The sequence below is a fragment of the Bos grunniens genome, chromosome 19 (genome assembly GCF_055505025.1).
Source record: "Bos grunniens cultivar Pamir isolate PY7600 chromosome 19, Bosgru_T2T1.0, whole genome shotgun sequence".
NCBI classification, from domain to species: domain Eukaryota; kingdom Metazoa; phylum Chordata; class Mammalia; order Artiodactyla; family Bovidae; genus Bos; species Bos grunniens.
In genome coordinates, this window is record NC_141183.1 from 18,722,695 (window position 1) to 18,779,285 (window position 56,591).

The 56,591-nt window shown below is 51.5% G+C and overlaps 2 protein-coding genes and 1 long non-coding RNA gene across 8 annotated transcripts; 2 read left to right on the forward strand and 1 right to left on the reverse strand.

The window, feature by feature from the left end:
• Positions 1-19,970: 19,970 nt before the first annotated feature.
• Positions 19,971-31,644, forward strand: C1QL1 (complement C1q like 1). 3 transcript variants are annotated; one of them, XM_086357289.1, is made up of 4 exons: positions 20,064-20,912; positions 26,762-26,901; positions 29,568-29,721; positions 30,456-31,644. In XM_086357289.1, the coding sequence occupies exons 1-3, from the start codon at positions 20,316-20,318 to the stop codon at positions 29,677-29,679; spliced, it is 849 nt and encodes a 282-aa protein (XP_086213415.1). In that variant the 5' UTR covers positions 20,064-20,315; the 3' UTR covers positions 29,680-29,721; positions 30,456-31,644. The 3 variants fall into 3 exon arrangements, with proteins under 3 accessions (XP_086213416.1, XP_086213415.1, XP_086213417.1); XM_086357291.1 differs by having other exon boundaries at positions 30,328-30,906; XM_086357290.1 differs by lacking the exons at positions 29,568-29,721; positions 30,456-31,644 and having other exon boundaries at positions 19,971-20,912; positions 26,762-27,404.
• A 2,801-nt stretch (positions 31,645-34,445) lies between these two features.
• On the forward strand, positions 34,446-56,277 carry KIF18B (kinesin family member 18B). 2 transcript variants are annotated; one of them, XM_086357287.1, is made up of 16 exons: positions 34,446-34,622; positions 44,500-44,826; positions 45,371-45,528; positions 45,846-45,950; positions 46,156-46,266; positions 46,347-46,544; positions 47,012-47,188; positions 47,799-47,873; positions 48,000-48,100; positions 48,728-48,914; positions 49,272-49,399; positions 52,612-52,817; positions 53,052-53,577; positions 54,507-54,596; positions 55,112-55,215; positions 55,452-56,277. In XM_086357287.1, exons 2-16 carry the CDS (start codon positions 44,508-44,510, stop codon positions 55,556-55,558), a joined length of 2,592 nt encoding a protein of 863 aa, XP_086213413.1. In that variant the 5' UTR covers positions 34,446-34,622; positions 44,500-44,507; the 3' UTR covers positions 55,559-56,277. The 2 variants fall into 2 exon arrangements, with proteins under 2 accessions (XP_086213413.1, XP_086213414.1); XM_086357288.1 differs by lacking the exons at positions 48,728-48,914; positions 49,272-49,399 and having other exon boundaries at positions 34,474-34,622.
• On the reverse strand, positions 35,887-50,394 carry LOC147351450 (uncharacterized). Of its 3 annotated transcripts, none has more exons than XR_015147529.1 (4): positions 49,377-50,394; positions 40,978-41,069; positions 40,768-40,846; positions 35,887-37,595 (listed from the first exon to the last, which is right to left on the reverse strand). It is a non-coding gene; the product is annotated as an uncharacterized LOC147351450 (long non-coding RNA). The 3 variants fall into 3 exon arrangements; XR_015147530.1 differs by lacking the exon at positions 49,377-50,394 and adding an exon at positions 42,377-42,498; XR_015147528.1 differs by lacking the exon at positions 35,887-37,595 and adding an exon at positions 38,368-38,764 and having other exon boundaries at positions 49,377-49,545.
• Positions 56,278-56,591: the final 314 nt, after the last annotated feature.

Genomic DNA, 56,591 nt, shown 5'->3' on the forward strand with positions numbered 1-56,591 from the left:
TCCTCCCTTCACATCACCTCCCATCTGTCCATCCTTCCAAGCGGGCAAGGCCTACTTCACAGCCTGAAAGGGCTTAAATAGGGTGAGTGTGACCCACAGAAATGAGGAAACAAAACATAGAGAAGACAGAGTCCCATAGAGAGACAAAGTTCCCACTGGGAAAGACACGCAATGGCCTCTTCTCAGTATGTTTAATATTATGAAAGTGTGTACAGCATGTCCTTCCACGTGAATCAGGAAGACTTCAAAGAGGAGGTGACTGTGGTCTGGGGCTTGAAGAATGAATTGGAGAATGTTGTGACAATTGCAGTTTGCCCAGCAGGGTTGGCTCAGGTGCAAGTAGAAGCTGGGGTTTCAGAGGAGTTCCTTCCTCCTTTCTCCTCTGGGAAGGAGTCCTGGGAAGCAGAGTGAGGCAGGAGTGCAGGGAGGTGGAGAAGGGGCCTCAGCTAAGTGCAGGCCTCTCCCTCAGAGGTGGGAGAGGTGATGAAGGGGGTTCCTGTGAAATTGGTCTGGAGCTAGGGAGGTGGTCAGGTACCAGAGGGCACTCCTGCCTGTCTTCCCACCCATGTCTCCCCTGCCTCTTCCTGCCCAGTTCCAGTGGCCTAGCTAGGAGGGGGAGGAGCAGTAGGGAGTCAGAGATTTGGGGAGGCTTCAGAGTCTGACACAACTGACGTGACTTAGCAGCAGCAGCAGCAGCTGGGGTGGATGAGAGTTCTGCCTGACCTTGGCTTGACCAGGCCCTGAGGTCGCCCTTGACCTTTCACCCTGAAGCCCACCCAGGGGATCAGGGGAGGGGTTGGAGGGGGGCAGGGGGTAGGGAGGCTTGACTCACACTTAGCCCACAGCCTTGGTGGCGGTGGCGAGACAGCAAGGAATATTTTTAGGAGCTCATTAAACAGGGAAGAAAGAAAGGGAAGGGAAGGGAAGGAAGGAAGACGAGGATTATGCATTATTTTTCATCCAAGTGACAGCTCTGAGCATCTCCACTGGAACTGTCATGCAAAAGAAATGGCATGTCTAATATTATTACGGAACGGGAGTGAGCGTGCATGTGTGTGTGTGCGTGTGTAAGCACGTGTGCCTCCGGTGAGCACCTCTGTGGGGCAGGGGGCCAGCAGGTGAGCCTGAGAGTGATGACCACGTGTGTGCAAGCGTCGGGTCGGTGGGGGGGGCGGTGGGCAGTGTGTGGATTCAGGACGTGGCGTGTGTCACGCGGGAGACAAAGCTGAGGCTGAAACTGTGGGAGAAACTCTGTGAAACTGTGTGTAATGGGGCGTGCAGACTGTGTACAACTCTGTGTAATTGGCTGTGTGTAACTCTGGGTGCGTGAGACGTCGCCGGAAAGCTTGTACCCCTGAAACAGTGGGGGGTAGGAGTGGGGATCAAGGGGACTCGGTCATCTCAGGTGAGGCTGCACAGATGGGAGGGGGGAGTGGGCGTGACTCAGAGTCAACCCCCCAGAGAGTGATGGGAAATGGGAGGGTGAGGGCAGCCCTGGGACCCCCCCCAGCCCCCCACCCTCTCACTGTCCCCTCTCTGATCCACCTGACTGCCCAACCACACCTGCCCTGTGGGTGTGAGTGCAAAGTTCTCTCTGAGCTTCAACTCTGCTAGGTGCTTCAGAGGGTCTCTTAGAATTTTCACCCCTTCTGGTGAGGCAAGTACTGTTATTACTCCCATTTCATGAGTAAAGTGCTCCCCAGGGTAACTGAGGCTCAGCAGGGTCAAGAAATTTCCCTGAAGTTGCTGGAGCTAGCAGAAAGCAAAGCTGAGATTTGAACTGGCCTCTGCTGAGTCTCCACTTGGCTTCACGGGACTGAAGAGCTGAGCACAGGGAGTCGAGGTTAGAGGGAAGGGGGTCAGCCTGGGGGGCTGTGACTGTGAGCTTGGGGTTCCAGGAGCCTTCCCAGGACTTCCATGGGGCTCTTGGGGGGTCTGTCTCACCATGGGTATTCAGTTTGGGAAGGGGACCCCGGAGAGCTGTTGGGATGCTCTGGAGCGGCTGGTCAGGCGGGGAGTAAGGAGATTCGCTTCCCTCAGTTGCTGAGCAGTGGCGCAGGCCATGCCGACTCGGTAACTAAAGCCAACCTCGTAAGTGGCTAATTGATTTCTGTTCTCTGATTAAATGTGCAGCACTTTACATGGCAGCAGAAGGAGGTCAGTGCTCCCCCCACTTCTCCAGCGCCGCGTGCGGAGAGACAAAGAAATTGATTTTCCAATCGATGCTTTGAGCAATGATTAAATGTTCTCTGCACAGCGGGCCTAATGAGTCCCCGAGGGGCGTGCCGGTCCTTTAATTAGAGACTCCCATAGGGGCCAGGGGTAGGAGCTGCCCTAGAGAGAAGGATCGGGCCAGGGGGGCGGCCTCACCACCCCAGGATAGGTGGGCTGTGCCTCTGGGGGACCATCCTCACCTAAGAGATGCTCTCTAGAGGTCCCTGAACATAGACTCTCTGTGGAGGGGTCCCTGGGTGCTCAGGCCCGTGCCAAGGCCTTCCTGCCTCCGCCTACCCCCAGCATCCTGGTAGCCAGGGTTCTTATTTCAGTCAGTTCAGCTCTTGTGTCCTGGCAGAGACCGGACCGGACAGGAAATGCACACCCCTAAGTGGCTGCGTTTTCATTGCCCAGCCGCCCTATTGGAGGAGCCGGCTAAAGACTTTAGAAATTCAAATGAGGCTCTCGGGGGAGAGCGGGGCTTAAACATTCCCCTGCGCAGGCGGCTTTATTGAAGGAATAAACTATATTTGCAAAGTAAGATATTGAGGCTGTCAGTTTCTCTTAGGGATATAATGAGATCCTGGGAGGGAGAGAGGCCAGCAGGATGGAGCTCCCGAGGGCGGGAGCTGGAGCCAGGAGCTGGGGTGAGCCGCCTGCCGTGAACCAGGCAGAGCCCCTCACCCTCCCCATGTGACTGCTCTTTGGTGAAACTCAGCCCCTCTCCTACCCCATGATCCTCACCTTCCCCGTCAGGGCTCCTGAGAGATGTTAAGGCAAGAAAATAGAATGGCCCTGCTGGCCATGGACAGAGAAGGCAATGGCACCCCACTCCAGTACTCTTGCCTGGAAAATCCCATGGACAGAGGAGCCTGGTGAACTGCAGTCCATGGGGTCCCACAGAGTCGGACACAACTGAGCGACTTCACTTTCACTTTTCACTTTAATGCATTGGAGAAGGAAATGGCAACCCACTCCAGTGTTCTTGCCTGGAGAATCCCAGGGACGGGGAAGCCTGGTGGGCTACCGTCTATGGGGTCGCACAGAGTCGGACATGACTGAAGTGACTTAGCAGCAGCAGCAGCTGGCCATGGAAGCCCCAAGACAGCAGAGCCCCCCAAAGTCCCAGACATGCACACAAACTTATCCACCAGCTCTCCTCCCCTGTGTAGAGCTCTGTCCTCCGAAAGCAGAAGTAGAGGGCAGGAGTCAAGTCTCTGGTAGGGCCAGTCAAAATGGCCATCATCAACAAATCCACAAAGAATAAACGCTGTAGAGGGTGTGGAAAGAAGGGAACCCTCCCATACCATTGTTGGGAATGTAAATTGGTACAGCCCCTATGGAGAACAGTATGGGGGGGCGGTCCTTAAAAACTAAAAATAGAACTGCCATATGGTCCTGCATTCCCATTCCTGGGCATGTATCTGAAGAAAATCATGATCCAAAAGGATACATGCACCCCGGTGTTCATTGCAGCACTGTTTACAATAGCCAAGACATGGAAGCAGCCTAATGTCCATCGACAAAAGAATGGATAAAGAAGATGTGGTACGTATATACAATGGAATATTACTCAGCCGTTAAAAAAGAATGAAACAATGCCATTTGCAGCATGCATGCATGGACCTAGAGATTGTCACACTGAGTGAATGAAGTAGGTCAGACAGAGAAAGAGAAATATTGTGTGACATCCTTTAAAGAAATGACACAAATGAACTTACTTGTAAAACAGGAACAGACCTACACTTAGAGAATGAACTTAGTGCTTGTAGGTTGTGAGGGGAAGGATGCGGGCAAGGGACAGAGAGTTTGGGATGGACATATACACTCTGCTACATGTAAAATGGATAACCAGGGCTTCCCTGGTGGTCCAGCGGTTAAGAATCTACCTTGCAATGCAGGGGACACAGATTGGATCCCTGGTCCGGGAAGATCCCACATACCGTGGGCAACTGAGCCCCTGCACCACAACTACTGAGCCTCCTCTCTGGAACTCAAGAGCTGCAACTACTGAGCCACGGGAAGCAACTATGAGAGCCTGTGTGCTTCGCGACAAAAGAAGCCACTGTAAGGAGAAGCCCATACACCACAACTAGAGAGGAGCTTACCAAAACTAGAGAAAGCCCAAGCGCAGCAATGACGATCCAGTGCAGCCATAAATAAAGAAACAAAATGGATAACCAACAAGGACCTACTGTATAGCACATGGAACTCTGCTCAATGTTATGTGGCAGCCTGTATGGGACGGGAGTTTGGGGGAGAATGGATACGTGTGTATGTATGAGTCCCTTTGCTGTTTACCTGAAACTATCACAATTGTGTTCATTAGTTATGAGATGAGTTCAGTTCATTTCAGTCACTCAGTCATGTCCGATTCTTTGCGACCCCATGGACTGCAGCATGCCAGACTTCCTTGTTCATCACCAACTCCCAGAGCTTACTCAAACTCATGTCCATCTCATTGGTAACGCCATCCAACCATCTCATCCTCTGTTGTCCCTCCTGCCTTCAATCTTTCCCAGCATCAGGGTCTTTTCCAATGAGTCAGTTCTTCCCATCAGGTGGCCAAAGTATTGGAGTTTCAGCTTCAGCATCAGTCCTTCCAATGAATATTCAGGATTGATTTCCTTTAGGATTGACTAGGTTTGACCTCCTTGCAGTCCAAGGAATGCTCAAGAGTCTTCCCCAACACCACAGTTCAAAAGCATCAATTCTTCAGCGCTCAGCTTTCTTTATAGTTGAACTCTCACATTCATACATGACTATTGGAAAAATCATAGCTTTGACTACATGGACCTTTGTTGGCAAAGTAATGCCTCTGCTTTTTATATGCTCGCTAGGTTTGTCATAACTTTTCTTCCAAGGAGCAAGCGTCTTTTAATTAGTTATGTCCGACTCTTTGTGACCCCATGGACTGTAGCCTACCAGGCTCCTCTGTCCATGGGATTCTCCAGGTAAGAGTACCGGAATGGGTTGCCATTTCCTTCTCCAGGGGATCTTCCCGACCCAGGGATTGAACCCGGGTCTCCTGCATTCCAGGTAGACGCTTTAACCTCTGAGCCACCAGGGAAGCCCTAATTAGTTATACCCCAATACAAAATAAAAAGTTTAAAAAGAAGACTCTGGTGGGGGCTGGGTCTGAGTCTAGGCTCTGCTATTTGCTAGTTGTTGATCTCAGGAAAGTTACTTAACCTCACTCTACCTCAGCCGTCTCATCTCTAAAATATTAGTACTGCCTCATTGGGTTGTTGGGAAGGTTAAATGAACTGTTACATATAAAGTACTGAGCATGCACCTATATTGTGAATGACACTCAATAATAGTAGCTATTACTAAAGAGGTGGGGGAAGATGGAGAGGAAGGTAGTGACCAGTCAACCCCCTTCCCTCCAGGAGGCCCGACCTTACTCTGATCATCACCATCGCCACCACTGTCACCACCACCTCCACTGCCCCTTCCTTCATCACCATCATCATCGTCTCCACACCATCATCACTGTGACTCAGATAGAGTCAGACACACAGCTTTGAGACTGAAGGGATGATCGAAGGGGTTAGAGAGAGTGGAACTGTATGGAATGAGTCCTGGCAGGCTTCTTGGGGGAGGGAGCCTTGGACAACATGCCACCTGGGCACTATTCTTTGTCTCCTCTTCCCTTTCTCACTAATTCCTGGGGGTCAAGGTGGAGCTATCCATTTTTTTTTTTTTTTTCGAGCAGGAGACTAAGATCCAGGACCAGAAAAGGATGAAGATCAGACCCCCATGCTCACTACCTCAGAGCTCAGACAGGGGTGAGGGTGGAGGATGTTAGTTTCCATCCCTCCAGCTCAATGCCAGTCAGAGTGGCTGCAGCCCAGTGAGCAGGCCAGAGCCCACGGTCAGGTCTGGGGGAGGGGTGTCAAGTGTAACGGGTCAGGCGGCAGCTGGGCGTCTGTCAGTCTCACTCTGAGGCTGGGGAAGCAGACTGGAATTGACAGTGTAGAGGGTCACAGGAGGACGGGTGGTAGATTCAGAACCTGCCCTGGGGGTCTGATGAGGGTGGGGCTCTGTGCCTCTGTCAGGGCTGCAGGGGGATACATTGGAGGTCCTTCCATCCTCCTGAGTGAGACCTCTGCCCTTGCTGAGATCTGGAACAGAGAAAACAGCTAGGCTTTGCTTCTCACTGCTGCGTGACCTTGGGTAAATCAATTAACCTCTCTGGGTCTCCATTTCCCTACTGTTCATGTGGCATAAGAAGGAACCTGGGGCCAGGAGTCAAAGGACCCAGGGCTTAAGTAGCTTTCCATGTCTTACTAGCTGTGAGCTGGTAGCCAGGTCACTTGTTCTCTTTGAACTCAGTGTCCTTATCTGTAAGAGGAGACAGTGATCTCTGTGCACTGCTGTGGAAATGAAGTGAGCCCCACAGGGCCTGGTACATGGTAGGCCCTCAACAGATCAGCGGGAACTAGGCTTCTTCCAGCTGCCAAAAATCTGAGCACAGGATTCTGAAATGAGCTCCTACCACTGCTATCACTACCTCTACCACTCAAACTACTATTACCTCCACCATGACTTCCATCATCACCACCCCACCCCCACCAATACCATCTTTACGTCCACCGTCACCTCCACCATCACCACCATCACCCTCCATCACCACCTTCACCATCACTGCACCATCCCCAGCAATACCATTTTCACCTCCACCATCATCTCCATCACCAACTTCACCAACATCACCATCCCCACCAACACATCACAGCCTCCACCATCACCTGAATCACCATCTTCACCGTCACCACCCTTACCAATATCTTCACCACCTCCACCATCACCACCATCTCCACCACCCACCAATACCATTATCACCAGAACGGTCACCTCCATCACCAACTTCACCATCATCGTCACCACCACCACCCCACAACCACCACACGCACAAGAATGCTTGTTTATACTTGAGAGCCAGAGAGCGTGGACACAGAATGAAGAAAGGGGCTGTTTTCCGGAATGTGCAGGTGGTCCAGGAGGCAAAGCCAGATCTCTCCAGTCTTCTTACCTGCAAATAAGAGGCTTCCCTCAGAGTAGAACTGGACTCCTGGGAGGACTGCATGAAGTGCAGATTCCTGGTGCATGACTGTCAGGACTTCCCAAGCCCCAAGCCTCCACTCAGTTTCCTCCCCCTGCCAGTGAGGAGAGAAGCAGTGCAGACTTCTGGCAAAGGGGTAGAAGAAGAGGCTAGCATGAATTGAGGCCCCCACAGTGTGCCAGGCTTAATATACATAATATTAGCTTTATTGGTGGTTCATACACTTAGTCTTTGGTGTTTTATATACTTAATCTCATTTGATGCTAAAGGGTACCCCTGTGACAGGTTTAAGTCACTGCATTTTATTTATTTATTAAGTCACTGCATTTTACTTATTTATTTATCTCTTAGTATTTATTTATTTATTTAGCCATGTTGGGTCTTAGTTGCAGCACACAAGGTCTTCATTACGTCATGTGGATATTTCATTGCAGTGCACAGACTCTCTGGTGGTGGTACGTGGGCTCAGTAGTTGTGACACAGGGGCTTAGTTGCTCTGTGACACAGGGGCTTAGTTGCTCCGTGCCACATGGGATCTTAGTTCTCCAACCAGGGATCCAACTGGGATCCCTTGCATTGCAAGGCAGATCCTTAACCACTGGACCACAAGGGAGGTCCCTGCATTTTAAAAAGAGAAGGAAACTGCGACTCGATGAACGATTTGCTTGAGGTCACCCGGGCAGTGGGTGTCCAAGCGAAGAGTCAGTCTCACATGTACACTCTTTCCGCCATGCTTAGAGGGCATGGCTGCCCAAGAAGGCAGACCTGCAGAGGTGGAGAGGGATGAGAAGGGTTTTGATCCTGGAACGAGAGAGGGATTCTGTGTCATTTTCACAACATTCGGCTGCAAGAGCAGGACATCTGGATTTGTTGTTGTTTGTTTTTTCGTGTTTTTTTGGCTGGGCTGGTTGCATGCATGTGAGAGCTTAGTTCCCCAACCAGGGCTCAAACCCATGCCCCATTCATTAGAAGCACAGATTCTCAGCCACTGGACCACCAGCTAAGTGGTGACAAGAGCAGGACCTTCTGGGTTGCCAGGCGGGGTCCCTAGATATTGCCTCCTGGCCTCCTGGGGGCACCAGGCCTTGTTGTGCATGTGTTTACATGTGTGGGTTCCCCAGGTGCCTCAGTGGTAACGAATCTGCCTGCCAACGCAGGAGACTTGAATTCCATCCCGGGGTCAGGAAGATCCCCTGGAGGAGGAAATGACAACCCACTCCAGTACTCTTGCTTGGAAAATCCCACGGACAGAGGAGCCTGGCGGGCTGCAGTCCATGGGGTCGCAAAGAGTCAGACACAACTGAATGACTGAGCGTGCACGTCCTCACGTAAACACCGTGCAGGCTAGAACCTTGCCTGGCGTTTGCCCTGGCTCCCAGGGCGCAGCACACGGCCTGGCACCTGCATGAGTAATGGTTGTTGAGCAGATATGTGAATGAATCCATGAAAGCATGAGTTAATCAGGACCTCAAAACAGGGGTGGAAAGCTGCACTGACAACTGAAAAACAGGAAAACAGCAGTTGGCCTAAGTTTCCCCATTTTCCAAGCTTTTCATTATTATTATTTGTTTGCCTTTCTAGTTTTATAGAAATGGTTGCTCCCAGATGGCAGAGCACAAATTGACTGATTGATGCCCCAGAACTAATACCCTGAGACAGACCCACGGCGAGCAGGATGATTATTTAACTCAGCACCCAGGGGCAAAGTGTGGGGACATCATTGTGCGAGCAGGAAAGCAAATGGAATACAAGTTTATGCCAAAGATACGTTTAGTTCCTCCCAGTGACTTTCCTTCCCTCAAGCCCCTGCCTCAGGTGCGGGTTCCTGTCCACGTCTGCTGGATCCGGGGAATCCTGGGAGCAGAGAGTAGGCCCTGCTTCCCAAGTCCAGGCCGCAGGGCCTGGGCAAGGTTCGGTTTCACTGCCTGCTTTGGGAGGAGGGGGATCTGGTTGCCTCCCTCCCCCTCAGTGGCCCTGAGAGGTAAGGACAGCCAGGCAGGTCACTGGTCTCATCTGGGTCCCAGTGGGTGATGAGATGGGCACTGATGGGTGAGTTGGCAGCCAGGCTGGAGTGGCACAGCTTGCTGCCCTGGGCACTGTCTTCCCTGCTTGTCACCACTCCCGGCTGCCCAAGCAGCAAAGCAAAACCACAGTGACAAGATCCAGAGGGGAGAGGCTCCAGCTGGGGGTTGGTGCTGGTCTCACAGGCCACTGGAGCAGCAACGTGACAGCTTCTCATGGAGGGAGGGGGCCCTCTGTCCCCAGTTCCCACCCTGTCTGCCTTGACCCTTGTCCATCTCCATTCCCTTGGCCTGCCTTTGCGTCTGTCTTACTTCAGTTATGGGCTGTTAGCAGCTCTGAGGGGCTGTTAGTCCACACCTTCTCCCGCTCCCTTACCCCTTGACCTCAGGGCCTATTCCCTCCTGCTACACACACACACACACACACACACACACATACACACCCCTCAGACATAAAACAGGAGGCTCTCTCCCAGGACTTCTGATTAAGACCTGTAAGGAGTAACTGGGATCTGGGGCTCCAATGGGTTTGTGAGTGTGAACTGGTGTGTGTGTAAAGCAGGTGTGTGTGAGAGTAAGCATCAACATGGATGTGGGAGTTAGAAAGTGTGTATGCGCATGCCTGCATGTGACACTGAATGTACAAGTCTTGCAAGACTGTGTGTGAGGGCAGAGTCAGCGTGGTGATGGCTGCGTGGATGCACCGGTGGGCTGGGGTGAGGGTGCCAGGATTTGACGATGAGGCAGACTCTGAGGGTGGAAGCAGAGCCCGGGAGGTGGGGGGGCAGATGGACAGATACATCCTCTGAGGTGGGGTGTCTCAGTGTAGAGACGGCCGGCCCCCACCCAACGTGATCACCCCCATCTCTGCCATCCCGGCTGGGCTCCCTCAAATCAGGTCAGGGGGTGGGGAAGGCGGGGTGAAGTCGCTGAGCTCCATGCAGGGCCCCTGCCCGCTCCTTGGGCCTGTCAGCCACTGATCGGTTCCATGTTCCTATAAATATTTACAAATCCCAGCTGCTGAAGAACAAGACATTCTCCACCAGCTGGGGCTCCCAGCCTGGAAGCTGAAGGGGAGGGAATGTGGGGGAGGAAGAGGGGGCTGCCCTGGAGAGACAGGACCCCCAAGACCCCCGATTTCAGCTCCTAGTTAAGCCACAGATTAGCCTAGGCACCCCAGTGTCTTCCTCAGGGACTATGGAGCCAGAAATCCTCTCCCTGAGGCCTCAGCCTCAGGAAGTCTGTACCTCCCCCACCAGATAGAGAGGGGAACCTTCACAGCCAACCTGCGGCCTCCTATTCAAGTCTCTCATTCGAGGTAAGGGGAGGGTGCTGTGCTGTGCTTAGTCACTCAGCTGTGTCCAACTCTTTGAGACCCCATGGACTCAAAGAGCCTAGTAGCCCACTAGGCTCCTCTGTCCATGGGGATTCTCCAAGCCAGAATACTGGAGTGGGTTGTCATGCCCTCCTCCAGGGGATCTTCCCAACCCAGGGATAGACCCTCGGTCTGCCACATTGCAGGCAGATTCTTCACTGTTTGAGCCACTAGGGAAGCCCAAGGGGATGGCGGTCTTACTTTTTTTTCATTTTTTGGCCACCGCGTGCTCATGCAAGATCCTAGTTCCCCAACCAGGGATCGAACCCACACTTCCTGCCTTGGAAGCACAGAGTCTTAACCACTGGACTGCCAGGGAAGTCCTGAGGGGGTCTTACTTTTTAAAAAACACAGAGAATTTTCCTCGAGTCCCTGGAAGGTATTTTTTCTCTCCACTCAAAATCTTCCCCAGGAGAACAACCTTGTTAAATCCATCTGGATATTTCTAAACTGGAGGCTGGAGGACTCGCTGTTCAGTCACCCCTCCCCATCATAAGAGCCCCCTCAGTAGCCCTGAGGACAGCTTAAGCATGCTTACCTGATCTCAGGTGCCACCCCTTGTCACTTTCAGAGCTGGGCTGCTCGTGGGAACTGGGAGGAAGAGGGGCTGGGTGGGACCTTTCAACACCATGGCCCAGGCTGGTGGTCAGACACCCTGGTGAACCAGCTCAAGAAAGTAGCCCTTGTCAGGCAGAGATTGATTATTGATTACTGAGAGATTGATTATTGATTATTTCCTCCATAGCTGGCACCCAGCACTGGGTCAGACACACCACAGGTCCTCCAGCAATTGTGTGGAGTCATCAATCATGTGCCTGGATGTCCAAAGCAAGTTTTCCCAGCTTCCAGCTCCTAGTACTACAGGGCATGTGCCTGAGGAGTGGCCCTACAGTCAGTCCTAGGTGTCCAGGGCGTCCCAGCACAGGCAGACAGGAACTCCTGTAAGCTGAGCTCACTTCCCCATCTTGGCTAGAATTTCGATTTGTTCGTACTGGACCTTCCTGGCCCATGGGACTCCCCTTGGCCTTGCCCAGGTAATACCTACATCCTGGTGTAGGTCTGTCCAGGAAGTCAAGACACTGGAGTGGGAGAAAAAGAAGGACAGGGACCTCCACAATATTGTGGGGGCTCTGGCTGCTGTGTGGAACACCCAGCTGGAAACACAGACCTAATGCAGCATCGAAGTCAGGCTGGCAGGTGCTGCTGCTCTGTGGCTTCCCATCTCCCTCTCGAGGGCCCAGACCAGCTGTTTTCACTAGGATCGGGGAGCCTAACTATCCCGATTTCACAAGATGAGAAGAAAGGGCTGGATCATGCTTAAAATGGCCAATCTCCTTAGGCCAGAGCTGTGATGAGGGGGAGAGAGAGGGGTGCAGGGTTCAGGGGCCACAGATGGGCACTTTCCTTGGCAAAAGGCACCCGGCCCCACCCCCAGAAAACTGTCCTTCCAGCTGCCAGAAAGGAAGAGCAGGGGCCAGGGTGGGGGCAGAGGGAACAGGAGGAAGACAGCCCGGAGCTGGCATGCCCTCTGGAAGAGAAGTCCAGTGTTGGCAGTGGTATGGGAAGAGTTAAGAATATTCCTAAAATAGTCCAGCCGGAGCCTAAGCCAGCCGGCTAGTGCCTCTCCCAGAGAGCAGATCTATAGCTGGAAAAGTCAGCCTGCTCTGTGCCCACCGCCTGCTGCCTGGCTGGGGTTGCTAATTAAGCCTCCCTCTCTCCACCAGTTCCTCCTACTTTAGCCGGCAGGGATGGGACTAAGCGGAGGGGCCACATCTTCCCAAGAGACAGGGAACTCCTGCTGGGACCAGGAGTCTTATGGCCAGACATCCCCCTCAAACACGCCCCAACCTGGGTCATTGAAAGGGTCAACCTTTGAGGGGGTGGGGACCCCCCAGTAGCTCATTGAACACCATCTTCTCCTAGCTCTGTGCTTCCCTCCACCTGGGGCCTCTGGGGGTAATGTTGGGTCAGGGAGGAGGCAGGCTGCCTTGTTTCAGGGTAGGACCAGCTGCAAAATTTACTGGCCCAGAATGAAATGAAAATGTGGAATTGCGTGATCAAAAATTGTTAAGAACTTCAAGGTGGTGCTAGCAGAGCATTAAACCAAGTGCAGATCCCTTCTGAGTGCAGGCCTCTGTCAGTAAACAAGTTGCATGTCCACGAAGCTGGCATGGTCAGGGTGCATTTAACCAACATTTCCTAAACACCCACTGCTCTGTTCCACTGCCCTTGTGGCTCTGCCACCTCAGAGATCCCCTCTCAGTCACTCCTGTTCTCAAATGTACGAAGATGAGGTGCTCAAAGACCCCTCTCTGAACACGGAAGGGAGGCTGGACCACCTCCCACCCCTTGCTGACTTGGACTCTCCAAGAACACTGCAGCGAGAGTTCCACCCCCTTCTCCGAGCTCCACCCTCCACTACTACCCTCAGAGGGTCTTTGGGGAGTTCCACCCCAGTATGGGGGTGAGCAACCAATCCTCTTCTCCTTGCTCCCTGACCCCCACCGGTGGGGTCCTAAAAAGAGCCCCTGTGCGTCCCATTTGACTCTGTCTCAGACTGGCCAATGACCTGGGGCCAGCCAGTTCCCCTCTTTGGGCCTCGGTGTCCCTGTCTGTCAAAGGAGACTTCTCTAAGACCTTTTTAGACCCTAAGTTCTAGTTCTCCTGGGTGAGAATGCAAGGAAAGGTTTTTTTCTAGAAGTGGGAGGGCTTCCCAGGAGAAAGCCCTCCACAGTCTTCCTGGGGAGCCGGAGGCTTTCTCCCTTGCACCCCCATCTTTAGGCCTGGGGGTGTCTTCCCCAGGAGGCAGGAAAGCCAGCTGACCCCCATCAGCCAGGTCCCTCCTCCTCCACCCTCTCCCCAGGACTCCTCCTCCTCCCTTCCCCCACTCGGGTCTGGGGGATTTGGAGGCTCTGGGGGAGCTGAGGCCTGCCAGAGAGGGTGGGAAGCCCGTGCACTGTGCTGGCCGGGCGGGGCCTTCCCTCTGCTGCCTTTGCAAGAGGCTCAGCATAATTGCACTGCCTGTCACTCCTGCGTCCCGCTATCTGTCTCTCAGGCTGACCCCGCGCACCCGCCATTATATTGGTTCCTGTTGGGGCTGCAGAACCTCATTACTTATACATGCAGCTGGGAAATGCAGGCTGGGCTGAGGGGAGACGGCCCCTCCGATTAGGTCTCCCCTCCCACAGCCGGGGCCTTTTCAGCGCTGCCTCCCTGGAGCTGGATTGGGATGGCCTGCCCATCAGAAAGGGAGGGCAAGGGAGGAGGCCTAGGGCTGGGCAGGTCCCTAGAATCTTGGGGCAGGAGATCCAGAGTCCTTTGGCAAAGGAGCATCAGAAAACCTGCCTGTGACCTGGGTACCTGGGCTCAGACCACTTCATCCTACTCTCTCTTCCTAGGATATGGGGCTGGGAGAGGGGCACCTGAAGGAGGTTCCTCACCAACCTGAGTCCCAGCCTGGTGTGTCCTGCTTCCACACCAAATGACAACACAACTTCCATTCTCCCAAATGTCCCCTCTTTAAAGAGGGGCTGCGATTATGGAGGCTTTTCCTCTGGAGGATCTGCAAGTGTCTGAGTTGAAATGTCACGAAGGGATTTTAAATATTTTAACAGATGACAATGAGGAATTTTCTTTTAAAGAGAACCACAGCCTCTCAGAGCTGCCCTGGACAATTCTCCAGCCCACAGAAAGAAATGGAAGCCCTAAAATGTGATAGACATCTCCAAACACACAAGGCAAGTTGGTGGCCTAACCGGGCATTGATAGCCAGTCTCTGCCTCTTGGTGCCCAGTTTCCCATTCTGCCCAAGACAGGACTGTAGACCAGTGGCATCAACCAAAAACCATAAATCTGCCCTTTTATACAACTGAGCCTTAACTCAAGCTGTTCTTCATCCCTAAAGGATCTACCCTTGCTTTATCCACCAGGTATGCACCTGGTGGGCTGAGTGGTGAAGAGCCCCCACTCAAGGTCAAACAGACCCAAGTTCTAATTCTGACTTTCTCTCCTCCTAGCTGTGTGATCTCAGGGAAATACCTTCACCTTTCTGAGCCTCAGTATCCTCATCTCCAGTGTAAAGATGACAATGCTTATTATTCCTTACACTTCCAGTGAGTATTAAGTGAAAGAGTACATAAAGTGTCTGGCACATATTGGTACCCAGGTAATGGCAAAAACACTCATCCACCCTTCATTAATTTCATAAACATTTACTAATCTTTCCAGAAATCTGTAAGTCTCCTGCTCCCTGTTCTACCCCCATCCCATCCAGATCAGGCCACTATAAGCTCCCACTTCTGCTTTAATCCCTCCTCCCCACAGTAGCCAATGTGATCCTTGTAATCTGAAAAAAATCCGATACCACTCACCTGACACTCTTCAGTAGTTTCTAATTGCCCTTAGGATAAATTATACATCTCTTGTCACAGCCCATGAGGCCTTGCAAGCTTGTCCTTAGAACATGCTGTTCCCTTTGCCTGGAATAATCTTCCCTCCCTCCCTCCCTCTCTCCCTCCCTCCTCCATCTTTGGCAGCCATCCCTTCACCAGTGCTATCCTTTCATCAGGGTTTAACTTAAATATCACCTCCTCTAGGAAGCTTCCCATGATTCCCCACCTCCAGATGAATTTAGGCATCACTGCTGCATGTTCCTATAGCATCCCACACATTCCCAGGCAGCACATCCAGTTAGATAGCAGTTGTTTGTTTAAGTATCCAGGTTTCTACCATATGCTGTAACTACACAGGGTCAGAAGACTTTTCATGCTCATCACTATATCTTGTAATAATATGAGATCAACTAATACGGGCTTATAGAATAAATAGAGGATGGACAAACGGATGAATAAACAAATGGAATACCTCTCCTGTAGAGTCCTCTGGGCAGGGAGTTTTTTTGGATACCTCAGAATACCTAGTGCAAGCCTCTACCCAAGCCTTAGTTTCTTCAGCTATAAAATGGGGGAAATAATAGAATCTATTTAGTGGGGCTATTGATACAAGCTATGTAATAGTTAATATAAGCTATGTAATAGTTCTTAACTTATCATTAATAGGCTGTTAAATTTAAATGAGATAATACACGTAAAGTGCTTAGAACAAGATCTCATACTTAGGGATGTCCCTGGTGGTCCAGTGGCTAAGACTCTTTGCTCCCAGTGCATGGGGTCCTGGGTTCAATCCCTGGCCAGGGAACTAGATCCTACATGCTGCAATTAAGAGCTCACATGCCACAACTAAGACCTGGCCCCGTCAAATAAGTAAATAATTTGTTTTAAATCTTGTACTTTACCCGTGGCTGATTTATGTCAATGTATGGCAAAAACTGCCAGAATATTGTAAAGTAATTAGCCTCCAATTAAAATAAATAAAATATCTTGTACTGAGTAAGTACTTTTTAAAAAGTTAATCATTCAGTTCAGTTCAGTTCATTTGCTCAGTCGCGTCCGACTCTTTGCGACCCCATGAATCGCTGAGCGACTGATCTGATCTGATCTGAATCGCAGCACGCCTGGCCTCCCTGTCCATCACCAACTCCCAGAGTTCACTCAAACTCATGTCCATAGAGTTGGTGATGCCATCCAGCCATCTCATCCTTTATCGTCCCCTTCTCTTCCTGCCCCCAATCCCTCCCAACATCAGGGTCTTTTCCAATGAGTCAACTCTTCGCATAAGGTGGCCAAAGTATTGGAGTTTCAGCTTCAGCATCAGTCCTTCCAATGAACACCCAGGACTGATCTCCTTTAGGATGGACTGGTTGGATCTCCTTGCAGTCCAAGGGACTCTCAAGAGTCTTCTCCAACACCACAGTTCAAAAGCATCAATTCTTCGGCGCTCAGCTTTCTTCACAGTCCAACTCTCACATCCATACATGACCACTGGAAAAACCATAGCCTTGACTAGATGGACCTTTGTTGGCAAAGTAATATCTCTGCTTTTCAATATGCTATCTAGGTTGGTCATAACTTTCCTTTCAAGGGGTAAGTGTCTTTTAATTTAATGGCTGCAATTATCATAGTATTTATCATTTCTTTCTGCCTGTTTCCCCTGCCAAAGTGTGAGCACCTCAGGAATACTGCTTAGGTCTTGATCATCTGGGGACACACCACCACAACCACCTCCCCACCTCCTAGGGCCCAGCTAGATGCTTTCAGTAAATGTTTACTGAGTGAATTAATGAATGCAGATTTGCCAGCCAATGAGTCAGGGCACTGCACCCCCTTTCATCACTCACAAACCCAGACACACACTAATGCAAACAGTCTCTTACACATTCACACCCACTCACATTCATTCAAAGAACCCCAAAATACCACAGAACCACCTCCCAGCTTCCTGATGTCAGCCGTGCATCAAAGAAGAGCCTTACCCACTGTCCTGCATCCACCGTACTACCCCACCAATGCCCAGTACTCCCGCCTCACCTCTGGAATGATGGGGGCTGTAGGAGGAAGGAAAGCCAAGCTGGACCTTTAGCTCCCAGCATGGGCAGTATCCAGCTACAGATGGCACTCCCCTCCTCCCTTCCTTGGGGCTCATTTCTTTCCTCTGCTGAAAACCTGGATCCCTGGGCTTGGCACATTGAAGAAGAGGCCTGGGAGCCAGAACTCCTGGGTTCCTTCCTCACTCATCTAGTCCTGTCTCTGAATCCAGGCGCATAGTGGGCCATTGTCCTCCTCTCCTAGCACCAGCACAGCAATTTGTAGGAAAAGAGCCAGGACGAGGAGACCCCATGCCCAGAGTGGTGGAAGGGCCTTAATGTGAAATAATTATATTAGCCACTCTTTACTGGGCGCCTAATAAGGGTCAGATACTGAGGCCAGTGCTTTGTTACCTTCATGATAACTCATTTAATCCTTACAACAACCCTTTTCCTGAAGAATACCCTTGAGGAGCCGCTAGTTAGCCTAAAACCACCAGCTGAGACTGGCACGCAGGTCTCGAACCCCAGAATCATCAACTGTCAAGATTTAGAGAGTTGGGGGTGGGTGGGGTGGAAGTGCTGGAGGTCCTTAGGGATAAACCTGGGGAAAGGGGTCCTGGGATTCCGGGATAAAGGGGCTCGGAGCGCCGCAGAGAGAGGGGGTCACTCTCCTGTGGGTACCTGGGCGGGGCCGGGGCGCTACCCGCTAGCCCCTGGAGGCGCAGGGCGGTGGCCCAGGCTCACAGGCCAAGATGGCTGTTAATTAAAGTGCTGGCACCAGCTCCTCTCTGCAAAGTTTGAAGCCGTTATTTTCCACTCCAGCGAAGCGGGGAGAATCCGGCTGGGCTGACAGAGACGCCACACCGCGCCTGGGGAGCGGGCGCTCTTTCTGGGCGGGGGGCGGACCGCCCTGCCACACCGAGCGCGCCCTGGAACCCCAGGGCGAGGCCGGGGGTGCGTGCTCCCGCCCCTCCGCGGCCTCGGGCGGCCAGCCGCAGTTTCACCGGCGGATTCTGGAAGGACTCCCGGTGGCGGACGAGCTCCGGCGGCATAGCGGAGGAGGGACCCGTGTGCGCGCGAACTAGGGGGCGGGGGGAAGGGGGCTTGTATATATCACACATCGATGACCGCGCACTTGTCCCTCGGGTCAACAGCCTGTCACTCTTGGGGGGAGTGACTTCCTTCTCCTGCGCTCCAAGCCTACCTCCTTTCGGGCAGTAAACGCTATCCAAAGACCCATCAGGAGGGTTGGAGGAGCTTGGAGTCAGGCTGCCAGTTTGAATGCCGTCTCTGTCCCTTAATAGTTGCGTGACTTTGGGCAAATCTCTTAACTTCCCAGAGCCCCAGTGCTTCCTCTGTGAAATGAAAATAATGATGGGCTTTACCTCTTTGAATTGCAGTTGAGATCTGGTGTGATGGTGTATGTAAAGCACTCAACACAGGGCCTGGCACACTGTAAGCCCTGAATAAAATGCTATTGATTGCATTTTTAGCTCCTTCCATGGTGAGGGGATCACTCTAACCAGGGCTCAGCTGTGCTTAAAAAGTCCTATCTCACCACCCCTGAGTTGACATCCTCTTGTCCCTGTCCTCCTCCCGGCTCAGGTGGGGTTAATCAATCCCAGCTTTGGGAGGGAAGAAAGGAAAGGGGCTAGAGGGTCATCTTTTAGCAGCAGCTAGTGGCCTCTGAATGGCAGAGCCCTCCAGAGTAGACTGGATACAGGAGGGTGAGAGAAGCAGTGGAGCAACATGAACTGGGCTTCATATAATGTGACAAATATTTTGATGGAAGCAGACGCCTTTTAGTTTATGCAACATAAACACTTTACTGCACTTGAGGAAAAGGATTGCCTCATACAATCTGATGGAGAAAAGAGTTAGAAGCTCAGGAGGCTGGTGGCAGGGAAGGAGGGTGTGGAGCCAAGGGGCTGGGTGAGATCAACCCCTCTTGGAAGCTGGGAAAGGGGGCGTCACCAGCCAGGGACATGTCTATACTGGTCAGAATGGAGAAATTACCTGGGGTGCCCACTTTCTCAGTGCCCCAATTTCCCCCTTGTCTAAAAGCAGGGAGAAAGGAATTGATCAGAGTAAGATGGAGGAGTCCCTGGCCCCATCCCCAGGAAAAAGCAGCCTGACCTGGCCTGGAGCGCAGGGAGGAAGAAGTAGAGGTTAAGGAGGTATGGGTAGAGGATCCTGCTCCTCCTGGGGTAAGGCGGTCCCGGGAACATCCAGGTGCCCCCCCCCCCAAAAAAAAAAAGAGGAGGGAGCAGCTGCGGTTAGTACTTGGAATTCTGTGGGCACCCTGACAGGCGTACCGGCCCACCTCCATCTCCCAAACAGGCGATCTGAGAGACCTGAGTGTGGACTCGCCCCATCGACGCCCTCCTGCCTTCCCCTCTTCTCCCCGCTCATAACACGCTTCCTTGTCCTTCCTTCCTGCTCCTCTCTTCGTCCTCCTCTCAATCTCTCTTTGTGCCCTGAAGACCGAGGCGCCCTACTGCAGCCCCCGCCTCCTGCGGGCAGTGGCCCCTCGCGCCTCTCTCTGCTCTAGGTTTTCTTCATACCAGACCCTCGAAGCCTCTCCTCTCCTAGTCACCCTCGGCGCTCTCTAGTTCTCCCTAGGGCTCCCTCTTCTACTAGTTCTTTGGTTCCTACTCGCCCCTTCTCTAGGGGAGCCTCTTCTGCGTCCCGGACTCTAGCCCCCTCTCTATCTCCAACGCTCAGTCTCTTGCTCGCCTTGGGTCTCGCGGCTCCAGCCCTCTACCCGGCGGCCCCGCCCCGGGCCCCGCCCCTCTAAGTGGGCGGAGCCACACCTCTCACAACCCAATTAGGCGCCGGCCCAGCCTTCAGCCCCACCCCTCGCGGCGCAGAGTGGGCAGGGCTGGACCGCGCGGAGGGGGCGGTGGTTCCAGCACCGGGAGGCGGGAGGAATCGGCAGCAGGCGGCTGCCGCTGCGCTTAGTTCGGCCGCGCAGCGGGAGGGAGGCGCGAGGCAGGAGCCGGCGGCTGGGCTCGGCAGCGCATCCAGCGCAGCGCGGCGCCCCGGGCCCGGCCCCATGCCCGCAGTCCAGCTGGACCGCCCTTGAGCGCGGGCACCTCGCCCGTGCCCCCTGCCGCCGGCACCATTGCCCCGACGGCGCGGCCGGGCGGCCCGGCGCTCCCCAGGCTCCGCGCCGGCCGGAAGACGCTGCTGGCGGCCGCCGCGGGCGTGGTGATGCTGCTGGTGCTGGTGGTGCTCATCCCCGTGCTGGTGAGCTCGGGAGGCCCGGATGGCCACTATGAGATGCTGGGCACCTGCCGCATGGTGTGTGACCCCTACCCCGCGCGGGGCCCCGGCGCCGGCGCGCGGCCCGACGGCGGCGACGCCCTGAGCGAGCAGAGCGGCGCGCCCCCGCCCTCCACGCTGGTGCAGGGCCCCCAGGGGAAGCCGGGACGCACAGGCAAGCCGGGCCCCCCTGGGCCCCCCGGGGACCCAGGTCCTCCGGGTCCTGTAGGGCCACCTGGGGAGAAGGGTGAGCCGGGCAAGACCGGCCCTCCCGGGCTGCCAGGCGCGGGGGGCAGCGGCGCCATCAGCACGGCCACCTACACCACGGTGCCGCGCGTGGCCTTCTACGCCGGCCTCAAGAATCCTCACGAGGGTTACGAGGTGCTCAAGTTCGACGACGTGGTCACCAACCTCGGCAACAACTACGACGCGACCAGTGGCAAGTTTACGTGCAATATTCCCGGCACCTACTTTTTCACCTACCACGTCCTCATGCGCGGCGGCGACGGCACCAGTATGTGGGCGGACCTCTGCAAGAACGGCCAGGTGGGCCCGCCGGGGGCATGGGGCTGGCCTGGGGGCAGGGCACCCAGGGAGCCCGGGGCCCACGGGTACGGACGGGCGCAGATGGAGACCCGGAGCGGCTTAGACATTACAGGCGGGGATGATCCAGGCTAGCGGGCATCCCTGATCCCTCGGCTTCTGGGCGCCAGCTCCAAGGCAAGTGCTGCTGGGCACCTGCGGCACGGAAATGCGGGAAATAACATCCAACTAATAATCAGAGCGCAGGCCGCGCGGACTGGCCCTTGGGGGCTTGGCCCGTGGGAAACAGCATCTCAGAGCTAGGATTCTGGTTGATACCAGCTAGTGGTGAGGGGCCGAATCAGGATGGGCTCTGGGGAAAGGCAGCGTCTGCGCCCGCGGGCGCTTGGGCGCACCGCTAGGCGCGCAAGCGGAGAAGGCGAGCTGTAGGAGATGTTTTGCGCACAAAGGCAAAGGGAGCCAAGCGCACAAAGCCTTAGCTACAATACATCCCCCGCCCTTAGGAAGGGACCATTGGGCAGATCTGCCACCCTCTGCAAAACCCGGGACTGCGCGGCCCCTTCCCACTGTGTCAGAGCTAAGCGCCCAAAAAGATGGCCAGAAGGGAAAAGTTTTTCCTTCTGAGGCAGGACAAAGAGGTGGAAACTCCCCTTCCTCTTTACCTCTCAGCTGCAATTCCTGATTCCTGTGGTGTCAGGGCATCCTCTTCCTTCCCTATCCCCATCGGAGAGACCAGAGCGGAAGGCACCAAGCTCACGAGGTCTTTGGTACCTGGGACCAGCGATGTCTGGTGTTCTCCTTGGAACTGCTGCCCCAGGACCAATCTTGACCTAACCCTGCCCCAGGGTGGCAGTTTTACCGAGCTCCCTTCACTTTGGTTCCCCCTCCCTTCCCAGAGCTCCCAGACCACAGGTGACCTGGGGCCCCTGCAGTAGTCAAGCAGAGCATCCTTGTGGAAGCAGGTGCCTGTGTGGATCAGAACTAAAGCTTTAGTGGGAGTTGGGAGGAAATCTCCTGTGACTGAGACCCAAGGTCCTGCTGGAACCCTCCCACTGCAGCACTACTTGAGGTGGACCCCATTTAGGGGTGGGGAAGGGACAGGCCTTAGAGTCAGCTAAAAGCCTGCCAGGTGCTTGTAAGTCTGCCCCTCTCCTCCCTCCCTTGCCTGCTCTCCCTCTTGTTTCTGCCTCTCCCCTTCCTCTTCCTCTTTCTCCCCTCTCCCCATCTCTTGTGCTTGCCTCTCTCCTCTGTCTACCAGTCTGATCTGTCTCTCCGTTGGTTTCTGGTCCCCCACCTCTGTGTTTAATCCCTCTCTTTATTCCTTGGGTGTCTCTCTCCCACTTGTGTCTGTCAGGCTTTCTGTGTCTCTCCTCTTTGTCCTTCATTCTTGACCAAATGGGAGGCCCCAGTATCCAGTGAGGACTCTCTCTGCAGACAGCCCCACAATTCCCCTTATTAATCACCAATAAGGGATTCAACAGTGTCACCTTCATCAGTGAAATTTCTTCCTTTCCCAAAGAAAGTTTGGGCTGGCACCAAGTTGAGGTTTCAGGGGGCTTGGACCACAGCTTGCCTGGATAGGGAAGTGGTCACCAGGCCACCAGTGGGCCCTACTGTGCTACTCAAGAGGGTGCCGCAGGGCCCCAGAGGTGAGACAAGAGGAGGCCCCAAAGATGGTGGGTGCTTGGGGCAGGTGTACTTGCTTCAGTCAGTGGGAGGTGAAACCGACTCAAAAGGCTCTTCCTACCCCTTTAGTAGGGGCAGGGCACTGGCAGAGCCTGACAAGGAGGTGGCACCACAGGCTGGTAGAAGAAAGGAGGTGACTTTAACCAGGGGTTTCAGAGATCCAATATTTTAACAATTACTCCTGCCCCCCTCCCACACACACAAATCCAAGATAAACAGTGGGGTGACAGGCCCTGGACCTCCCCCACACTCTCTGTGACTTCTTCTAGATTGTCCAAGAGACTCATTTCCTCTCACTAGTCATTCCATATGACTAGTTCTGAGCTCCGAGTAGGAGCCAGGTTTGGGGTTCCAGGGGTTCAGTCTGCTTGCCCTCCAGGACCGCATGGTCTGTGCAGGGGAGACACAATAACATGCCCCAGCCATTATTGTGAGGGAGAGGAGACCGGGACCCCACTGACACTCCTGTCCTCAGATGTGTTGGCTGGAGGGAGTGATTCAGTGGGCCCTAGCTCAGACCAACCTGGTCTGGGGAGAGGATGATGAACCTCGGTCCCCTAGGGGACAAGACACAGCTAGGGAGAAAATGAAAGGTCAAGTGTAGGGAAAGGCCGGCTCAGAGGTGGAACAGGACATACAAGCCAGAATGTCCAGAGAGCAAAAATGACAGGGCTGGGCAACGGGTGGAAACAGAAGGGAGGAGCCGGCTCCTCCCACGCCTTCAAGAGCAGGGGCAGCCCTGGGCTCTGTGCTTTTCCTTCCTGGCTTCCTGCCTGCAGAGAGACTTCCAGAATTTCCTCTAGAAAGCAGAGCCGCGTCTGGGCCCTGGTCCTTCCCTGGGCAAGATGGGGAAAGCGGGGAATCAGCACCTTCCTGCCTGGTGCTGGGTCCCTTTCCCTAGGGGTAGCTCTGAGTCATCGCTGCACGGCCAGATGGCAGTAAGGCCGGGTCATTATGACACAAGGACCTGAGGAGCCTGGGGAAGGGACTCGAGGCTGGAGCCAGTGCCCTGAGTGAGATGAGCTCCCTGCGGTTCCTTCTAAGATCCACAGTTCAGATGGTCCCCAGAGGATATGAAACTGATACACCGGGCTAGGGAAGGGGGGCTGTGGGGGGACGGTCAGGGCCTGTGGGAAGGGGAGTGTTACAAATGGACAGGGACTTGGACACCAGAGTCTGAGTGAGGGGGGAGGTGGTGGGGTGTGTAAATTGGGGACTGTGGTACACGAAGACCTGACTGGGGATCGGCCTCTCTGATGAGGGGATATGACCTCCCTGCCCACCCCGCCTATCTTGCCGCTGTCCTCTCTGGCCTCTAATGCCTTTCACAGGACAGAGCACAGCGCCTGGCACAGTAGGAACTCAGGCATTGTGTGAAAGCACACAGGGGCCAGGCTGGCTGCCCGTGGGAGCCACACCTGCATACCTGAGACCCCAGCTTTGCTCTGGGGGCAGGGGCACATTTCCTGGGTTCTTGGCCCCTACCCCACCCCCACTCCAGACCTCTAATCAGACCAATGCCTCAGTTTCACTTATTGGTAGCCCTTGAGGAGGTGCTTCTCTTGTACCCCCACATGACAAGTCCCAGACTTGCGTTCCAGCTTCTACAACAAAATGAAATCCCCAGACTTCCCCTCGACCCCTGGGAGGGACTGGATGCCTCTACTATTTCCAGTCTTGGGCAGAGAATCAGGACCCCTGGGTTCCATTGCTGGCTCCCCCACCGTCTACGGATGGAAGAGCATTAATTCTCCCTGCCTCCATGGATAATTAGGATAATCACAGCAACAATCATGGTGATGAATAAATAATAAACATAAGCATAACAGTACTGATGCCTGTCACATCACCAGGAGATTCCTGATGACAGATGACTGTATTCTAATGGATCTGGCTATTAAGCAGCACACTGTTTTAATGAGTTAAGGCTAAATTAATCTGGGTAATAAAAATAATTGTTATTAGAAGTAATTTATTAGCAAAGATAATGAAATGCATGTGTAATAATAAATACCACCAGGATTAGGGCCCAGGGAACAATACAGAAGTTGGTTGCTTGTTTTCAGCTCTTTCCTGGTAGCTCAAAGCCCCATCTAGATTAAAAAATTTTTTTTCCTTTGCCACCAAAAGGCTTTTACAATGGTGGCAGTGGGTGAGGCAGGATCTCATCCATTTTCTAAACAGAGAAACCGAGCTCCTTAGACGGCGTCCCTCCCTCATTTGATTTCCCCTCACCTTTAGCTGGACCAGGAGTTTTCCCAACTAAGTGCCCCCAAACAATTCCCTCCCAGGTTGGAGGAGAAAAGCTTGAGGGGTGAGAAGGGGCTGAAAAGATCTGGGTTTTCAATGGCAGACTGCACACAAATATGTCAGTCGGGTCCTTACGGTGCAACATTGTTGCTGAGTCAGCAGCTTTGGCACAGCCGACCTATAGTGCTGCCTCCCGATCAGGAGGGGGGATGGGTCCCTCTCCTGATCTGGCTTGGTCCAGCCCTGACTGTCAGCCTATGGGGGTGCTGCCTTCAGGGAAGGGGCAGGATGGAGAGGGGCTGTTGAGGAGCCTGGCTGAGAGGACCCCATTCAGTGCAGACTCTCTGCCCATCCTCCACTCAGAATATCCAGGAGAGGCCCCAGATCAGAGGGCTCAGGACTTGCGTTGGCCTCAGCGGTTGGAAAGGAATGCCTGGAGAGAATGTGTCCATCATCCCACATCCTCAATATCTTATGATTATAGCTCCCCTCCCCCACCAATGATGTGTCAGGCTTCAAATCCAAAGGCTGGCGCTCCCCTGTCCCTCCTGATGCTCCTGCCTGTCCCTCCCCTATTCCATCAAAACAAGGACCAGCAAGGATATCAGAGCAGACTGAGGATCACAGAGGGATGTAAGGTTTCAGAAGGGATGATTCCTTTCTTCCCATCCACTTCCTTTCTACCACCTTCTACTGCCATAGGGGTGATGCCGCCGGAGGAGCCAGAAGTCCTCTTGGGATGGGGTAATAGTCACAGCTGTAGCTACAACTCCTTGAGGTGGGACGCAGGCCCAGCCTGAGCCTTGGGAGGGGAAATGATTCCCAGGCCTTTCATCTCACTGTTCTTGTGTGAAAGACTCCAGAATGGACTTCAGACAGGGAGTTGACACAGAATGGACCTCATACAAGGAATCCACACAGAAGGTCTCAGTACTAGGGTTGTTGCTTACTAGCAGCCTGGTATTGATCCAGGCCTAGACCTGTAAGGCCAAGGGGCAGTCTCCTGTCCAGCCACTGACATGAGAATGGGTGGATGTGGCTGAAATGTAGGCATCATTATTGCAATAAAGCAGAGGGGGTGGTGGCAGGGCAGGGGGATTTGCTTGGCTGTCTAGTAGTCAAGAATTCATACTCCCATTGCAGGGGGCATGGATTCGATCCTGGGTTGGGGAACTAAGATTTCATGCCACACGACCAAAAAAAAATTATATATATATAATTTTAAAAAGGAGGGAGAAAAGAATGATGAGAGGGGATGGCCTTCCATCCCTTGGGGGTCCAGAGAATTCCTCTCTGCAAGCAAGAGTTCCAGGCCGGGGATTCCTGGAGACACTGCTGAGGTCCTCAATGGGCCAGACAGAGAGTGGGGCTTCCCTAGTGGCTCAGATGGTAAAGAATCTGCCTGAAATGCAAGAGACCCAGGTTCGATCCCTGGGTTGGGAAGATGCCCTGGAGAAGGGAATAGCTACCCACTCCAGAATTCTTGCCTAGAGAAATCCCTGGACAGAAGAGCCTGGCAGGCTACAGTCTGTGGGGTCACAAAGAGGCAGACACGACTGAGTGGCTAACACTTCAGTGGGCCAGACAGTGAGACCTAGGGGAGTTAAGGAAGCCGATTACACTGAATTACACTGACAATTCAGACCCAGATTACACCTGCCCTAGAAATCCAAGGCTCCTCTCTAACCCCCTCCCAAAACACAAAGTTAGGATTGCAAAAGGGCAGTGCTGGGATGATGGGAGGAAAGCAGGCTGACAGCCCTGATGATGCCGCAGGTGGGGCTCTGGGACCCTTCAGATTCTCTCCCTGCCTTCCCTCTGACAATCCCCCTCCCTCCCGGACCCCACTTCTCTCCCTTCTCCTCCCCTACCCTCTCACACATACCCTTACTCTCCTAACGGCCCAACCCCCACAGGTGCGGGCCAGCGCCATCGCCCAGGACGCAGACCAGAACTACGACTACGCTAGCAATAGCGTGATCCTGCACCTGGATGCGGGGGACGAGGTTTTCATCAAACTGGATGGGGGCAAAGCGCACGGAGGCAACAGCAACAAGTACAGCACCTTCTCCGGCTTCATCATCTACTCTGATTAAGCTCCTCCATCCCCTATTCCCCCTGGGCTCCCCCTCCGGGTGGGGTAAAGGATGACCCATCCTCGCCTACCCCCTCGCAGCCCTCCCGGCTATGACGCCCCTGGCCCGTCCTCACCACCTTCCGGGCCGCAGCTAGCCCTCCCGCCGGCTCACCGCAGAGCCGGGTCCAGCGCGCCCTGTCCTCGTTCCTCTGGAGGCGGTGTTGACCGTCCCCGCCCCGGCCCGCGCTGTATATTTGTACAGTAAGATTGTTTATTGCCCACCCTACCCACCAGCCCGCCCCAGCAGGGGTGGGGGAGAGGCCTCAGCGGGTTCCTCCCCGTGCTCGGATGCGCTGCCCACATGCTCTGGGGTAGCGCCGCCTGGGGGAGGGGTTGGTTGGGGGCTGGATGGCTTCCCAGCTACAGCCCTTGGCCGGCTGCTGCCCGTCTGACCAAAGCTATAATAAAACACTTCCACCCCGCTGGCTTTCTGACTGTGCCCTGGAGAGGAGTTGCAGGAGGGGACAGCGAACCCTGCACTCCTCCAGATGGGGAATGAGTCTACTGGAAGTTTCTCGTGGATCTGGGAAAAGCCAGAGTCAGAGGTGCTCCAGGAAGAGGTGGGCCAAGGGGCCCAAAGCACACCATGGCCCAAGAGGGTCGGGGCAACTGGAATAAGAGGCATAGAAGATAGCCTAGTTACATCATTTTCCAGGGTGGAAAAGCTCCATCTCTTTGACCTTGAAAGTCGCATCAGCATTGCACAGGCACAGCCAGGTTTAAATTAGGAGACCTGGGTTCTGGCCCCAGTGCCACCCTGTAGGATGCTGGCTAAGTCACTCTCTCCTGACTCAGTTCTGGGTTAGTGATAGCAATGAAAGGAACAAGCGTTGTATTAAATGCTGGTTGACCTTGACCCAAGCACTTCACCCCTGGGCCTCAGTTTTCTCATTATAATGAGACTTATCTCACTTGACTGAGGGTTAAAGAGGTATCATGTATGTGCTCAATAAACACAGCTTTTATTATTTATACATCACTTTAAAATTTGCCAAAGGCTTCCTAGTGGCTCAGATGGTAAAGAATCTGCCTGCAATGCGGGAGACTCGGGTTCAATCCCTGGGTTGGGAAGATCCCCTGGAGAATTCCATGGACTGGCAGGCTACAGCCTGTGAGGTGGCAGAGTCCAACACAGTCCGTCCAACACACACTTTCACATACCTGAAGTGAAAGTGACTGACACTTTCTTCTCATTCAAGTCTTCTCATCCAAGTCTTCCAAGAGCACTGGGAGGTTGGATGAGTAGATTTTATTCTTCTTCAAAAGAGGTTAAATAGCTTTTTAAATAAGACACAATCACTACGTTCTTGATTGCACTTGAATTCAAGAAGCCGTTGCTCACTGGAGACGACGCACCAGATCTCTTTGCCTTGTCACTGCCTCCCTCATCCCCTATAACTGGGGCCATGATGGTTGCACACAGGGCATTCCTAAATTATAATAGCTAATACTTAGAGAACATCCACTTTGTGTCTGACACCATATAAGAACTTTATAAATATTATCTCATGGAAATGTGTATGGAGTGGGAGTGGATTGGCAAGGAATACTCCCATGCCCTTTAACATGGATGCTGTTTTATCCATTTCTGATGAGGAAACTGAGGCTCAGAGGATAAATACTTTGTCAGAGTCACAAAGCTAGGAAGGAGCAAACATCAGTATTTGAACCAAAGACCATCCTCTTACCCAGCACACTGTATATCATGAAGATTTGGGGTTTCCAAAGCAGAACCAAGGAAGGGGGGCTTGGATGCAGGCCAGCGCTTCCACTCCAGCACTGTCCTGTGGAGGCTTGATAGAACTTACAAGCATCTGCCCTGGGCAGCAGCCATGGGGTGAGCCTCTTGGAGAATCCCAAGGCTCTACACTGAGGGAGAGTTCCCATCTGGCTTCCCCCTCCCACCCCCCCGCTGGCTCAGCTGGAGAGACAGGAAGGAGGGGTGGCCTCCCTCCCAGTCAGGCCCCATGTATGGACCCTTGTCATGGCTGGCAGACTTGAATGACTTTCTTTATCCTCTCTCCTCTCCCCTACTTCCCCCTACTGCCAGCTGTGGCCATTTAATAAAATTAGCTTAATACTTGTTCCTTCCCTGTGGGGTCTGGAGATTGAAATCTGCGGGTCCCCACAAACCCAATAAAACCCCTGGCAGGTCTGTCTGGAATGAGAGTTTCCTTGGGAAGCCTGATTAGATTAGCCAGCAACCCCCTCTTCCGCCCCCCCCCCCCAGTGCCACCCACAGCCTCTTATGATTCTTTAATGGCTGCTCTGGCCCAAAATTATCCAGTCACTGCACCTGGAAGCCTCCCCAGCCCTCTCCCAGAGACCACAGGTACTGGCCTAGGACTCTGCAACAGTGAAAAGCATATTAATCATTTCTGAAGGGAGTGCCTGGCTGGCTGGCTTTTCTTTCTGGTAACTGGCCGATCCTCACGTCACTGTGAGAGATGGGACTAAGATCTCCACATTGCAGATGAGGAAAGCATGGTCTGAAGAAAATCCGTGACTTGTCCATGGTCACACTGCAAGTTTGTGACGCAACTGGGACAGAACTAAAGCCAAGAACTTTTTTTTTTTCTGTGCAGGGAACCGGGAGTGTCTAGCAGTGCCAGCTGTTTGGGGAGCATCTCCCCCATCAGACAGGGGCTCCCCAAGGGCAAAGTCTATTTTTGTACTCCTCAGACTTGGCCAACCTGAGGACAAGACTTCGTCTCTACCCTCAGAATGGGAAACTTGAAGGTGAGACTGTGCCTCCTCCATCAGCCCTGGGGTGGGGGTCCTCAAAGATAGTGTTTTGGGTGAGTTAAGGGCGAGGTGTGTATCCCCAGGGACTGGGAATGGGGGTGCAGTTTCCCAGTTGCAGAGTATGGCTGCCCTGTCAGTGGCTCCAAGGGTAGATGCTGTGCTTTTTCTATCTAACTGGGGCTTTCTGAGACCAGCCCCTGGGACTGGGGGTTCCCTGAAAGCAGGCATGTGTCTCCCCTCTTCCTCAGTCAGGGGTATTTCTGGCACAGAAACATTCCATGAGGCAGGGCTGGCAGGTGGGAAGGAGGTTGGACAGGCAGAATGGCGGTTCCACTCTAGAGGAAGGAAGGAAGACGCCTCCCCAGGCCACCTCCCCTTTAAAAAGATGTGTGATTAATTAATGAATAATCTCCCTGCCAAGGGAGTGTGAGGGTGGCAGTGCCCTCGGAGCTCACCCACATGAGAAATGGCAGGCCATCCTGTGCCCAGACGGCTGTCAGCCCTCGGAGTCTGTGCCACCCTGGTTTCTGGGGTCATGGGGAGCAGAGCAGGCAGCAGGAGCCCACTGCTGGGGGCTACCCTAATTGGATGACTTTGCAGGAAGGCCAGGCAGGTGTGCTCAGCTCTCCACTTCAGCTTGCTACAAACACATCTGCCAGGGTGAGGTCTAGGGGTTAATTGCCTCCCGCCTCACTCCTGGTAACCGATATTTCATTTACTGCTCGGAGGGGAAGCTGCCCAGAGAATCAATCGTGGACAAGCGTCCAGGAGACAGGAGAGCCTCGGAGGCATGGGAGCTGTTTCCCGGAGGATCTCAGCACCAGAAGAGGAGGCAGGAGGCAAGGACCAATTGCTCAAGGCTACTCTGGTGCTCAACCACATTCTGCTGACCCTGACAACAGCTCCAGGACTCCCATGAGCTGGGAGAAAACCCCAGGGGTCCAGAGGCTGTGCCACTTCAGCTAACTGTGTTGTTTCCTCTGCTGTGGTCCTTTCTGCATGTACTTATCCAGGTGCCCCCATAAGCAGTAGCAGGTTAGATGCTGTTAATAAGGTTATTTTCACAAGCAGTGAAGGTATATTTGAAAAGCGGAACTGGAGGTGTGAGCTCCTCGCTCCCTTCCAGGTAACAAACCTTAAAATCCTACAAATGAAGTGATAATAAAGTGGAAGTGAAAAGTCTACACATGTTTGGGACTGGGAGGGCGTGAAAGGGTTATTGAGAGGTGGCAGCTGGGGGGCTGACAGAAAAGGGACCAGAGGGCTCGCCACCCCTGTGCTTTTCACATGCTCCCTATTTGCCCCATCTGCCAAAACTGAGAATCAAAGCCACAGAATGGGTAACTCCCATTACACAGCTGGAGAAACTGAGACCCAGAGAGAAACTCCAGGTTGCTCAGGCTGGTTAAGGGCAGTGCTAGAACCTAAGACAGCAGGACTCAACAGACATGCAGAAACTGGAGTTAGAAAAACTGGGCTCAAGTCCTGGCTATGTTTGTGTTTAAGGAAAAGACATTCACTTTTCTGAGCCTCAGTTTCTCCATCTGAAAAACGGGCCTAATTAAAATATCACCCCTTGCATTAGAAGAACAGAGTTTCAGCCACTGGATGACTGGGGAAGTCCCATGAGAAACTATTTGTATGTTATAAAGCAAAATTCTTTTCTCTTGACCTCTGTGATCCATTTGTCAAACAAGCTCACTTCCCCTTCAGACCTCAGCTTCATGTCACTTCCTTCTGACATCCTCAGATGTTTCCATTTTAGCCCATCTCTCACGTCATTGTAAGTCCTTGTTTAATAGGGTGATTTCGCCATAGACTACGTGCTCTGTGAGTGTAGGAGGTGGGTGTTTATCAACTTCCCTATCTTCTTAGCCCACTTGTCTCATATTAATAAATACTTGTTGAATGAATGATTATAAGAACCCCCATTACCACTTCATTGAATGTCTGCAAGTTACTTTACGTATACTATTTCTAATCCCTGTAACAAGCTAAATATTATATTCTTTTTTAAAAAATAACTACAGAAACGGAGGCTCTGAGAGGCTAACTGACTTGCCCCAAAAGATCAAGCAAGTAAGTGTCCCCTTTCCACTGCCCATAGGAGGACCAGCCTTGGCTCCTTGCCTCACTATGACTCACCTCATCGTCTCCAGCTAATTGTCAGGGGCAGAATAGGACCAGGAAAGACTTGGCTACAGGGCATAAAAGGCTCCTATTCCACTGGTGGTTCCTGGGGACCCCAAGCCTTCAACCATACTCCAAACCTCTGTTAAAATCATATCCCTGTGAAGAGGGAGGGTATCCTTAAGTTGGAAGTCATTCCTTCTTTTTTTAGGCTGCACCATGTGGCTTCTGGCATTTTAGTTCCCCAACCAGGGATGGAACCTAGATCCATGGCAGTGAAAGCCCTAGTCTTATCCACTGGACCACGAGGGAATTCCCTGAAAGTCTACCATCTTGATCCCAAAAGAAAGGCAATGCCAAAGAATGCTTAAACTACTGCACAATTGCATTCATCTCACACGCTGGTAAAGTAATGCTCAAAATTCTCCAAGCCAGGCTTCAACAATACGTGAACTGTGAACTTCCAGATGTTCAAGCTGGTTTTAGAAAAGGCAGAGGAACCAGAGATCAAATTGCCAACATCCACTGGATCATCGAAAAAGCAAGAGAGTTCCAGAAAAACATCTATTTCTGCTTTATTGACTATGCCAAAGCCTTTGACTATGTGGATCACAATAAACTGTGGAAAATCCTGAAAGAGATGGGAATGCCAGACCACCTGACCTGCCTTCTGAGAAATCTATATGCAGGTCAGGAAGCAACAGAACTGGACATGGAACAACAGACTGGTTCCAAATAGGAAAAGGAGTACGTCAAGGCTGTATATTGTCACCCTGCTTATTTAACTTATATGCAGAGTACAGCATGAGAAACGCTGGGCTGGAAGAAGCACAAGCTGGAATCAAGATTGCCAGGAGAAATATCAATAACCTCAGATATACAGATGACACCACCCTTATGGCAGAAAGTGAAGAAGAACTAAAGAGCCTCTTGATGAAAGTGAAAGAGGAAAGTGAAAAAGTTGGCTTAAAGCTCAACATTCAGAAAACTAAGATCATGGCATCTGGTCCCATCAATTCATGGGAAATAGATGGAGAAACAGTGAAAACAGTGACAGACTTTATTTCGAGGGGCTCCAAAATCACTGCAGATGATAACTGCAGCCATGAAATTAAAAGACGCTTACTCTTTGGAAGGAAATTTATGACCAACCTAGACAGCATATTAAAAAGCAGAGACATTACTTTGCCAACAAAGGTCCGTCTAGTCAAGGCTATGGTTTTCCCAGTAGTCATGTATGGATGTGAGAGTTGGACTATAAAGAAAACTGAGCACTGAAGAATTGATGCTTTTGAACTGTGGTGTTGGAGAAGACTCTTGAGAGTCCCTTGGACTGCAAGGGGATCCAACCAGTCCATCCTAAAGGAGATCAGTCCTGAGTGTTCATTGGAAGGACTGATGTTGAAGCTGAAACTTCAATACTTTGGCTACCTGATGCAAAGAGCTGACTCATTGGAAAAGACCCTGATGCTGGGAGGGACTGGGGGCAGGAGGAGAAGGGGACGACAGAGGATGAGATGGTTGGATGGCATCACGGACTCAATGGACATGAGTTTGGGTGAACTCTGGGAGTTGGTGATGGACAGGGAGGGCTGGCGTGCTGTGGTCCATGGGGTCGCAAAGAGTCAGACACGACTGAGCAACTGAACTGAACTGAACTGAACCATCTTCATAGTAGACCTGTTAGGGAACTACGTCTTTTGCTTTCTTTCGTGACTCGACCTGCTTATGGTCCTGTGTCGGGGCAGATCAGACTAATGAAAGGGTGGAGCAACTGGCTCCTAACAGCCACCACTGCTTCATCCTAATCAGACTAGATAGCTATCCCCTTATATATGATGAGGCTTAAGATGGTTTTCCATCCATGCTCTTCTGATAAGTCGGAAGGGCAGGATATTTGTCCCATTTTATAGATGAGAAAGAAGCAGCCAGAGAAACGGAAGTGACTTCCACAGTCTCAGCACTAATTGATGATTCTGTCACTAGGATTGGAATCAGACTTCCTGACTCCAGGGCAAGTCTCTCTCTTCGACCTCCACAAACCCCGGGGTTGGGGATCAGCCTGAGTGTGGCCCACCAGAATCCAAGTAGCTGGCCGCTGTGGAGGATGGAGACAGTGCTGCCCAGAGGTGCCCTAAAGTGTGCTACTCATACTCAACAGTCTGTCCATGATAATCCTGACACTGATAAAGCCAAGTGGGCCATTCTCTGCCTCCGCTGGCTTGAAGTTCATTCTTTGGATGGTCGCGGAAGAGAAGAAACCCTGGACAGCAACTGAAAATCCCTTTTTGGATAAGTGGATGCCGACGGAGACCGCAGAAAATGCAGGTTTGAAAACGTGTTTGATGTCTGGCTGCTGCATTTTGATGACGAACTCAGTCCCAAGGGTAAGTGAGACAGGCCATAACTGCCCCCCTGGGTACCTCTACCCCATACTGGTTTCTGCCGCTCTTTCCGATCTCAGGCACACTCCCTCAAACCTCCAGCAAGCAGGAAGGCAAAGTGCGCAAGCGCACTGTGGGCAACGCCCGCCACTGCCGAGCTGTACTTTGTTTCTTAGGAAACAGCCAATCAGCGACCCGGGCAGCGACCAATGGGAAGCGCGGAAGAGTCGACCCGGCTAATTTGAACACGCGGCGCGGGCCGGAGGTTGGCGCGGGTAGGGTACTTGGGGAGGGGGCGATCTCTGGTGGTCCGGGTTTCCGGTCTGCTGCGGCAGGACCCTGCAGCGAGCGGCGACACCAGCGACGGAGAACCGACGAAGGGTAAGCACTGGCCCACGGCTGAGCGGGTTCCGCGGGCCCCTGCGCTCATGTCTGGACTCGCGGATCGACCTGCTGGCGGCGGCGGAAGCCGGAGCCGGGCCTCTGTGCAGTACACAGAGGTGCAGCCTGAAGACCAATCAGGTCCTGGGTGGTGGTCTCCGAACACTGCGTGGGGCGGTGCGGGGAGAAGTCGCTTCCTTAGATGCCTGCAAGGGAGATCTGGACCCTCTACTTATTTGTACGGGACCTTGACTGGGGCCCGCACGTCTGCACCTCGGCCCAGCCCTTTGTACATCCGCCCTGGGAAAGGTCTACTTACTCACACGTAAGGAAGAATTGGGTCCTTCCGCGCGCCGGGAGTGGAGACCTGGGACTCTGCACATCTGTATCGAGTAGCTAAGACCCTCTCTGTACATCTATGCAGAGCTGTTTGCAGAGCTGTGCCAGGGGCCGTAACTTAGTTACTGGGGCACCTAGTAAATATTTGATTGAATAAAGGAAGGAATGAAAGAACGTCTGCATGACAGAACACCAGGCCTTCTGCTGTTGTTTCTAGGATGCCCTTTCTCTTAGCTTTGACTCTTTAATGTACTGAAGTGACACGGAAAACATAAGCTTGATCTGTCATGGGAAATAGGTTTTTTTGTTTGTTTGTTTTAACTTCAGACTGTGGATCTTGTGGTATCAGGGGGAAATGCCAGTAGGTCATATAAATTCTGATTATGTTGGCTAACATTTATTGACTTACCAGGTATGAGTTAACCCATTTAATCCTCAAAACAACGCAATGGCATAGATACTTATATTTACATTTTACAGGTTAGGAAGCAGAGAAATTAAGCTTAGCTCCAAGGAGAACATCCACAACATTTTTCTGTATAAGCTTCTCCTGGGTGTTACCCTGCTTTCTCCAGTCTCATCACTATCCTTTCTGGTCACCAAATTCCATGCTTCAAACAACTACCAACATATCCAGTCCTTCTCTGCCTATTTCATGATTGAATTTTTCCACCCTCAGAGAGACTTTAAAGTGTCTCAATTTGTTGCTCTTTATATTTATTATCCAGCCTAGCTCCATTTTTTTTTTTACCTTTTTTTTAAGAAAAAAGTATGCAAGTAGCATATATTTAGAGGTCTTTATAAAAATTGTCTCTGTCTGGCCACAAAGTGAATCTAAAGAGTTTTCAGAGTACTGTACAAACCATATTCTATTCCCACAAGCAGTTAAGCTTAAGATACAAAAGAAAAAGGAATAAACCCATACTTGGATTTAAAAAAAATTTTTTTAATGACTCAGTCAAATAGGGTATCATTATTGTAATTAAAAATAATTAGCATTAAACAGTGATAATGCCATTTATAAAACTTGGGTGATGCAGTTAAAGAACACTTAGAGGTAAATTTATAGTCTTAAATGCTTACATTAGAATATTTTCTTTTTCAAGCTCAAAGTGAGGCAAATATCCAATTTTAATAAGATAGAACAGAACAACAGAATAAAAGTGTAGAAAATAAAATGAGTTAAGGGCAAAAATTAATGAAATAGAATTTTACTATATAATAGAGATGATTAACTTAGCCCAGAACTGTATCTTTGAAAAGACTAATAAAAAAGCCAGACCTCTGGTAATATTAAGACTAAAGAAAAGAAACATGAAAAAATGACCTTAGGAATTAAAATAGGGACATAACTTTGGCTACTCAAAGATTAAAAGAGAAAGACTTCAGTGGGAACCCTTTTTGATAATGCTTTTGGGCAAATTTCTAAGAAAAACAACTCACCAAAACTGATTCAAGAAGCTATGAAAATTTTCAACAAACCTAGGACTACTGAAGAAATTTAATTAGTTTAAAAACTACCTTCTGTGCCATGCCCTGCGGTGCTAAGTCACTTCAGTCGTGTCCAACTCTGTGCAACCCTATAAACTGTAGCTCGCCAGGCTCCTCTGTCCATGGGATTCTTCAAGCAAGAATACTGGAGTGGATTGCCATTCCCTTCTCCAAGAGATCTTCCCCACCCAGGGATCCAACAGGCTGTTTACGTCTAACCTGCACTGGCAGGCAGGTTCTTTACCACTAGCGCCACCTACCTTCAAGCACATTTATAAAACCCACCAAATTCCACCAGAAATATACAGGCATCTAAACAGGAAAGTTATGACCAACCTAGACAGCATATTCAAAAGCAGAGACATTACTTTGCCAACAAAGGTCCGTCTAGTCAAGGCTATGGTTTTTCCTGTGGTCATGTATGGATGTGAGAGCTGGACTGTGAAGAAAGCTGAGTGCCGAAGAATTGATGCTTTTGAACTGTGGTGTTGGAGAAGACTCTTGAGAGTCTCTTGGACTGCAAGGAGATCCAACCAGTCCATTCTGAAGGAGATCGGCCTTGGGATTTCTTTGGAAGGAATGATGCTAAAGCTGAAACTCCAGTACTTTGGCCACCTCATGCGAAGAGTTGACTTATTGGAAAAGACTCTGATGCTGGGAGGGATTGGGGGCAGGAGCAGAAGGGGACGACAGAGGATGAGATGGCTGGATGGCATCACCGACTCGATGGACGTGAATTTGAGTGAACTCCGGGAGTTGGTGATGGACAGGGAGGCCTGGCGTGCTGTAATTCATGGGGTCGCAAAAGAGTCGGACACAACTGAGCGACTGAACTGAACTGAACTGAAACATGTAGAAGGCAATGGCACCCCACTCCAGTACTCTTGCCTGAAAAATCCCATGGACAGAGGAGCCTGGTAGGCTGCAGTCCATGGGGTCACGAAGAGTTGGACACGACTGAGCGACTTCACTTTCACTTTTCACTTTCATGCATCGGAGAAGGAAATGGCAACCCACTCCAGTGTTCTTGCCTGGAGAATCCCAGGGACGGCGGAGCCTGGTGGGCTGCTGTCTATGGGGTCACACAGAGTCGGACACAACTGAAGTGACTTAGCAGCAGCAACAAACATGTAAAAACTCTCCCTGAAAAAAAAGAAAAGAAAACATTTCCAGTCTATTTTGTTATACCAAAAATGAGGCAAAGAAAATTTCAAGTCATTCTCTTTTATAAATGTAGTTGTAAAAATCTGAAATAAAATATTAGTAATCAGAAGCCAACAATGTACTAAAAAAACTACATTATGATCATATTGGATTTATCGAAGGAATGGGAGAATAGTTTAATGCTAGAAGATCTATTCATACAATTTACACATTTACAGATTAAAGGAAAAAAACATATTCCATTAGGCACAAAAGTATAAGTCAATAACCATTTATGTTTTTTTTTTAATGGTAAGCTGGAAATAGAGGCGGGCTTCCCTAATAGCTCAACTGGTAAAGAATCCACCTGCAATGCAGGAGACCCCGATTCAATTCCTGGGTTGGGAAGATCCGCTAGAGAAGGGATAGGCTACCTACTCCAGTTTTCTTGGGTTTCCTTTGTGGCTCAACTCGTAAAGAATCTGCCTGCAATGCAGGAGACCTGGGTTCGATCCCTGTGTTGGGAAGAGCCCCTGGAGAAGGGAATGGCTACCCACTCCAGTATTCTGGCCTAGAGAATTCTATGGACTGTATAGTCCATGGGGTCACAAAGAGTTGGACACGACTGAGAGGTCTTCACTTCACTTCACTTCAGAAATAGAGGCAAATCTCCTTAAACCAACAAAAAAGTGAAATAATAGGAACATTCCCTATAAAATCGGGAAAGAGACAAGATTGCTCACTATTGCTGCTTTCTTTTTCTTTCAGTCTATATAATTTTATTTATTCAGTTATTTTTGGCTGTGCTGGGTCTTCTTTGCTGTGCAGGCTTTTCTCTAGTCGTGGCAAGCCAGGGCTACCCGCTGGTTGTGGTGCGGTGGCTTGTTTTGTTGCAAAGCACAGTCTCTAGGGCTCAAGGGCTTCAGCAGTTGCAGCACATGGCATTCTATAGTTGCGGCTCCCAGGCTCTAGAGCACAGGCTCGATAGTTGTGGCACGAGGGCTTAGTTGCTCTGCAGCATGTGAGATCTTCCCAGACCAGGGATCGAACCCGTGTCTCCTGCTTTGCCAGGTGGATTCTTTACCACTGAGCCACCAGGGAAGCCCCTATTGCGGCTTTCAAAATTGTACCCAAGGTCCTGGCTAGATAAGAAAAATAAATGTCCTAGCCTGTAAGACAAGAAGAATAAAAAATGATTAGAAAGGAATAAACAAAACTGTCCTTAGTTACAGTTTTGTCTTTTTCAAAAAACAAAAGAACACAGTGCTATCTCTGCACTACCACCCATAGAAAGAAAAAGGCATCTTTGGACATTTTTCACTAAGGTGAGGGGAAGTGGGACTTGGAAAGGCTCAGGTAGAGGGCAGAACAGCCTTGGATGAAGAGCAGTGCCTCTGATGACAGGACAAAGTCAAGTTCTGGCCTTGCCACTTACCACTGATGTGACAATGTCCTTCCTGAGCCTCAGTTTGCTTTGTAGAGTAGGGATGTAACAATTGTATCAATAACTACAGAATGAGATTGTTGTGAAAGTTAAATGAAACACTTGTAAAGCACTTAGCATAGTGCCTGACACATAGTAAGTACTCAATAAATGTTAGCTATTATATAATCGTAATTATTTTTAGGCTTTTGGCTTCAGCCTGGTTTTTCTGGCCTTTATTCGTTCATAGGACAAATATTACACAGTGTCTACTGTGTTCTGGATTTGGTTCCGAGTTATCTCGGGGTGCACAGACTGTATCAGCAGAGGGTCCTAATGTCTCGGAGCTTAAGGACAAGAAACACTGTGTTAGAGTTGTGAAGGAGCAATGAAGGGGGCCACAACAACTGCTATAAAAAGTACAACACCCAAGGATAGGCACCTGCCTTCTGAGCTCCCAGTGTCTGCAGGCAGACCCCCTCAAGTCCTCAAGCATTCTTCTTCAGGGGCTTCTGAGGAGCGTGGGTTTGTTTGTTCTATCCGTCCCTATGATGGTGGGCAGAGGAAGCTACCCTGAAAACAACCGAATTTTGGCTTCCCATCCCCAGCTTGGCAGCAAACTAGCCTCCGGGTTTTAATGAGCTGCCCCGGGTTAGAAACAGGACGTGACTGTGGCTCGCTCAGAACCCTGAAGATCTTATTAAAGAATCATCTCCCTTGTACTTTGGGCTGAAATGCTCTTTCCAACTGAGGATCAAAGCAAACTTGACAAACGTTCTCTCATTAATCTCCCATCCCCCTGGGGCAGGCGCAGATCAGTAGCTGTTCTCTCCAGCTCTCAAAGGGAGACGCTGATGTGACATCCATGAGGTGTGGCTGGTGGAAAGACCTCCCCAGCAGTCAGAGGCCAAAGCAGAGACCAGGACCCAGGTGTCCTGACTGGGGCCATGCCAGTGTCACCCTCCCCCTCCCCACCTCCTACCCCACGCCCCCAGCGCTTTCTCCTCCGTAGGAAGGAAAACATCTCATTAGGCAAACAGCCTGCCTCGCTGGCCCTCAGGAGGCGGAGAGGAGAGAACTGCAAAGGTTAGGCGCACTCTGCTGCCAGTGCCCTTTTTAATTTCCTGCTTTGAATGTGACGCTGCTCTGTGGTTCCTCCTCAGCTAATACCCTCTCCACGGGGAGCTGGGACTGGCCTTAAGGCAGCCAGTATAGACTCAGACTGTGGGACCAGGCACCCTCTGCCTTCACTTGCCTGGTCACAGGAGTGAGGTTCCTAGGAATTGCCTGGCAGTCCAGTGGTTAGGACTCTGTGCTTTCACTGCCAAGGGCTCAGGTTCGATCCCTGGTCAGGGTACTAAGATCCTGCAAGCTGTGTGGTGAAACCGAAAAAAAGTGAAGTTCCGTGGAGGAACTTCACATGCGAGGATAGGAAACAGGCATTCTGAGTGTCGAAAATTAGGTCCAGTCCATTTATCTGAAAGTGTTTGCAGAAGGCATAATGCTAGTTATGTGAAAGGGATTATAATTATCATACAAACATAAGGGACCATTACAACAATGTAAGCATGAGAGCGTAGTATATAATGTCATTACGAGGCAGTGTAGCAGGCTCTATGGCCAGACTGCCTGGGTTGGAACCAGGATTCATCACTCACTACCACTGGGATCTTGGGCAAGTTGTTTAACCCTTTCTGTCTCAATTTTGTCCTTGAAAAATGACTGAGAATGGTATCTATTAGGACTTACCTGGCAGTTCAGCAGTTAAGACTCCCTGCTTGCACTGTGAGGTTTCAATCCCCTGGTCTGGAAACAAAGATGCCTCATGCTGCCAGGTGTGGCCCAAAAGTAAAAAACAGATAAATAATAATAATAGTATCTATCTTGTGGGGTCACAACAGAGTCGAAAGGAGATGAAAAGTGTAAGGTGTCTAGAACAGTTCCTGAGTGGACACTTACCTATTATGTTTGTTATTGTGATGGCCTGATGGCTGAGACAGGAATAGAATTAATTCAACTCAGAAAGATAATCATTGGTTGACATCTCTGTTCTGTGTGGGGAAGAAGTTGGGAAGTTTAGGGGTGAAGGACAAGCGTTTGAAGTCAACTCGGTTCTGCCTCATCCCCCAAGGAAAACATGAGTTGTTGGCCGGAGTATTAGGTGAAATCCCACGTTTCTTTGCTGCATGACCTTGGTAATGGTGACCCGTTGGCAGAACCTACTCTTTCCTAGGAAAGCATTCATCTATTCCTATCCCCTCAACCTCGAACAGCTCCCCCCTGCCCCCACCACCTTTTCTTATCCCTGTTAATATATTCCTAGACTTGAGCTGGACTTTTCCAGGAATATCTGTGATTCCTGCATTCCAGAAATTCCATCTTTACCCTTGGTAGGCTGGCTTGAAGGAGAAATGAAAAAAGCACACAGGAAGGTCTGAGGGGAATTCAAGAGGGAATGTATAAATAAGCTTTTGGAATGACTACCAGGCAACATTAGGAAATCTATCCATGTCACCCTGTACAGGAACAGAGAAAGGAGAAACACCGTGTGATCATCTTAGCAAGTGCCAAAAAAGCATTCGATAGAATTTAGCACCCATTCCTAATGGGTAGTGGAGGGTGGGGAACTAAATATAGACGAGCTAAAAATAGAAAGTAACTGTCATTATTTGCAGACTTATCGTCATTTAATTGAAAAACCTAAGAGAATCAATGACAATCTAATAGAACTCATAAGGGAGTTCAACAAGGTGGCCAGATACAAGATCCGCATATACGAGATCCGCATACAGAAATCGGTAGCTTTCCTACGTTCTGGCAAAACGAATTAGAAAATGTAATTTTTAAAAGAGCCTATTTCCAATATAGCAAAGACTGTACAGTAACTATTTGTAAGTCTATCAAGAAATTTACAAAATTTATGTGAGGAAAATAATGAAATTTTACTAAAGATTATAAAGTTGTAAATGATGAAAAGAGATACAATATTCCTCTATGGAAGACTTCATATTGTAAAGATGCTAATTCTTGTATTAATCTAGAAATTCAAAATAATCTTAGCAGGATTTTTCATAGAACTTCATAAGCTGACTCTAAAATCATATAAAGATAAGCTGCCCAAGAATGTCCAAGAAAAAGAACAGTAAGGTGGTATAGAACCACAATAATTACAACAGTGAGTTACTGGAAAAGGAAAACAGAATGGAGAATCCAGAAACAAATTCATGTTTACATGAGAATTTAGTTATGTTAAATGTGGCACTTAAATTAGTGGAGAATGAATTCACTGTTTAATAAATGATCTTGAGATAATTGCTTGCCATTTGGAAAGAAAAGATATTTAGAAATATTCTCATACCATTCGCACACACAAAAATAAATTCCATCTGGATAAAGACCTAAATGTAAGAAAGGAAAAGTATTAGAAATATTTTTTTAAAGTGTTTATTACTTTGGGGAAGGACTGTCTTCTTAACTATGACATAAAAATAACAAAAGAAGAGGTTGACATATTTGACCATTTGAAAACTGGAAATTTCCAGAATGGCCGGAATAGGATATTTCTTCAAGAATGCGTAGTTGGGGTACTTCCCTGGTGGTTCAGTGGCTGAGACTCTGTGTTCCAATGCAGGCGGCTCAGGTTCAATCGCGGGTCAGGGAGCTGGAGCCCACATGCCACTAAATAGTCTGCGTGCTGCAACTAAACATCCCACATGCCAAAATGAAGATGGAAGATCCTGCATGCTGCAGCTAAGACCAGGCGCAGCCAAAAAAATAAATAAAAATTTAAAAAAAGAGTACATGATTGATTTGATGCCAAGAATAATATCAAGTAATTTACCACGCCAACCAAATAAAGGAGAAAAAAAGCATATAATCATATCAGGAGATGCTGAAAGAGCATCAGATAAAGTTCTAGATATTCCTGATAACAACTCTGAGTAAAAGTAAGAACAGATGAAATTACTAGTATGATAATGACCTATTTGTCTAAAAGTCGAAAACTAATATCTCTATAAAGCAGTAAAGATCAAGATCCTTTAAGATCAAAAACAAGACAGGGGTGCCTATTTTCATCATTATCATTTAACTCAAGGGAATGCAGTAGACAATAAATGAAATATTTAGTATAATCATGGAGAAGAAAGGGTAAAAAAAATTATTTTCTGATATACAATTGTGTACTCAGAAAACTCAATAAGCTTTAATAAAAAACAGTTGGAATTAATAAGAGAGTTTGAGGATTGTAGGTAAAAGGCAAATATGTAAAAATCAATCATGTTTTTCCCTACTTGTGTTTACCGCCTGGAAATGGAGATTGGGGAAGGTATTCCATTCATAATAGCAATTAAGTTCATAAAGTACTTGGGAATTATATTAAATAAGAACAATGACATTAAAAAAAAAGAAAATATCTGAATCTACAAAAAATGCCTGAACAAATCAAAAGGTAATAGCCATGTTCTTATATGAAAACATCTAATATAAAATAAATATCATATCAGGAGATGCTGATTATTTAATATTAATTAATTAATATTAATTCCAACTGTAATCCCAGCTGGGCTTTTTGAGGGGGAATTGGTTCTGAAATGGAGATGGAATTGATAAAGATAATTCTTAAAGTCAAATAGGAAAAAAATGATTGAAAATAGCCAAGAAAATCATGAAAAAGTAAGCTGGGGGTAGGGTTAGGTGTGGCCTTGCTAGAAAAGAAGCAACTGTGGGCACTTCCCTGGTGGTCAGCGGTTCAGACTCCATGTTCCTATTGTGGGTGGCTGGGTTTGACCCCATGTCACAACCGAGACCCACTGTGGTCAAATAAATGAATAAAAAAATTTTTTTTAAGGAATGGTGTTCCTTTTAAAAGGAACTATTGTGTTGGCATAGGAATAGACAGATTGGTGGAACATAATAGAAAGCCCACCTATACAGTCACCTGGATATGGCAAAGGTGGTATTTCAAGAGAAAAAGAGATGTGCTGTGCTGTTCTTAGTCGCTCAGTCATGTCTGACTCTTTGTGACACCATAGACTGCAGCCCTCCAGACTCCTCTGTCCATGGAAATTCTTCAGGCAAGAATACTGGAGTTACTACACCCTTCTCCAGGGGATCTTCCCAACCCAGGGATTGAACCCAGATCTCCCACTTTGCAAACGGATTCTTTACCATCTGAGCCACCAGGGAAGCCCAGAAATACTGGAGTAGGTAGCCTATCCCTTCTCCAGGGGATCTTTCCTACCCAGAAATCAAACTGGGGTCTCCTGCATTGTAGGCAGATTCTTTACCAGCTGAGCTACCAGGGAAGAAGAAAGATATTTGTTAGTAATTGGTGCTGGCATCAATAATTTTATTCTCTCGAAGTATAAAACGGAGATGAGCTGTAGAGGAGGTGGGAGAAGGCCCCTGAATACTAGACTGAGGAATACCCGGTCAGGCCTGAGTGAGATTGGTCCTCATCTCCATCGCCTCTGTGCCCAGGTGTTGCCATGGTGATGGCGGTGGAGGACAGCATGTTGCGGGTTGTGGTGCGGCTGCGGCCCCCCACTCCGAAGGAGCTGGAGAGTCAGCGGCGGCCTGTGGTTCAGGTGGTAGACGAGCGTGTGCTGGTGTTCGACCCTGAGGAGCCCGATGGGGGCTTCCTTGGCCTGAAATGGGGCAGCGCCCAAGATGGCCCCAGGAAGAAGGGCAAAGACCTGACGTTTGTCTTTGACCGGGTCTTCGGTGAGACGGCCACCCAGCAGGATGTGTTCCAGCACACCACCCACGGCATCCTGGACAGCTTCCTCCAGGGCTACAACTGCTCAGGTGAGCCCGCCTGCCCCTCCGCTGGGCACCAGATGAGGAAGGCTCTGGCCCTGCCTTCTCTGTGGGCCCCTCACTCAGCCTTCTCTGGTGTGGGGGCCACTCTGCTGGGCCCTGGGATACAATAGGTCAGACAGAGAGGGTTCCTGCCCTCTGGATGCTTACAGTCTAGAGCAGGGAGAAGACACGTCGCAAAATCACACCTGCAAGTGTGTGCTTATCAGCTGAGCTACATGAAGTGAGGGAAAGAACTGTGGGCTTTCCATAGAGGAAGCTACCCAGGCTGCAGAAGGTGCCCCGAGGAAGGGACGAGCTTCCACCCGTGGTGGAGACCCCTCTGCCTTCAAGTCCACAGGCCTACAGGGGGACCAGGAAAGGACATGGAGAACTCGACAGCTGGGAACGTGGGGGCTGTGGGTGGGTGGGAGCAGTGCAACCATGCATGCGAAAGGAAGCAAAGGGGTTTGGAGGAGGAGAGGGGCTGACTGGATGAAAATGCCCTGGGGGAGCCCTGTCACCACCCTCCTCCCTACTCTGTCCTCTCTAGTGTTTGCCTATGGGGCCACCGGGGCCGGGAAGACACACACCATGCTGGGAAGAGAGAGGGACCCTGGCATCATGTACCTGACCACCATGGAGCTGTACAGAAGACTTGAGGCCTGCCGGGAGGAGAAGAGATTCGAGGTGCTCATCAGCTACCTGGAGGTACGGCTGTTGGCACCCCAGGACGGGGCAGCCTCCTCCCTCATTCTCACAACCACCTGAAGAGGGAGTGGGGTGGAGCAGGCAGGAGGGGCAGAGAGTAGGAGGAAGTGGGAGGACGGGGGCCCAGAGGGCGGACACAGCTCCAAGAGAGACTGCGTGTGAACTGACCCTAGTCGTCACGTTACGTCATCTCGCAAGGGTCATTCACCAAGCATGTCTTGTCATTTTCTCTGGCCTGGGAATCCCCCAGCCCCCCAGGGGAGAGACTTCCTGACCAGCCTCTCCACCAGACCCCTCCCTGATTCCTTTCTCTTCAGGTGTACAATGAGCAGATCCACGACCTCCTGGAGCCCAAGGGGCCCCTTGCCATCCGTGAGGACCCCGACAAAGGGGTGGTGGTACAAGGACTTTCCTTCCACCAGGTAAGACTTGGGCTTAGGTGGGACGGGCAGCCCCACTGGTCCTCTGGGATCCCCTCACCAGGCAGTTTGGGGATGTCCTGGATCCTGTCGGGGTGGCAGTGGTGATAGCACGGGGGTGACATTGGTTCTGAAGAGTGGCCCTTCTGCTAGGGAAAAGTCCTGGTTGGAGAGACCATAGCCCCCTCCCTTCGTGTCTCCTCTGCAGCCAACCTCAGCTGAGCAGCTGCTGGGCATGCTGACCCGGGGGAACCGTAACCGCACGCAGCACCCCACTGATGCCAACGCTACGTCCTCCCGCTCCCATGCCATCTTCCAGGTGAGCAGGGGCCACAGGCCAGGACCTGAGTCTGGACTCCTGGTGGCCAGCATCCCCTCACCCCGGCCTTCTGCCCCCAGATCTTCGTGAAGCAGCAGGACCGGATCCCAGGTCTGACTCAGGCCCTTCGCGTGGCCAAGATGAGCCTCATCGACCTGGCAGGCTCAGAGCGGGCGTCCAGCACCCACGCCAAGGGGGAGCGGCTACGGGAGGGAGCCAACATCAACCGCTCACTGCTGGCCCTCATCAACGTCCTCAACGCCCTGGCGGACGCAAAGGTAAAGCCGCACGGAGTCAGGCTCCTCCCCAGGGCAACAACCCACTGCCAAGGACAAGGGTCCCTCCCTCCAGCCCTGGGTCAAAATTCCCTAGTGGTCCAGTGGTTAGAACTCGGTGCTTTCATTGTAGTGGACCAGGTTCAATCCCTAGTTGGAGAACTAAGATCTTGCAAGCCCAGCAGCTTAGTCAGAAAAAACAAAAAAAAACAAAAGCAAAAACAGGGACTTCCCTGGAAGTTTAGTGGCTAAGACTCCATGCTCCCAATGCAGGGGACCTGGGTTCTATCCCTGGTCAGGAAACTAAATCCCGCATGCCACTACCAAGACCCAGTGCAGCCAAATAAATAAATTTTTAAATATATATATAGATACAAATATAAATATCCCCCAAAACCCCAAAGCTACCGAGTCCCGGCCTGGGTCTGTCTAGTCTAGACACTCATTCCACGCCCACCCACTGTCCCCAGGGCCGAAAGTCTCACGTGCCATACCGGGACAGCAAGCTGACCCGCCTCCTCAAGGACTGCATTGGGGGCAACTGCCGAACGGTGATGATCGCTGCCATCAGCCCCTCCAGCCTGACCTACGAGGACACCTACAACACCCTCAAGTATGCCGACCGGGCCAAGGAGATCAAACTCTCGGTGCGTGCCAGCCAGGACGCCAGCCTGGGGTGGGGGTGTAGTGGTGTCGGGGGAGCCCCCAGACTGGGAAGAGGAGGGGACAGGACCCACCGGCTTCCTCCAGTACCTGGAGCGAGCATTCCCACAAGGCCCAGAGGAGAGGTGACCCAGTCTTCATCCTTCAAATACCACAGCGCTGGGATGGTTGAGGCTAAATTATCTCAAGCGGAAAGCAACAGAACGGAGTGGCCGAGTGTCAGCCAGTGATCTTTGTCAGATTTGTTTTTAGCAGCAGGCCCTTATTTTGGTAAAACAACATATAGTGCAGATAGAAGCAGAGTTGCCTGGTTTCCCCTGCCTCCCACAGGGAGCCCTGGGGCTCCCGGATCCACTGCTGCAAAGCCCCTGGGCTGGGGAGAGCGTATGGGTCAGGGAGCCCGGGGTCTCGGGGTCAAACGCAAGCTCTCCTCCTGCTGTGTTAGGTGAGCCTCTGGCCTCCCCGTTTCCTCAGTCCTGAGGGTGAGCAGCCGGGGTGTGAGTGAGGTGCCTAGCAGTGTCTGGCCATTGGAAGTAGTTGCCAAAAGCTGCTTTGAATAAACAAACAGATCTCTCCCCTGTGTCCCCACCTCAGCTGAAGAGCAACGTGATCAGCCTGGACTGTCACATCAGCCAGTACGCCACCATCTGCCAGCAGCTCCAGGCTGAGGTGAGGAGCCGCCTGGGGAACTTGACCAGGGGGCAGGGCACTCGGGGGGCAACTCATGGGGGAGGTCGCTCTGCCACCACCCTGCGCTCAGCGGGGGCTCTGAGGGGATGGGCCGCTTTGTTCCAGGTGGCCGCCCTGAGGGAGAAGCTCCGGGTGTATGAGGCAGCAGCCCAGGCCCCACCTCACGACGCTCCACGGTCCCCCAAGCCAGGCACTCCGCATCAACCGTGAGTTCTGTCACCCTGTCCTGCCCCGTCCTTTCCCCAGCCTGTGGAGGGCTAGGACTCCTCGATTCTGTTCTGGCACATGGGGTTAGGGATTCTCATTCAGTGCCCAGCATTCTGATTGTCACCTAGAATGTTCTGTGCTGGAGGAGTAAATCACACCCCAGTCCATATAAGCAGCATCAGCTATTCACAGGAAGGTGCGTTCAGGGGGTGGGTGTCATTGTTTTCTGGGCTTCCCAGGTTGCACTACTGGTAGAGAACCTGCCTGCCAATGCAGGAGATGTAAGAGAAGCAGGTTCGATCCCTGGGTTGGGACGATCTCCTAGAGGAGGGCATGGCAACCGACTCCAGTATTCCTGCCTGGAGAATCCCATGGACAGAGGAAACTGGCGGGCTACAGTCCCCGGGGTCGCAAAGAGTTAGACATGCCTGAAGTGACTTAACGTGCCCACACGTTACCAGAAAATCCTTGACTCCTTCTTCACCCCCAGCTACTACCTACCTGTTACCTGAGCATCCAACCCCTTACAGACTCTGTACCATCTGAAGCCACAGAGATCCTGCCCCTCCCTGCTTTTCCCACTTGCCCCTGCTTCACACCTCGCAAACCTCTCCTTTCCTCCTTAGCCTCCCCAGCTGCCCCTCACCGTCCCATCTCCCCAGCCAGCCCCGCACCCCAGAGCTCCAGCCAGGGTCAGCAGTCCTTCAAGAGGAGAGCCTGGGGTCAGAGGCCCCAGGGGAGAAGGTCGTGGACGGGAACTCCTCAAATAGGGAGCAGCCCCCAGAGGACAAGGATGAAGGCCCGGCCAAGGAGGTAGGGCTTGGAGCTGGTGGGATATTGGAAGAAAATCCCCTCCCCCAACTCGTGGGTCCCTTCAGTCCTGGCTTCTCTGCTTGGATGGCTTATATCTCAGTCATTGGGAGACTTTCAGATTCTGTGCAGGAAGAACTAGTCAGATCCGGTGTGTCTGAAAGCAGGGAGCCTGTGTGTTACCAGAAAGGGAGGAAGAAGGGAGGACCTAAACTGGGAGAGAGAAGGACCCTACTAGGACCAAATCATTCGAGGAGCTGTCATTCGCACTCGTGGAGGATGGGTGGGTTTCAGGAGCTGTGCAGGTAAAACGAGGGAGGCTGCCCTGGGCTCTCTACCTGTGACACTCTTCCTGTCTAGATTCCAACCCAGGTGCCAGAACAGAACCTCAGACACCCATCGCCCGGGTCCCCTGACCTGACCGTGCAGCCCAAGCCAGTCGTGGACCACCTCCCACCACCAAACCTGGACAGGGACCGTTCTAAGCAGTAGGTATCTTCTTGCTCCTCTCCAGAGTCCAAGGCGGGAGGTGATGGGTTCCAGGCCCCCTGGAAGGAGAAAAGTGAAAGTCGCTCAGCCGTTTCTGACTCTTTGCAACCACACAGACTGTAGCCTGCCAGGCTCCTCTGACCATGGAATTCTCCCTGGAAGGAGTACTGGTGCCAAGCATATCATAGAAGCTCTGTTTGTGTTTTAGTTAAAGAGGCAGGTCTTTATTTTTTTGGCTGCGCTGGGTCTTCATTGCTGCACATGGGCTTTCTCCAGTTGCGGCAAGCAGTGAATATTCTTCATTGCAGAGGCTTCTCTTGTTGTGGCTCATGGGCTGTAGAGAGCAGGCTCAGTATTTGCGGTGCACGGGCTTAGTTACTCCAAGGCATGTGGGATCTTCCTAGATTAGGGATCAAACCCCGTGTCCCCTGCATTGGCAGACAGATTCTTAACCACCACACCAGGGAAGTCCAAGAGGCAAGTCTTTTGTCATCCAGTTGTCCCATACCTGCCGTCAACAATTTGCTATTATCGCCTACTCTGTTTACATAGCAGCCTCTTTATTACTCTGTAGCTGGCAGTTTGACAAGAGGGAAGCAAAACACCAAATTCCATCCAGACAGCTGGCGAATGCCAAGGTAGGGCAGGGCTGCCTGGGGCTGGAGCTATGCTTTCCAGTCTAAGGGCCAAGCTGCCCGTGCTCAGCCAAGAGAAGTTGGGCGGCCGCTGAGGATGGGACGGCCTTCCTGAGTCAGGTGTTCGTCGTCTGTCTCATCGACAGATTGAGGCTATTTCTCCTCAGAAGTAAATACAAACCCAGAGAGAAATGGCTTTTGGACCATTCTTTCCGTGCTTAATAGAGAGGTGCTGCTAGTATTTTCTTCCTTGGCCCCCAGAACATAAATTCTCTGCCACTTAGCTTTGCTGCTGCCAACCCGACACCTCCCTCCACAGCACGCCTCACGCTAGGCAGTGTATTTAAAGCTTCCGGACAGAAGGGCCTGTTTAATTTTATTTCTTGTTGAGGAGTGTCTGTTCCCGACTCAGCAAAAATGCTGCAGCCTGAATAATCAGTGGCTTATTATCTGCCTCCTGCTGCCGACTCCCCAGGGCCCAGGAGTGGCAGGAATGTACTGGCGGGATGCCCCCGGGCCCCCATGGAACAACCACAGGCTGCCACTGATGACTCAGGGTCTCTTGGCCTGGAGTCCCCCGTTGCGAAGACGGGGGACACCAGGGTTCTCATTTCTGCTTTGCCTCTGATTTTGTGGTTTCTGAAAAGTGGCTTCAACTTTGGCTACGATTTGGGCATCACGGTCCAGAGCTAATAATGTTGTTTAGTTGCTAAGTTGTGTCTGACTCTTTTGCTCCCCCATGGACTATAGCCCACCAAGCTCTTCTGTCCATGGGATTTCCCAGGCAGGAATACTGGAGTGGATTACCATTTCCTTCTCCAGGAGATCTTCCCGACCCAAGGATTAAACCTGTGTCTCCTACATTAGGAGGCAGGTTCTTTACCACTGAGCCACTAGGGAAACAGAGCTAATAACAGATACTAATAAAAGTGATGGAAGACCCAAAGTATCAGGGGTTGTGGAACATTCTAGATCCGCAGCCCCTGATACTTGGGAATACCCTAACAACCAGATAATCGAAAATAATTTCACTTTGACTTTAGAATTTAGAATCTTAGACTACTGGGACACTGAGTAGATTTTAGATTTTCCAGTTCAGTGGTTTTTCAGAATTTTTTTTAGCAGCAAAGCCCTGTCTTCAAATGAAATCTTATCCTGAGGTCTAATATGTAGAACAGATAAAGCAGAGCTGTTCCATTAAAAATGTCCTCTGATGGGTTTCTTGAAACTAAATTGAAAACTCGTGATATAGACCAACTCCCCATTTGCCGGGGCTACAGGACGAGAGGGACGGAGTCAGACCTGGGTCATCTGACAGCCAAGTCAGAGCATTTGTCCCTAGATGCCCACTTTTCTCAGTTGTCTTATTTTTGTATAATTTGTGGCTCAGGCAGATATAGAATGAGTTTCTGCAGTGTCCTTTTTAATTTATATCCTGCCTTCTTTCAAAGGGGCCTGGAGGCTGCTTTATAAAATGAGTTTGGGCTCCCTGTGCACACACTGAGGGCAGAGCTCAGAGATGCCCAGGCAGGTAGTGCTACCCAGGGATAAATGATTGGCCATGAATAATCCCCACTGAGATAATTGTGTTTATTCTTTTATCATAGGTGTGCCTCACAGAAAGAAAATTTGCTTTATTAGAATCTAAATTTATAACACCAATAATCACATTATCCTCGTAATTTCCTTTAAATGGCCCCTCAGTGCATGCAAAGTACATGTTAATACACACACACTCTTTCAGGATCCCAATTGTTAAATACAAAGTGCAGGCTGAATGCATTTTTGAGGGTCTCCTCAGAACCAAAGATCAAATGGCCTGTCTTATTTAATCTCCTCTTATCCTAATGAGGTAGATGGCATGATTATTATTATTAGAATATAATAATTAGCTAACCTTACAGTGCTGAGTATGTACCAAGTACTCATTAAACACTTTATATCTAAAATAACCCATTTGGGGACTTCGATGGAGTCCAATGGTTAGGACTCTAAATTTTCACTGCTGAGGGTCCGGGGTTCAATTCCTAGTCAGGGAACTAGGATCCCACAAGCTACCAGGCATGGCCAAAAATTTTAAAAATAACCCATTTCATCTTCCCAGCAATCCTATGAGGTAGCTGCCTGTGTTATCTGCATTTTAGGGATGTGGACACTGAGGGTGCGAGGTGATCCAGGGTCACACAGCTGGGAAGTGTTGGAGCTGGAATTTGAGCTGTTGGTCTGGCTTGAGCCGGCCTCTTCCCTGCGACCTCTCATGGCCCCTGGGAAATGGACTTACTCAAGATCACAGCACTCATAGGTGGCAGAGCTGAGAGGAAACTCAGACGTTCCGAGGCCACCCAGTCCCCTTTCCCCACTTCCCGAGTACCGTCTTTGTCAGGGGACATTTTTAGTGGGTGAAGCCTCCCACCATTACCCACGGTCATCTCCGCCAGCCTTGGTCTTCAGCACAACTGGGAGGGTGATGAGGCTGGCCAGGCGGTCCCGTCAAGGCAGGAGCTGTCCAGTGCTTGTGTGCTGCTCGTGGCCGAGAGAGCTGAGGCAGGGCGGGGACCCCCGTGCCTCTCTTCCAGGTTGGCCCTGAGGGTGCTGTGCCTGGCCCAGCGCCAGTATTCCCTGCTCCAAGCAGCCAACCTCCTGACCCCCGACATGGTCACAGAATTTGAGACTCTGCAGCAGCTGGTGCGAGAGGAAAACGCTGGGCCTGGAGGGGAGGCTTCTGGGGAGCCTGGCCCAGCCAGGAAGGCACCTCTGGCTCAAGAGCTGCGTTCAGAGTCAAGTAAGTCTCAGCCCTGCTCTGCTTCCTTCTGCCAAGGGGTGGCCACAGCCCCAGATGCATGGTTTGATGGGAGGCTGGACCCCTGGGATCATGGGCATCTGCACAGAGAGGCCCAGGAGTCACGCAGACCTGAGGAGTCAGGTGCTCCTGCCTGTCTCCTGTCTCCCCAGATTCTAGAAACTCTTCTTCCTTCAACCCCTGATCCCTCTCCGCACCCTCCTCCTCTCTGCCCAGAATCTGCAGGATACTCGGGCCCTGTAACTCGGACCATGGCAAGGCAACTGAGTGGCCTCACACACACTCTGGGGGTCCCACCTGGGCCAGACTGCACTCCACCCCAGGCATCTCGGGAGGCCATAGAGAAGAAGAGGAGGAGACCGAGCCCCTCGGAGCCAGACAGCCCCCCGGCCCCAAAACTGGGGACCAAGCGCCAGCGCCAGTCCCTCCTGCCCTGCCTGAGGAGGGGGACCCTGCCTGAGGCTCGGCTTCCATGTGGGCCCAGCACCCCCACGGGGAAGAGGGCCCCCTCTCCCTGCCCATCCCCTCGCTTCTGCCCAGCTACTGTCATCAAAAGCCGGGTGCCCCTGGGCCCTTCCGCTCTGCAGAACTGCTCCACTCCTCTGCCCCTGCCCTCTCGGGACCTCAATGCCACCTTTGACCTCTCCGAGGAGCCCCTTGCAAAACTGGGCTTCCACGAATGCATTGGCTGGGACAGTGTGCCCCAGGAGCTGAACAGGCTGGATCAGCCCTTCATCCCCAGGTGAGTCTCCCTTCCAGCCTCCCAACAGGGGATAAGGGGTCAGCAAGCGCCAGAGGTGCTATCAAAGGGAAGAGGAGACAGTCTGCTCTTGGAGTTGACTCTATGACTCTCTCCCTTTGATCTGACCAGCATCCTGGCCCAGGGGAGCAGAGGATGAGTTTCTGTCGAGGCATGGCTTCTCTTGGGGGTTCTGCCTTGTCTGTCTATACTTCAGAGCTACCAGCTCTGTGCTGGTTTGTGACATGCTCACAGTAGCTCACAGAAGCCCCCTGCCAGCAGGGAGTAGGAACTAACCCGGGGTGCCCACCCCACTGCATCACTCAGGCCTGGCCTGAGTTCTGTGTTCCTCTGAGAAATACCTGTTTCCACCGCTTCCACCCCAGATCCAGCCCAGCATCTGGAACTGGGAAGGGAGGGGAATCCTGAGAAAACTTTATTCGGCGTTTTCGGGTGGAAAGCTGCTTTCCCCCTTGCCCTCTGCCCACATGGAAGGGCGGGGGAGCAGTAGCCAGCTCAGGACCACAAACATGCTGCAGACTAACCTGGACTCGAACAGGCTGCAGACTAACCTGGACTCAGGAGGCCAAGGGTGGCAGGCTGCCCACTACCCCCTATCCCTCCCACAGCCCAAACCCTCCTCTCGGTAACAAGCTCAGAGCCAGGCAGGTGGAAGGGTGAAACTGTCTGAACTCCAGTTCCCTGGACACGCCACAAACTGACACCTGGATGTTCTCCCAGAACAGGGCTGTCACTCAGCTGTCAGCCGAGGCCGAGTGGGGCAGGGAGAGGAATCCGCCTCCTAGGAGAAGGGAACCTCAGAGGTCATCCCGTCCACCCTCCCAGCCCCACCAGCCTGGGCGCCGGAGGGGGGAGTGACCAGCACCCATTTCTGGTTCCCTTCTGATTCCTTTGTCTCCCTCCCTCCCCAGCGCCCCCATGCCCCTGTTCACCATGAAGGGCCCCAAGCCAGCATCTTCCTTCTCCGGGACCTCAGCCCGCAAGAAGAGGCGCGCTGTGAGGTGAGGTTGAGGGGATGTGTGGGGTGGAGGCAGAGAAAGAGCTTTTACCAGGGCAGCAGATGCCCAGGCAAACTACAGGCCCTGCACGTGTGTGTGTGTGTGTGTGTGTGTGTGTGTGTGTGTGTACCCCTTGGAGCCAGTAGTGTGGGGGTCTTGTGAGCAGGGCCAACGACTGATGGTCTGACTGAGGGTCCCGGGTTCCTGCTATTATGGGATTATACTAGAGGTGGGTGTCTCCCTCCTTTGGTAAAGGCTGCGGGACCCCTCTCCATGAGGGAGACATGCTCGCTGGATAACCCAGGCAGTGGACTGCCCACCCCTCACCTCTACTTCCCTTCCAAACCCCACTCATCTCCCCTTCCTTTTGATGCCCAGTCTCCCCCTCCTCTCAAGGCTCGGTGTCTAGCTCTCACCACCACCACCCATCCCCCCACCCCTCCGTAGTCCACAGACTTGGCTGTGACCTTCCCACCCTCCTTCCTTGCTTCCTTCCTTCCCCCCTCCCCCGACTACAGTTCCTCCATCTCCCGCTCACTGGGAGTTGCCCGAGGCCGCAGCCGCATCGCCCGCCTTCCCAGCACCACCTTGAAGAGGCCAGCTGGGCCCCTGGCAATCCCAGGTGACTGGCATTTGGGAGCAGGATGGTCTGGGCCACAGTGGCAGATGGAGACAAGAAGTATGGAGGGGACAGGGTGGGCCGAGACCCGGGTGAGAGGAGGGCCTAGGGTCCTTCTAAGCACCTCAGGGACGCTGGTAGGAGGGGAGACATGGGTTTTGGGGTGGGGGGAGGGAATGGTGGGAGGTAGCCTCATTTTCTCTTTCCTCCCGACCTCCCCTCATCCAACTGGCCTGCAGAGCCCCCCTCCAGTCCCCACTACCCTGGAAACCAGAAGAACCAGGAGGAACTGATGGGGGTTAAGGGGGCGCTGTCAGCTGGGAGCTGCTCCATCAAGGTGTCCTGACCGCCTGGCCCCTCTTGGTCCCTGGAGCCGCCTGCATCAGGAGCCCTGACCTGCCTTCCTGGCTCAGAGCAATTAACGCCAACACCCTCTTCCTTTATTAACAGTCCTCCCCCAGCCGTTCATTCTGCTACTCACCCTCTTTATTAATCTCTTGTTACACTCAGCTTCTCAGCATGTATATATTCATTTGTGAGTGTTAACGTGTTGCTATTTGAAAGGGTGCTGCCATCATTCCCCCTCGTTTATAATGCCGTCCAGGCAGGAAGCTAGCTATGGGGGGCTTTGTGTCCTACCCTCTTTCCCCCACCTCCCACCCCCCATCTAACACAGGGCTCTGTGCAGTGGAGGAGGGGTGAGCATGGGAAGAGGAGCAGATGGGGGAGAGTCCCAGCTTGGCTCTTCCTGGCTTTTAGAGAAAGGCCTCTTCAGCCCCATCCCCCAAGCCTGAAGCAAGAGCCCAGCCCCTTGCAGCAGTCCTAACGATGATAATGGTGCCTTGATTTCCAAATGAAAAGAGTTGATCATTCTTACCCTATTGTAAACAGAATACACACTCAGTATAAGAAGTGTAAACCTTAATGCTACCACCTCGATGTAAGAGCTATTGATACTTGGGTTTATATCCTCTCATCCTTTATTTCTGCATATATACACCCACATATATATAGGTGGATATATATATTTTTTATTATAATGATCAATAAACCATCTCCATCCTTGGTGTGTGTTTTTCTCTGTATACCTAGATAGAATAGCAACCTCTTCTGACTCTTTAAGGCCTCAACAAACTTTATTTTTTTGGCTGTGCGGCCTAGGGAGATGTGGGATCTTAGTGCCCCGATCAGGGATCGAACCCTTGCCCCACTGCAGTGGCAGTGCAGAGTCTTAACCACTGAACTGCCCGAGAAGTCCCGAAACAATCTTTTTTTTTTTTTTTTAGAAGCATCTGGGTATAAAAACATCCCCATTGTGCCTCCTTTTGCACCCTTCTGGGTGGGACCTGCCCCTTATTCTGCAGCACCACCTGCTACTA

Coding starts and splice junctions, on each gene's coding strand:
- C1QL1 (XM_086357289.1), top strand. CDS start 20,316: ATGCTGCTGGTGCTGGTGGTGCTCATCCCCGTGCTGGTGAGCTCGGGA. Junction 20,913..26,761: donor ACCTCTGCAAGAACGGCCAG/GTGGGCCCGCCG, acceptor CAACCCCCACAG/GTGCGGGCCAGCGCCATCGC. Junction 26,902..29,567: donor CACGGAGGCAACAGCAACAA/GTACAGCACCTT, acceptor TTTTCTGTGCAG/GGAACCGGGAGTGTCTAGCA.
- KIF18B (XM_086357287.1), top strand. CDS start 44,508: ATGGTGATGGCGGTGGAGGACAGCATGTTGCGGGTTGTGGTGCGGCTG. Junction 45,951..46,155: donor AAGGACTTTCCTTCCACCAG/GTAAGACTTGGG, acceptor TCTCCTCTGCAG/CCAACCTCAGCTGAGCAGCT. Junction 55,216..55,451: donor TGGGCCCCTGGCAATCCCAG/GTGACTGGCATT, acceptor ACTGGCCTGCAG/AGCCCCCCTCCAGTCCCCAC.